At 38.0% G+C, this 72,089-nt stretch overlaps 6 protein-coding genes across 7 annotated transcripts; 3 read left to right on the plus strand and 3 right to left on the minus strand.

Annotated features, from left to right (window-relative positions):
- Positions 1-5,494: 5,494 nt before the first annotated feature.
- On the minus strand, positions 5,495-7,624 carry LOC107794293 (U-box domain-containing protein 40-like). The gene has a single exon (XM_016616778.2). It carries the CDS (start codon positions 7,172-7,174, stop codon positions 5,744-5,746), a length of 1,431 nt encoding a protein of 476 aa, XP_016472264.1. The 5' UTR covers positions 7,175-7,624; the 3' UTR covers positions 5,495-5,743.
- A 10,976-nt stretch (positions 7,625-18,600) lies between these two features.
- On the plus strand, positions 18,601-19,359 carry LOC142171980 (uncharacterized). Its single transcript, XM_075235722.1, has one exon. It carries the CDS (start codon positions 18,601-18,603, stop codon positions 19,357-19,359), a length of 759 nt encoding a protein of 252 aa, XP_075091823.1.
- A 67-nt stretch (positions 19,360-19,426) lies between these two features.
- LOC107817804 (uncharacterized) lies at positions 19,427-20,465 on the plus strand. Its single transcript, XM_075235723.1, has 3 exons — positions 19,427-19,724; positions 19,920-20,129; positions 20,218-20,465. The coding sequence occupies exons 1-3, from the start codon at positions 19,427-19,429 to the stop codon at positions 20,463-20,465; spliced, it is 756 nt and encodes a 251-aa protein (XP_075091824.1).
- An 8,383-nt stretch (positions 20,466-28,848) lies between these two features.
- On the plus strand, positions 28,849-29,985 carry LOC107817807 (zinc finger AN1 domain-containing stress-associated protein 12). Its single transcript, XM_075234673.1, has 2 exons — positions 28,849-29,065; positions 29,452-29,985. Exons 1-2 carry the CDS (start codon positions 28,961-28,963, stop codon positions 29,899-29,901), a joined length of 555 nt encoding a protein of 184 aa, XP_075090774.1. The 5' UTR covers positions 28,849-28,960; the 3' UTR covers positions 29,902-29,985.
- Positions 29,986-30,086: 101 nt separating this feature from the next.
- Positions 30,087-34,087, minus strand: LOC107817806 (uncharacterized). Of its 2 annotated transcripts, none has more exons than XM_016643684.2 (8): positions 33,952-34,087; positions 33,746-33,865; positions 33,418-33,545; positions 33,087-33,148; positions 32,450-32,949; positions 31,543-31,623; positions 30,732-30,794; positions 30,087-30,453 (listed from the first exon to the last, which is right to left on the minus strand). In XM_016643684.2, the coding sequence occupies exons 2-8, from the start codon at positions 33,788-33,790 to the stop codon at positions 30,379-30,381; spliced, it is 954 nt and encodes a 317-aa protein (XP_016499170.1). In that variant the 5' UTR covers positions 33,791-33,865; positions 33,952-34,087; the 3' UTR covers positions 30,087-30,378. The 2 variants fall into 2 exon arrangements, with proteins under 2 accessions (XP_016499170.1, XP_016499169.1); XM_016643683.2 differs by having other exon boundaries at positions 33,418-33,548.
- Positions 34,088-34,920: 833 nt separating this feature from the next.
- Positions 34,921-39,986, minus strand: LOC107817805 (ferredoxin-thioredoxin reductase catalytic chain, chloroplastic). The gene is made up of 6 exons (XM_016643682.2): positions 39,673-39,986; positions 38,991-39,103; positions 36,656-36,705; positions 36,463-36,534; positions 35,633-35,693; positions 34,921-35,273 (listed from the first exon to the last, which is right to left on the minus strand). Exons 1-6 carry the CDS (start codon positions 39,776-39,778, stop codon positions 35,229-35,231), a joined length of 447 nt encoding a protein of 148 aa, XP_016499168.1. The 5' UTR covers positions 39,779-39,986; the 3' UTR covers positions 34,921-35,228.
- Positions 39,987-72,089: the final 32,103 nt, after the last annotated feature.

Genomic DNA, 72,089 nt, shown 5'->3' on the forward strand with positions numbered 1-72,089 from the left:
CTTCCTCAAAGCCTCCGACCGAGCTAACTCCGCCCTATCCAGCTCGTTCTGCTTCTCGGTGATCTCGCCATGAAGAACCTCCATCTGCAGGCGACACTCCTCTAATTGCCTACACAACTCGATCACCTGCGTCTGGAGGTCGCCACACTGAACCTTCATGAAACTACTGACCTCGAGCTCTACTTCTTTATTTCTCAACGTCCCCTCAAGGACACTGCACTTCTCGATGACCTTCACCAGCTCGTCATCTTTTTTACTTTAGCTCGTCCCGAAAAGTACGCAAATTGTCGCCCTCGTCAAAATGCCTGCGGATTTCCCGATACTTGCCACGGTACTCAAGGTATTTGCGCTGAAGTTTCGTGAAAATAGCCTTACGCCTCTCCTCCCTTTGGGCGCTTTCTTTTTCCAAGATCACGGTCTGTAATCACAACAAGAAAGAGAGTCAAACACAAGAACGCCTCCACTAACAGGGGCAAAGCACTAAAACGAAGCCAAAAATCTCAACAAAGCAGATAAGAAAAAAAAGCCTTGAAAAATTTACCCTGAGAGCGAGGTCGGCTATGCTCCTCGATAAGGTGGCGTCATCCAACTCCGCAAGGGTTTCACCCTCCACGTCGGAACAAAGGGGACCAAGGGCAGGGACCACGTTCTATGTGTTTTATAACATATCACGATCCATTGGGATCGCGATGGTCTGCGTAGACCCCTCCAACCTCACTTCGAGTTGAATAAATCCTTCTTCCATCATCCTCCGCTATGCAGTGTCAAGGTCTAAGCCCGTCTCATAGCCATCCTCGGCCATGCCTTTATCTCTCCCATCAGCCGGTGAAGAAGCATTGTCAACCGGTCGCGAGGTCGATGGCCCCTCTTACCACGGTCCTTCGGCTTCCGTCGTCGCAGAAGGGAGAGATACGCCCTCTACGGCCTCAGCAGATATCGGAACCTCACACGCCAGCTCGACGTCGTCTACAAGTATTATGGTCGTCGTCTCATAGATGGTAAAATCATCCATCACAGAATCTACAGTCCGGGCAACCACGTCACCAACATCGACTAACCTTCTCTTACGGGGTACCAAATTCCCATCGCTTGGCGACGATTCCTCCTCTTCGTCCACAAGACAGAATAAAGGGGAGGTCGGAAGCTCCACTGTCGAAATATTTGCAGGCAGAGAAGAAATCGATGCTGAGGCAGTGGTAGACAGGGTTGAAGATCGAGCAGACCTAGCCGCGGTCGAGGAGGGAACAGAAACGGAAGAGCGAGTAGGCCTAGTCGCGGTCGTAGGGGGGATAAACGCCGAAGAGGAGGTAACTTTCCTCTTACGGAATACAGGAGGGGGAGCTCTCGGCCTCCTCAAAGATCCTCGGGCTGGAAAAGAAAGAATCGAAAAAGGTTATCACTATTAGCAAAAGCAAACTATAAGAAATAGGCGACTAAGAGGCCAAAACAAAATTAAAAAAACATACGAGCTCACCGGTCTAGGAAGTAGCAGACCCAAACTTTTTTTAAAAAACCCGGCCACTCGCGAATTCCCACGATGTGAGGGAGAACCCGGCCAAACCAATCAGAAATGTCCCCGACCAAAGGAGGGGACGTAGTCTTGGCTACATAAGAAGGGAACAAAAGTTCAAAACCCACGACTAAAACAAGCAAATCAAATGTTTCAACGAAGAAAGGTTAGACGCTTACGAGTATAATTCCAAGTCTCGGGGAAGCCGTCCGCGTTGGCCACCATATCTTCGATTCTGACAAAGAAAAAATTGTGCCAAAACCGGCGGGTCTCCTTGTCGTTCATCTTCACCACCAGGCATTTTCCCCCTCGGTGGCGAAGGTTCAACATTGTCCCCCTATAGAAACTAGGGGCGAAGAGATGCATCAGATGTCGGAGTGTGATCTCGACCCCAGCCAATTCCGCAAATTTAGTAAGCATCCTGATGAGCTTGTAGATATATAGGCCGAGTTGAGCCGGGCAAACGCCATAGTAACGACAAAGTTCCTCCGCCAATGGGAGAAGAGGAAGGGCGTAGCCAACCTGGAAGGGGTATGCGTAGAACGCGCAATATCCGGGGCGGTGGATTTGTACCACAGCCCGTCCTGTAGGGACCAAATTGATGCGAGCAGGAATGTTGAATTTAGCCCTAAGCTCTACTAGATCGGCCTCTTTCGTCGCTAACTCAGAGACTTCAGGCGCCTTTGAGAAGTCAGACTTGACTTTCTCACCATGAGGAATTATGTCCTCCACGTAGGAAAGTTCTCATCCTCAATGGCAAAAGAGACGCCCTCAGCACGAGGAGGCAAAATTATCGCCAAGTGGACCGGTTATTTCCCTCACCGGGACCAGAGGACACGTTAGCCATAATTCTGACGAAAGAAAGGATATTCAAGTAAAGAAGGATTAAAAGCAACTGGAATCACTAGAACCAGGAAAGAAGACACACAACAATGGAGTAAAGAGAAGAAGGCACAAGGATTCGATATAAAAAAATACGTAAAGCACGAATGAATTCCCTCACATCCCTATTTATAAGAATTCGGGCATCAAAACCTAGAAATTATGCCATCATTACTTAGCACTGGTATCAAAATGGCAGACTCAAACAACAGACGCACGGGAAACGACACAAAGCATCGGGAAAACGCGTCATAATGACGCATGATGCCATGACGTCACTTTGGTGTAGAAACGACGTAACCCCAAAAAGTTGCGGCTCACGAAAGGCCACATTGTCAGCTCGTCCCAAACATTACTACCCGGCCCACTCGTCCAATCTTCTCGACCACAACAAACAGAATCTGCTCATCAAGGTCGTCTGAGACTGCCTTAAATAAGCGGAGGGACTAACTGTATAGGTCGAAATCTGCCCCAGAATATTTAGGGCAAGGTAGCATTGAGGAAAGAGTCAGTCGAGGTCGATCAGGAAGCAGCGAGACTCGTGGTCGAGATGTCAACAATGGTCGAGGTCGAGAACCGCAGATAGAGCTGTTACGACTAGTTTTTAGAACAGGATATTAAAAAGAATATTTTAGTGGATATTCTTTTCACTTGTACTATTAGGGTTTGTTAGGGATATGTCCCATATAAATAGAAAAAAAAAAAGACAATGAGTGGGAGCATCTGACATTCATTTGATAAGAACAGACTTTTGAGAGATACAAAACACTACATTTCATCAAGATTGTTGTTCATATTATTTCACACTTTTCAATCAGATTCGAGAATAATTCGAACATTCTAGGATCTATCTGTCACTTATCATTGTCAGGAGGGACAATAATCTAGTTCATCCTTTATTGGGTGAACCACTTCTCCTATTTACTTAAATGTCATTTATTGTTATTTATTGTTAGTTCTTCCTCCATTATTACTCATACTTTTTGGAACAGTTAATGCATGTTGTTGTCAAACCACTACCAGATCTGTCTAACGTTATTCACGTTTTCAGAACTCACATCTAAAAATATTATTATTAACTAAGTTTAACCCATTATTATATAAAGTCAACTGTTTTAGCCAAAAGTTATATTTTTTTGTCAAACAACAAGAACAACATAATTTGGAATGTTTGAACAGGACCTAAATTCGCATGCAAATGAACGAGAATTGCCAATCAATTGTGTCTCCGTCATCTCCGCCCTATTGTCTGGGTCCTGCTCCAATCATTAAAAATTTTAGTATGAGATTTAAAATCAAGAAATATATTTCCTACGGCCTCTTCAAGTCAATACTCATACCCCATTGCTACGAATACATAGTAACATAGTTCTACTGTCAATACATTAAAAGAGTAACATAGTTCTACTGTCAATACATTAAAAGTTTTGACTTTTGACTCACTTTGCTACTCCTTGGCCGATTTGTCTGTCATATTTGAATTTTCAAATGCCAGTTTAAGCAAATTAACATAAAGATAGATAATTCAATCTTCTGGAAGTAGAATATGTACATCTAAACTGCACAAGAACATACAAGAATAGACAAAAGATTGTAGACAGTTTAAAATGAAGAACATTAAGACATTAATTCTACTAGCACAAGAAAACAAGCAGGTTAAGCAAAACAACTAAACTTAGTTCGACTCTCCAGTCTCAATTGAGCTTGAGCAGATACCAAGTTTTAGGTCTCAAAAAGCTAGTTACGTGCCCTTTCATCAAGGACCAGAGGGTCCATTTGGACACATTATATCCCGGTAATTAGCTGTATCCGTACAAGCACAAATTTCCATTAACAGATTGATGGAAAAGTTTCACAGGAAAAACCTTGTCAATCTGCAGTTGATACCCAATCGTCTAGAGTGTGATTACGAGTAACTATGGCAATGATGGGGGGTTCAAGGAAAGGAAATGGAAGAAAGGGTGTCTTTCCACTCATTCCCCATCAAATATATTGGTGTCTTTCTTACTCTCTTACTTCTTTGGCAGAAACTATTTTGCTCTTATAACTATCTTTCTTAATGCCTTTGGAGTCATATGCTACATTACTGACCATCTTTCACAAAATTCAGTTATCTTTCTGATTTGCCAAGAGAGCAAAAAACGAAACCTCACACTTTACAGGATGGCTCACCTTAAGAATCCTATGCATGTTCAGAGAGCATTCCGTATTGATCCAAGCCACTTATATACTCAGCGTAACTGGCACGTTAAAGTTATGTTCATAGTTGGATACAACTCTGTGAGTATAGTTTTACTGCCAGGTCATTTTGGGACAAGCAGATCATTTATGATGATGAGGATGAGTTTCAAGAGGATGATTCGGAGTTCTTGCATAGTGCAATCATATAGTACCAGACACGAGATAGATCTTCCAAAGCAAAACCTTTTCAAGTAAGCGAATTCATTTTGGACCCTGCAGATTCATTCCATTTCCTATTCAAAGATTGACCCCTTAATATTGAAAGAAAACTAGAGCATTTTATCCATTGGTAAATGAAACTTCGAGAGCATTTTATCAGAAAGAGGAAGCGCGGGACATGGTTCTGAGGTTGATCTGGTAGAGATGATCGACCATCTCACTCTGACAAACATGTCAATGGTAGATTTATGGCATGAATAACAGTGCCTATTCGTTATGTCTTTCATCAATCAGACCAAGTAATTAAGATGTAATGAGAATCTTTCTGAATTGTCTTTGCATGTAAAAGTCAGTATTATAAGTTTAGTGCAGAAATTCTAACCTTCACAGAAGTACCTGACAGCAGACTAAAGATTGTGGGAACGCTAGACCCCCTTCTTTCTTGCTTTCATTGTTTGAACACTAATGCTAGAAGATAACGAACAACTCTGGAGTTCATGTCCTTTGTTCTGCAGCAACATCTATTGTATGATAGACCTCTAAGTCTAAGAAACTTAGGAAGGACAATTCCCCTTACAACTTTCGTAGTTGCAAAGAAACAATCAAATCAACAGAGAGAGCACATGTAAGCCACAAAAAGTTCACAAAATAAGCCTAAGGCACACAAGTAGTCGAACATCATCCGAATTAGGAGGCCATGGGTTCATGTTAAAGACAACATCTTTTTTCAAATCAAAAGCACACTGTTCAGAATCTTTTTCTTTACAATTTCAACATTATTTACCCTGTCAAAGGTCACAACATGATCTCAGAAGACATCAAGAGCAAAGCCAAAAACCCAAATCATGCTATCAGCAGCTATGCGAAGAGAATATCGTGCCTAATTACAAGCCATTTCTCAGAAAACAAGAATGAAACAGCATACAATGAAGAAACAAAAACAAACAAGAGCTATGAAGAACTTGTACTTATCCGTAATTGACTGATATCATCATCCGAATTAAGCAACTTCTCCCAATCAACTTCCTCCTCCTCTTCATCCTTCTGCCTCAACACCTCCAATATCTTTCTAGCCTTATCCTTAGCCCGTACGCTTCCCATTTCCTCAACTTGCATCAGCAACTCCTCTGCAGCAGCCTCCTTTGCCAACCCTTTAAACCTTAACCCACCATGACTAAGTCCATATAATGCAGCAATACAATTCTCACGACTCGACTCCGAATCAAACTCTCCCTTTCTCAACATACTAACAAAACATTCCACTGCACCCCCATCAAGCATTGCTGCTCTCCCTTCAGAACTCGCAGCCAGGTTACAAAGTATCAACATGACCCGACCCGTCATATGACCCGTTTTAACCATTCCAAGCAATGCCTGAACCGCCCCGAGTTTCACCAACTTAGCCCTGTTACTCTGAACCAAAGAAAGATGATACAGAGCCAAAGCTGAATCATGCCTAGTTCGTTCCGATTCGGAGCGAAGGGCATGAAGAAGCGGAGGCAGTGCTCCTAGCACCCCAAGTGCAGTCTTGTTCTGATCATCTAATGCTAAACTAAAAACTGCACCCGCAGCATGTTCCTGTGATTCTTGAAAACCCCCTTTTAACACATCAATTAAAGGCGGAACAATTCCAGAACGTACAATTTTCACTTTATTTCTATTCTCTAATGACAAGTTCACCAATGCAGCTACTGAATTAACTTGTATTGAAGCATACCTTGATGTAATAAGTACACGTAGAGCTGATAATACACGAGGGGTGCAGAACTGGACCCGGGTTTCTTCTCGGGTTCGGGTCAACTTCCTAAAATAGCTTACAGCTTCCTCTTGTTCAGAAACTTGGGAGCTTTTTAATTTACCAACAAGTTCATCTTCTTCATAAGAATTAGTGTTCAGGGTGTCCACGTCAGAGGCTGAAGATGAAGAGTAACAAGAGGGACGTGTGGGCCCACTTCTTGGAGTCACAGATTCCTCTGAACTCGTTGAGATATGACTCAGTACTCGATTTCTTAAACTACTGAGGTTTTGTGCCTTTTGGGTGTGCATTAATGAAGAAACGAGGTTTTCAGCAGTGAGGAAATTGATGGGTTTTGGAGGGTCAAGAAGAGAAGAACGACAAAAGTTGAGGATAGTGGATTTGAGAGCCAAGTTTGGAATAATAGTGGAGAAATCAGGGATAGAACCATCTGGAAGAATAGGTGTAAAAGAAAGTGATTTGCAGGCATGAACACAGTGGCGTTCAAATGTATGGCCAGAAGAGACAATTACAGGATCAGCCATTAGAGAACCAGAAATTGGACAGATAAATTCTTTAGGAAAAGATGGTTGCTTTGATGGAGACTTGTGAAATGAAATCCTCCACCTCTGCTTGCTAGTACCCATGTAAAAAGCTTTCAAGATTAAATCTTTAGCTTCATATATGAATGAATAAACGTTGGGTTTATGGAAAAGCTTTCAAAATTCAATCTTTAGCTTCAGATAGGAGTACTCTATGTAACGTTGGGTTTCTGGAAAAGGTTTCAGAGCTTTCAAGATTCAGCGTTTAGCTTCAGATAGGAATGAACAAAATATAGGGTTTATGGAAAAGTTTTCAAAATTCAATCTTGAGCTTTAGGACGTATGCAGGGGTTTCAGGGAGAGTTATCGAAGGAAACATGATTGACAGAGTGAGATTTGGAGAGAGCAAGAGGAAAGTGAGTCAGAGATTTGGATGTTATTACTATATATTAGGATTGAGTAGGGGGAGAGCTACGTTTCATATTTTGTCGAACCATTTTTGTTTTTTACTGTCCTTTTGGCAATGTAGTGCAGCTGAGTTTTCAACTCAAATAGTGTCTCATTATATTACTACTAGTATGTTTTAAATTTGTATTTTCTAAGCATCTTGATTCAACTAAGAAACTAACAAACCAACAGCAGATGTTTTCCTTTTGAGCAGAGTAAAAGTGACTTTAAGCTATTTTTCTAATTGGGATTAAAGGGGAACCGAGGAAAATTGAAATTGGATAAGAGACTCCCCACGGGTTGTCTTTACTCTGGTCACCTAATAATTCATGCTATATTAATACATTTTTATGGTTTTGTTTGTGATTAGCCGAGGTTCTTCCGAAAATAGCTTCTTTGTCCTTCTGAGGTAGGGGTAAGGTCTGCGTATATTTTATTCTCCCAAATCCTCACTAATAAATATCTATTGCATTGTTGTTGTTGTTGTTTGTGATTACTGTTATTGGACCAAATGTATTTAGTAAATGCAAACTTAAAGGATCGTATGATGAGTTCTTAAGCTTATGAACCGTTTGAGTTAGAAAAAAAATGTAATGTAAGAACTTTCTCGAATTTGTAGAGTATACTTTCTATTTTGGGAAATTAAGTGGGCGTTTGGACATAAGAATTGTGAAATTTAGGAAAATAAGTGAATTTTTTTTTCAAGTTGAAAATAATATTTGAAAATTAAAGTTGTGTTTAGACATGAATACAATTTGGAGTTGTTTTTGAATTTTTGTGAGTGCTTTGAAGTGAAAATTTTAAAAAAGAAATTTTTGGAGTTTTTTAAATTTCGAAAAAAATTCTGAAATTTAACTTCAAGTGAAATAAAAAAAATCGGAAAAAAGATATCTTATTTGGTGGTCAAACGGATAGTTATGAGGAACTTTCAACAACTAATGAGACGGGGGAGAAGCGAATTATGAAGTGTTTGGACTTCTTTATAAAACCTAAAGTAACTTTACCATTGCTAAAGTGCAACAAATTTTAAAGTTTTGGACTTCTTGAAATTAAAAATGCTGTGGATTCTTTTAAATCCTATAAAGCACCAGGGCCGGAGGTCTACATCTTTTTTTCTACCAAAAATTTTGAAATGAAACTAAGGAGAAATTAATTGAATTCTGCAAAGACACCTTTATGGGGAAAAAATGACTGAAGACATGAATAGCACTTATATTTGCCTAATTCTAAAATATAAAATGCTAAAACTATTAAGCAGTATAGACCTATTAGTTTGTGCAACACTGCCTATAAGGTAGTAACAAAAATCATCGTCACTAGAATTAAGCCCCTACTGTCCAAAATAATCCATCCAACACAAACTAGCTTCATGAAGGGCAGAAGATCTTCAGACAATGCCATTATTGTTCAAGAGGTTTTAAACCATTTTAAAAACTTAAAAGGCAAAAAAGGGAAAATATTGATTAAAATAGACTTAGAAAAGGCCTGTGACAAATTAGAATGGTGTTTTATAAAATTCTCGTTAACTTTCCTAAAATTCCCTCAAGACCTAATTGACCTAATCATGTCCTGCATCTCTACCACGTCTACCTCCATCATTATCAACGGATCTAACACAAAACCTTTTAAACCATCTCGAGGTATTCGCGAAGGAGATCCCTTATCTCCTACATATTCATAATTTACATAGAAATGCCTTTAAGACTAATTCATCACGAAATTGACTGTTGTAGGTGGGACCCAATCAAAATCTCTCCTAAAAGCCCCCCTCTCTATCCCACATTTTCTTTGCAGATGACCTAATTCTTCTAGCGGATGCTAATCAAAAGAGTTGCAACTCCATTATAAATACCCTTAATAAATTATGCGCACAATCGGGCCAATTTATCAACTTCAATAAGTCAAGACTAATCTTGCTTGAAAATAGTCCCATGAATATGAGAACTGACTTTAGCAACTGCCTATCAATAAGCCACACTAGAGAATTCGGTAAGTACCTAGGATTTTCCGTAGGCTTCTCTAATCCCTCAGAGAAAGACTTTCAATATATAATCGACCGACTAAACAATAGACATAAGGGATGGAAAATAAATCTCCTTAACATAGCTGGGAGGACCACCCTCATTAAGTTAACATTAGTCGCAATCCCCAATCATGTTATGCAAATCTACAACCTTCCCCAAGCTACTATTAAAAATATTGATAACATCCACAAGAACAAAATACGGAGAAGCACCTCAGAGAAAAGAAAGTGTCACTTGATAAGTTGGGACGCATCCACCAAACCAAAACAGGAAGGAGGTCTGGGATTATATAAATCAAAATGGAAGAACAAATCCTTCAGTGCTAGTTTAGCTTGGAGATATAAAAAAGATCACAAATCTTTATAGAGCAAGGTACTTCACAACAGATATAATAGTAGGAACTCCCACCAAAACTGGAATCTCCAAGATAAAAATGGCTCTCATATCTGGAAAAAATATTGTTCGAGGCACTAATATTTGTAAATGGGGCATTCATGGGAAGTTGGGGATGACCAGTCCATAAAGACCTGGCAGGATGCCTGGCTAGGCAACAAGGAAATCTTAAGATCTTTAATCCACGGGCCCTTAAAGTATCATGAACAACATCAACTGCTGTCAAATATCATTGAAAACAACATAATCAATATTAATAACTTATTCTTTCAGCTACTAAACGATGTTAAGAACAAGATAACTAACACCTATATCAAGCAATTCCAATTGATCGAAGAAAATTGGTGTGTACTTATGAACAAGCAACATGTTATCCTAGAATTAGATTCACAACTTGTGGTGTATATGTTACTAGGAAAGATCAATGTTCCATGGAGTCTTGAATATGCAGTCCGATCAATGAAAAATGGTATAATGAAGCAGAATATCATGATTCAACATTATTATAGGAAAACTAACCAAGTAGCTGATGAGTTAGTTAAACATGGTGCAACCTTACTGTTGAGGTTTTATTTTTAAGATGAAATATTCTTAAAATGAGGGTGAATGAGAAATGGAGAGAAAATAAAATTTTGAGTAAAATTTTAAGTTTCCCCCTCTTGACAATGAGACATTGTCCCATATTGAAAGAGGAAGACATTTTTGGTGGGTATATATATAATTGCTCTTCTTGTAGCTCTTAAAGAGTTAAGAAGAAAGCAAGCCTCGCGCCGTCGCCGTCGTCGCTCGCTCGGCTCGGCTTCGGCTACGGCTACGGCTTCGGCTTTGGATTTGGATTTGGTCAAATGATCGATTGATTGATTAATTTTTTAGACCAAATTTATTTGTTAATAGTAAATATTAACGTAAGATTATCCGCATTTGTAGCGGATATTTTTCAATCCGTGTATTGACCATTTGGCAGCCGCCTAATGCTCTTCCCACCATGAATGTGCTTGCTCCACAAACATGAAGTGCTTGCTCCACAAACAAGCTAATGTTTGCTCCACAATGGACACTGGCTGCTATATATATGTGCAGCAGATGTTGAAGAAAGACACTCAACACACAACACACAATTCGCTCAACAAATTGGCTATACATTGCACTCCTTCCTCTCAGCATTTCCATACGATTTTCTGAGTTTATACTCCTTCGTTCTGTATTGTTTTTAACTTCAAACAAAGCAACTGTAAGTGTGATTTGCTACCGAACTTTGTGTTCGCTGAAACACTGGGGTTTGAAGTACCGCTACACCAGTGTGTTATTCGTTCTATCCTGGGAGGAAATAATCAATTACCTTGGGTACTAGGAGGGGATTAAATTCCTTAAGGAAACACTGTGAATTCAGTGGGCTCGAATTTATTATTGTTTCATTACGTTAACTTATATTTTGCAGAATTATTATTTACAAATACAGCAATATTGGCGGGGATAACAATCTTAAGGAATTTAATATTTATTTCTGTATTTGTGTTATTCTTATTAATCTGCAAACTAAAACATATGTGGTTTGTGTACTCCCGTTTTGGAGAGTTAAGCCTTCGTGGCGTTTTGTTGGATATTAAAATCTACGTGATTTTTACTCCAGTTTGAAAACGTGTATTAAACGTTTGTTTGTGTCATTCTTTTACAGTAAAAAATGATGACTGAAAGCGAAAACCAAGTTGTTCCGATGGTAACTGCCAACGCATCGACAAGCCGAACACCGGCGTTGGCACCAGCAGAAAAACCCGAAAAATTTTTCGGGATTGATTTCAAGCGCTGGCAGCAGAAGATGTTCTTCTATCTAACTACGTTATGTCTACAGAAGTTCATCAAGGAAGATGTTCCTGATCTGGCAGATAAAACTCCAGAGAATGAACGCTTTCTCGTGATTGAAGCGTGGAAGCATTCTGATTTTTTATGCAAGAATTATATTCTTAGCGGACTGGATGATAATTTGTATAATGTATACAGTAGCGTGGAGACCTCAAAAGAATTGTGGAATGCGCTTGAAAAGAAATATAAAACTGAAGATGCCGGGATGAAGAAATTCGTTGCCGCAAAATTTTTGGACTACAAAATGGTAGATAGCAAGTCTGTTATTACCCAAGTCCAGGAATTGCAAGTGATTATTCATGATCTACTTGCTGAAGGTCTTGTCATCAACGAAGCATTCCAAGTAGCAGCAATGATTGAGAAGTTGCCTCCGTTGTGGAAGGACTTCAAAAATTATTTGAAACACAAACGAAAGGAAATGTCCCTTGAAGATCTCATTGTTCGGTTGAGAATCAAAGAGGACAATAAAGCTGCTGAAAGGAGAGGCCGTGGAAATTCAACAATAATGGGAGCAAATATTGTTGAAGCTAACAAAAAGAGGAAGAAGGCTTCTGGTCCGAAATACAACCCAAGCAAGAAGCGGTTCAGTGGAAACTGCTACAACTGTGGAAAAACTGGACACAAGTCTACGGAGTGTCGTGCTCCGAAGAAAGACAAGAAAAGAGGTCAAGCAAACATGGTAGTAAACCATGATGATGTTGATAACTTGTGTGCCATGCTTTCTGAATGTAACTTGGTGGGAAATCCTAAACTGTGGTGGTTTGATTCAGGAGCCACTCGCCATGTTTGTGCAGTTAGAGAGGCTTTTGCTACTTATGCTCTTGCTGAACCCGGAGAGACAGTTTATATGGGAAATGCTTCAACAGCAAAAGTTGAAGGATATGGGAAGATATTTCTGAAAATGACTTCTGGCAAGGTCATGACTTTGAACAATGTCCTTCATGTTTCCGAAATGAGAAAGAATTTAGTCTCTACTAGACTTCTTGTTAAGCACGGTTTTAAGTGCGTTTTTGTGTCCAACAAGGTTGTCATTAGTAAGAATGAAATATTTGTAGGAAAAGGTTACCTCACCGAGGGCCTGTTCAATCTAAATGTAATGGTTGTGGAAAATAATAATAATATTTCATCTTCTTCTTACTTACTTGAGTCAAATGATTTATGGCATGTACGTTTGGGTCATGTCAATTATAAAACCTTGCGGAAAATGATTAACTTGGAAGTACTGCCCAAGTTTGAATGCGAAAAATCAAAATGTCAAACATGTGTGGAATCTAAGTATGTTAAACATCCTTATAAGTCAGTTGAAAGGAATTCAAATCCTTTAGACTTAATTCACACAGATATTTGTGACATGAAGTCAATACCATCTCGCGGTGGAAAGAAGTATTTCATAACTTTTATTGACGATGGTACTCGATATTGCTATGTTTACTTACTGAATAGTAAAGATGAAGCAATAGACGCATTCAGGCAATACAAAAATGAAGTTGAAACGCAACTTTACAAGAAAGTAAAAATGATAAGAAGTGATAGGGGTGGTGAATATGAATCTCCTTTTGAAAAAATATGTTTAGAATATGGAATTATTCATCAAACAACAGCCCCTTACACGCCCCAATCTAATGGGATTGCGGAAAGAAAGAATCGCACATTAAAGGAAATGATGAATGCGTTGTTGATAAGTTCTGGTTTGCCACAGAACTTGTGGGGGGAAGCCATTCTTACGGCTAATCGAATATTAAATCGAGTGCCCCATAGCAAAACACAATCCATTCCATATGAAAAATGGAAATGAAGGAAGCCCAACTTGAATTACTTTAAAGTGTGGGGGTGTTTGGCAAAAGTGCAAGTTCCTAAACCCAAAAGGGTAAAGATAGGACCGAAAACCGTTGATTGTGTTTTCATAGGATATGCGACAAATAGTAAAGCATATCGATTTCTGGTTCATAAATCAGAAAATCCCGACATTCATAATAATACGGTTATAGAATCAGATAATGCTGAATTCTTTGAAAATATATATCCGTATAAAAAGGAATGTGAGTCGTTTGGTGAAGGATCTAAACGACCTCGGGAAGAAACAAAAGAAAGTACATGTAACCAGGAGGATCCAAGACGTAGTAAACGTCAAAGAACGTCTACTTCATTTGGACCGAATTTTGTGACTTTCTTATTGGAGAATGAGCCTCAAACATTTAAAGAAGCTATGACTTCTTCGGAATCATTGTTTTGGAAAGAGGCAGTCAATAGTGAAATAGAATCTATATTGAACAACCATACATGGAAATTGGTTGATCTTCCTCCTGGAAATAAACCTTTGGGTTCTAAATGGATTTTTAAGAGAAAAATCAAAGATGATGGCACTATTGATAAATTCAAGGCAAGACTCGTAGTCAAAGGGTATAGACAACGAGAAGGTCTAGACTACTTTGATACATACTCTCCAGTTACAAGAATTACATCCATACGAATGTTAGTAGCATTAGCTACAGTGTATGGTCATGAAATTCATCAAATGGATGTTAAGACGGCCTTCTTAAATGGAGAGTTGGAGGAAGAAATTTACATGGAACAACCTGAAGGGTTTGTGGTTCTAGGTAAAGAAAAGAAGGTATGTAGACTTGTTAAGTCTCTTTACGGACTAAAACAAGCACCCAAACAATGGCATGCGAAATTTGACCAAACAATGTTGTCAAATGGTTTTAAGATAAATGAATGTGATAAATGTGTGTACATTAAAAATGTTCCAAATCACATAGTCATTGTTTGCCTATATGTGGATGATATGCTGATAATGAGTAATGACATTGCCAACATAAATGCTACTAAGCGTATGCTCAATAGCAAGTTTGATATGAAAGACTTGGGAGTTGCTGATTTAATTCTGGGAATTAAGATCCATAAGACTCCTCAAGGTCTGGCATTGTCACAATCTCATTATATTAAGACAGTACTTGAAAAATTCAAGCACTTGGGCTTTAAAGTTGCAAAGACTCCAATTGACGTGAATCTTGCATTAGCAAAGAACAAAGGCCAAAGCATATCACAATTGGATTATGCTCGTGTGTTGGGATGCTTAATGTATATCATGAATTGTACACGACCAGATATAGCTTGTGCTATAAGTAAACTGAGTCGATATACGAGCAATCCAGGCCAATCTCATTGGATGACAATGAAACTAGTTTTGGGATATTTAGAACATACCCAAAACTTTGAATTGCACTACAGTAATTTCCCTGCGGTGATTGAGGGATACTGTGATGCAAATTGGATCACCGGTTCAACTGATTTTAAGTCCACAAGTGGATATGTATTCACTATTGGTGGAGGAGCGGTATCTTGGAAGTCATCCAAACAAACATGTATTGCCCGCTCTACAATGGAGGCTGAATTCATAGCCTTAGATAAAGCCGGTGAAGAAGCTGAATGGCTCCGAAATTTCTTGGAAGACATTCCATTTTGGCCCAAACCGTTGGCACCAATATGCATACATTGTGATAGTCAAGCGGCAATTGGAAGGGTTGGGAGCGTTATGTATAACGGTAAATCTCGTCATATACGACGAAGACATAAAACCGTTAGGTAATTACTCTCTAGAGGAATTATCACGATTGACTATGTAAAGTCAAGTGATAATGTGTCGGATCCACTTACAAAAGGCCTAACTAGAGAGGTAGTTGAGAAATCATCAAGGGGAATGGGGCTATGGCCGAGAACAAGTCATTGTGGCGGTAACTCTACCTAGAAGACTGGAGATCCCAAGATCTAGGTTCAAGGAGATCAAACAAAGTCATTAATGACGGTTCAACATTGTCAAATAAAATTTTAGTCCGTTCTCGTGATGAGACAATGTTCAGTACCAAGGATAAAGCATTAAGGCTTTTTAATGATTTCTAAATTTGATACGGGGTATATCAAATAGTGTATCTACAGGATGACACGTTTAGGAATCACCTATGTAAGTGTAAAGTGTTAGCCGCTTCAAGGAGAACTTTGTAAGGCCAGTTCTCTACGCACTTATAAAACCAGGCGGTGTTCATCGCTGAAACGAACACAACAATGAGAACCAAAGACGGTTAAGGGTTGATTATGTGACTTATGGTTGTCTAGGTATACACCAAAGATCGACGGTTCAAAGATATCAAATCTACCGATTGACCGAGTATATCCGACATAAGTTTACTACGGAAAGTTCAAAGAAAAACCTACTTATCCAGATGCGATTAATCCTTACTTGTAAATCACACAGTTTTTCCATGCATACTTCCATGATATAGCCATTCCCCATTCATGTGGGGGATTGTTGAGGTTTTGTTTTTAAGATGAAATAGTCTTAAAATGAGGGTGAATGGGAAATGGAGGGAAAATGAAATTTTGAGTAAAATTTTAAGTTTTTCCCTCTTGACAATGAGACATTGTCCCATATTGGAAGAGGAAGACATTTTTGGTGGGTATATATATAATTGCTCTTCTTGTAGCTCTTAAAGAGTTAAGAAGAAAGCAAGCCTCGCGCCGTCGTCGTCGTCGCTCGCTCGGCTCGGCTTCGGCTTCGGCTTCGGATTTGGATTTGGATTTGGATTTGGATTTGGATTTGGATTTGGTCAAATGATCGATTGATTGATTAATTTTTTGGACCAAATTTATTTGTTAATAGTAAATATTAACGTTAGATTATCCGCATTTGTAACGGATATTTTTCAATCCGTGTATTGACCATTTGGCAGCCGCCTAATGCTCTTCCCATCATGAATATGCTTGCTCCACAAACATAAAGTGCTTGCTCCACAAACAAGCTAATGCTTGCTCCACAATGGAGGGTGGACGTTTGGTCTTCTTCAACACTGGCTGCTATATATATGTGCAGCAGATGTTGAAGAAAGACACTCAACACACAACACACAATTCGCTCAATAAATTGGCTATACATTGCACTCCTTCCTCTCAGCTTTTCCATACGATTTTCTGAGTTTATACTCCTTCGTTCTGCATTGTTTTTAACTTCAAACAAAGCAACTGTAAGTGTGATTTGCTACCGAACTTTGTATTCGCTGAAACACTGGGGTTTGAAGTACCGCTACACCAGTGTGTTATTCGTTCTATCCTGGGAGGAAATAATCCATTACCTTGGGTACTAGGAGGGGATTAAATTTCTTAAGGAAACACTGTGAATTCAGTGGGCTCGAATTTATTATTGTTTCATTACGTTAACTTATATTTTGCAGAATTATTATTTACAAATACAGCAATATTGGCGGGGATAACACTTACAACAATTCAACTCCCCAGAAATCTATTACAGGAAGGAGGATATGCCAACAGACAGGGGCGGATCTAGTGTTATGGATACGGGTTCAATTAAACCCATAACTTTCGACAAAATCCGAGAATATACTGTGCAAAATTACTGAAATATGATCATATATTAGTGTTTGAACCCATAGACTAAATGAGGCTATGGGTTCAGTGGTAAAACTGATGGGCGAAGTTCCACTTATTGCGAGAAGACTTAAGTTCGAATCTCTGTGTACACAACTTTTATTGCAATTTTATTTAAGTTACTGTTTGACTTCTTTGTTACTTATGGGCTTTTTTTGCCCCTTCCCATTTAAAGAGGTCCGTTTCTTATTCTTAAAAGATGAGGACCACCTAATTAATTTTATTCTTTAATGTGTACTTCATTAACTTGTGGGGCTTTTTAATAATTATAAAAAAGTTGGTCTTCACAAAACTTTAAGAGATCAAAACCTTTTATTTTTCAGAAGGTTCACGGTTCCCAAATTTTTAAAGCTAGGGTTTCAAAAGAATCAAAGCAAAGGCTCTTCTTCAGTTCTTCTTGGACATAAACTGCAAGTCTGCAATCAATCCTCTTCTTTAGTTTTGCTGGTATGCCTCTATTGCTCTTTGTCAATAATAATGCAATAATATTTATTAATTATAAGTTACAAGATTTGCCACTGCTGTTCTTGGTTCTTGCATTTTGGTTCCATATAAGAAACGCACTATCAGAACAAAACTTCACCCAAAAGGATGTGTTTTGACTTTTGATTTTGTTTTTTTTCTTTTCACAAAGCAGTTCAGGCTTCAGCTTATTTTTATAGAAAATAGTTAGAGAAATAAGGAATAGAGAGATGATAAGATTGCTTTGTATTGATGGGTTTTGTCTTGATTCGACTTGTCTCCTAAGAAAATACTGCTCTATGTACTACAGAAAGGCGTGAAGTGTGAACCTTACATTGGGAAGTTTAAGATATAATAATTCAAATAATAATTAAACTTTAAGTAAATTAATGAATTTAAATTTAACTTTTTATATCAACTTAATTACTAGTCAATCCTTTCCTAAACTAATCTTACTTTTAGGCCTAGGGATATTGTATCATATTAACTCCAACTTCATAAGTACTTAAGTTGTTGAAATATTAATTTGGTTGGATTAAGTTTCAATTACACCTTGAAGTGTAATTTTTTTTGTTGTTGTGATTTTTAGGATCTTTTTAGTGAGTGTGGATATGATCACGAAATTTTTCAAGGCTATTCCAACTTCTCAAAGTTCTGGTTCTGGTTCTAGTCCTCCTACGCCGAGTTATTCTCCATGTCCAATTATTCATGACAATATTAATCCTTTGGCGGTATCAAACAAAGAGAAAATGTTGAATTTGAATCTTGAACCTGATCCCGCAGAAAGAAAGCAAATTTCAGAGTATCCTCCGAATTTACGTGACTAAGTGAGAAGATATTATATTCAACAAGGACCTTGTCAATCTCGTAATTGTAGTTTTTCAAAAAAGAGATTTTGGTGGATTTATGCGTCAATTTAATCTTGAATGGTTTAACACTTCATACTCTGGATGGTTAGAATATAGTGTTAAAGTTGATGCAGTATTTTGCTTATGTTGTTACTTGTTTAAAAATGAGCATGGAGGACATGAAAAAGTTGGAGATTCTTTCACAAAGAATGGTTTTAGAGCTTGGAATAAAGCTACAGAAAGGCTTAACGCACATATTGGAGAGGTGAATAGTCTTCACAATAGATGTTTTATGATGATGAGAGATTTAATTAATCAAGAGCAATCAATTCTAACCCCTTTTGACAAGCAGTCTGAAAAAATTAAAAGTGATTATCGAGTTCGGTTGAATGCTTCGATTGATGTGGCAAAATTTCTTTTAAAACAAGGAATGTCTTTCCGGGGCCACGATGAAGGTGAAACTTCTATTAAAAGAGGAAACTTTGTAGAACTCTTACAATGGTATGCAGATAGGGATGATGAAGTGAAAAAAGTTGTGCTACAAAGTGCTCCACAAAATAACATGATGATTGCTCCAAATATCCAAAAAGAGATCGTGAATGCTTGTGCGAAAGAAATAATTAAAGCAATAGTTGAAGATTTAAATGGAGAATATTTTGGAATTTTGGTTGATGAATCTAAGGACGTCTCTCATAAGGAACAAATGGCTCTTGTTCTGCGGTATGTCAACAAAGAGGGAAAACTTATTGAGCGATTCCTTAGTATTGTTCATGTTAAAAAAAATAACTTCATCGTCATTACAAAAAGCAATCTATGATTTGCTTTTAGAGCACTCATTGAGTCCATCTCAAATACGGGGACAAGGTTATGATGGAGCTAGTAACATGCAAGGAGAAATCAATGGTCTTAAAACTTTAATTCTGAAAGATAATCCTTCGGCATATTGTATACATTGCTTTGCCCATCAATTGCAATTGACTCTTGTAGCCGTTGCAAAAAAACATTATGATGTAAATCAATTTTTTGATATTGTTGCTAATGTCTTGAATATTGTTGGAAGTTCTTTTAAGCGTAGGAATATGCTACGAGAGGATCAGGCAAAAAAACTAGAGGAGCTACAAGTGCTTGGTGAAGTTCATACAGGAAGTGGACTAAATCAAGAACTTCGACTCCAAAGGCCAGGTGATACCCGATGAGGTTCTCATTTTAAGACAGTGCGTAACTTTATTGCATTATTCTCGTCAATCATTAATGTACTTGAGTTTCTTGCAAGTGAGGGTGTAAATTATCTTGAGAGATCAGTGGCAAAAAGTCTAGTGAATGACATAAGATCTTTTGAGTTTGTGCATATGATACATTTGATGTTAAAATTATTAGCAATCACAAATGATTTGAATATAGCTTTGCAAAGAAAAGATCAGGATATTGTAAATGCTATGAAGCTTGTTGGTTTCGCCAAAAGGCAATTGCAAGTGATGAGAGAATCTAAATGGGAATCATTGATAGATGACGCCTCTTCATTTTGTTCCAAGCATGATATTGTGATCCCTGAAATGGATAAGAACTATCATCTTGGAAAATCAAAGCGTAGGAGTTCAAGTGTTACATATTCTCATCATTTGCGTGTCGAAGTTTTTAATACTGTTATTGATTTGAAACTTTCGGAGCTTAACAGTCAATTTTGATGCGGTGAATAGTAATCTACTTCTTGGTATGGCTAGTTTGAGTCCGGATAATTCTTTTGCAAATTATGATAAAGACAGAATTATGAAACTTGCTACACTTTATCCTCATGAGTTTAGTGGTTCAAAGCTTGAAGATCTCAGTTACGAGCTTGACAACTATATTCTCTTTGTGAAAGAAGATAATGATTTCTCTAACTTGAAAGGACTTGGAGATCTTTCAGAAACATTAGTTAAATGATTTGTACAAGACTTGGAGACTTGTGTTTTTGCTTGTGAAGTTAAGTCTGATATTGCCTGTCGCTACTGCAACAGTAGAAAGAGCTTTTTCTTCAATGAAGTACATCAAAAATGACTTGCGTAGCAGAATTGGTGATGAATTTTTGAATGACTGTTTAGTTTGTTATATAGAAGATGAAGTATTTGAAAGTGTACCTAATGATGCGATTATTGATCGTTTTCAAAACATGACAACCCGTCGGGTACAATTGTAATGGTGATATTTATTGAACATATATTATGTTAGATGGTTCGGTACTTGTTACATATATATTAAATATCATTGTTCGTATTTCATTCGGTTATTATTGTATAGTACCTTGAGTTATATACTAGAGTCTAAATCTTGAACCATAAAATTAAATTTCTGGATCCGCCTCTGCCAACAGAGGCCACTGGTCCATACACTTTGGACAAAGCGGGAGTAACTTCTTTAAGAATCAAGAAAGCTAAACATAGTTCCATATTTTCCTCTTGCTTCTTAATGTATATGATGTTACAGTGTAACGGGACGAGCTTTTCCCATGCTAATTTTGTGGTACATAATGTAACCCTAGATGTAGTATTAACACTAGGACCAAAACATCTTGGCTGTCACTGGTACAAAGACACTAGTGCAGTCTTTTTTTATGAGCTTAAAAATGTAAATGAATTGGGAATGCACAATTCACAAGTGCAATTCGAAGAGGTAAGGTCTCATAACCGCTCCTTCATGTGTTTACTTTTTGGATATTAATATACGAGGCATGGTCAATTCCAAACCCCCAACACCTACAGGCCAATATAGCATGAGGTGAAACTGGTTTCAATAAACAAAAACAAAATCAATTGGCACAAAGACAAAACGAAAGAGAGATTATCTTTAATACTTTTTTGTACATTCGTGATGATTATAGATACCACATGAGTTGCTATCATAGATAAAACAGCAAATAAACTTTGTCATATTAAAAGTCTAAAAAGTCGTGCCCAAAAAAGAGCACTGACAACCTTGCAATTGAGACTTGCAAGTCGGAGAAACCAAAGTGAAAGAGAAACCTCTCAGAAGAAACATCACTCGTGCATGGCAGTGTAATCACATCATTGCTCTTCTTTTTCTTTTTTATTTTACACATGTAATAATATTTATAATCCGACTAATTTAAAAAAAATTCCAGAAAAAAAACCAAGCGCACCCTAAATAAAATCCCCAACATTATTCAATAATGCTCTTATGCTTCTATACTTAGTTTTGCTGCTAAGCTTCTTTCTTCCTTTTTCTTGCTGCACTCCTCTCTCTCTCTCATGTCTTCCATTTTCAATTATTTAGTAGGCGTTTGGACATAAAAATTATAATTTTTGAAAAAAATTATAAGTATTTGGAGTTAAGTTGAAAAATTATATTTGAAATTTGAAATTATGTTTGGATATGTATTTCACTTGAAAAGGTTGCAGTTTTGTGAGTGGGGAAAAGTTTTTCTGAAAATTCTGAAAACTCATTTTTGAAATTTTTTCAAAAACTTGTAAAATTTTATGGACAAACATATTTTTGAAAAAACAATAATTGAAAAACGGAAAAAAATCATGTACAAACGGGGCCTTAGTTGGCTCCTTGACTACAAAGCCGTTTTGTTTCGACTTTGGTTTGTGCTGATTTAATGAATATGTTTTGTTGTTAGTAAATGTTTTGGTATGTCTGGAAGATTACTCTTACACATGATTATATCAGAAATTGACGTGGAATCTGAGTTTTGAAGTGGAAATATAAGAATTTGTTGTATTCAAATTTATGTTTTGTTCTTCAACTGTTAATTTTTAAAATAAAAAATTACTATGTTTATTATGGAAAGAACTTCGGTTGGTCGTAGAAAAAAACATCCATATCTCATTTCCTAAATAATTGAATGTCAGAAATTCTCTTTTGAATTTCCCAAAAAAAGGAATTTTCTTCCAAAAAAAAAAAAAACTACAACTATCCAAACGCTTTTTCTTGGAGAAACTTTATTGAGCGTTTGGACATAAGAATTGTAAAATTCCGGAAAAAAGTGAAACAAAATTTCAAGCGAAAATGATATTTAAAAACTAGAGTTGTGTTTGACATGAATATAATTTTGGGTTGTTTTTTAAGTTTTGTGAGTGATCTGAATGATAATTTTGAAAAACAGATTTTTGGAGTTTTTCAAATTTTCGAAAAATTTCAAAATCCATCTTCATGTGAAAATTTAAAAATTTATGACCAAACACTAATTTCGGAAAAAAATAAAAATAAATCGAAAAAAAGTGAAATTTTTCTAATGTCCAAACGGGCTCTTAATATTTAAAAAATTACTTCGTAAAACTTGATTGAAACATTATCCTAATAGGCTAATAGCTTCTAAAAGTTGTTTCTTTGATGAAATAATACACAAACAAAATGAAAAGAGAGGATTGGAAAATCAAATGGACATAGTCCTACGTACTCCCTCCGCTCCATAACAAGTGACTTTTATCTTTTGACACACTCAATAAGAAAATACGAACTTTTAGAGAAAAAAAAATATTCACTAAATTAACTTTAATTAATTGTTACCTCTACATATTAGAATAGGTAAATAAGGGCAAATTTTGGAAAAATAAAATTAATTCCTTGTTAATTAAGTAAATGGACACTTATTTTAAACCAAAATAAAAAGGTAAAATGGTCACTTATTGTGGACTAGAGAGAGTAATAAGCTCTGTTTTAAAAGGCGTTTCTGGGGCGAGCCCCGGGGCGAGGCGTACCAAAAACGCCCCGGGGCGATGGTGTGGGGCGAAAGTCTCAAGAGGCGTACGCCCCGGGCGTTCGGGGCGCATTTTTTTTAGTAAAGAGTAAGCCCCATAAACTTTTTCAAATTAAAACAAAAATTATTGAATTAGTCCTTCATATAATACCCAAATTCTCAAAAGTCAGTTTGGTAATTACTCAAAAGGTTTAAAAAGGAGCTCAAAAGTATTAAATTTAAAAGTAAAGACCTTTTTTATTGATTTAAGCCATAATTCATGGGTTTTCCAATTTTTTATCTTGTCCGCTAGTATGCTAATATCTCCGAAAAGCAACGAATATTTTTTTTTTTTTTTTACAAATACAAAGAGAACTATATTTTTCTTCATAGCAGCAAATTTAAAGTTCAAATTGCAGGTTAATGATCCTTTTTGTTCCTCCATATAGAAAACTTTATTATTTTAGACTCAAATTACTTGTGCTTGTAAGTAACGTATAATAAATTGTTTTGATTAGTTTTTTGCGGGGATGAATCACACATATATATAGTTTTATTCAATTTTTATGCAATTTTACCTGTTTATAAATATTAACTGTCATTATATTATTTTATAAAATATTAAAAATTAAATACCTATGGGGCTTACGCCCCACTGAGGCATATGTAAAACGCTCCGCCTTACGCCCACGCCTTTTAAAACACCGGTAATAAACAACAATCACTTCTAATTAAGTTAAAATTTGCTACAAACTTCATCACTATATGGCGCTAAGTATGATTAGCAAGGAATATTGTTGTTTAACTATAGAATTTATCCGTCGTTAATTACTACTCACTCCGTTTCAATTTAGATGAGGTAGTTTGACTCAACACGAAGTTTAAGAAAGAAGACTTTTAAAACTTGTGGTCTTAAAAGCTTAAGAGGTAAAAGTTTTGTGGGTCATAACATTTGTGTGGTTATAAAAGTTTCTCATTAAGAATAAAATGAAGAATGTAAAGTTGAATTATTTTAAATTTTAAAAAATGTGTGATTGGAACATACTAAAACGGAAATTATCTTTTTTATTTGAAAGTGAGAGAGTATTTTTTTTAGTAATGAATTAAAAAGGCCCCACCTAGGAAAAACACCCCTCGTAAAGTCTCTCTATTTGGATTTATCATGTCTACCCCACTATATATTATTGACAATTAAAAGTTCAATGCCCATATTTTCAGGATACTTCCTTGACCCTTTTGTGTTTTCTCAAGTATCGTTATTCACGTTATCTCACCAAAAACCCCATTAATTTCAAAAGCAAAATATTGTACAGTCAGAACTAACCCCTTAAAAGCGAGGTCCTTTTTGACTTTTTCTGTGTATATACCAATTCTTTACTCAATTAAGCTATTCTACCACGACAAATGACAATTCATTTTCATAATAATTGTGGGACATTAGGCTTTTTGAAACCAGCAGCACCTGCAATTATTCAATTGCCAATTGGTTCTAATTGACTTGGTTTAAAGATGTTGAAAAAGGATAGTTTACTGTGGGATTAGATTCTTTGTTGAGGCCTAACCATAAATTGTATTAAAAAAATTAAAATTAAGCCTAATTTAACATCTCTCTAAGAAGACAATCGTACTCAATTAACGTGGGATATTTTAGCATATTGTTGACCTAGACATATGGAGCGCGAACACTCAAAATTGCAGACCAAAAGCAATGAAGAGTTTGACTATATACATGTAAGAAAAACTAACCCATGACGTGACATTTCTCAAAATTATGTAAAGAGACAACAATTCATTTCTTTAACTTAGAAATTTTGATTAATTGTACCTTGAAAGTCAGGGGCGGACCTAGCGTATTACCGACGGGTTCAATTGAACCCATAACTTTTGACACGGAATACAATTTTACATGTAGAAATTCATTAAACTTGTAAAAATAGTAGATATGAACCCATAACTTTATAAATATAATGAGTTTAATACTAAAATCTTTAAAAGCTGAACCCATAGAATTTAAATCCTGGATCCGCCTCTGTAATGAAAGTTTATTGCTTAAATAGTCGACTAAATTCAGTGTTTATTTTTTCTTGACGGTATACATAAATTATACATACACAGTTATACATAAATTATATATGAATTATACATCTAACGACTAATTTTAATTTAAGAGATTAAATTGACAGCTATTTGGATTAATTCTTACCCAAAGCATTTATTATAAAGATTTGCGGTGCTACTAAATCATTACTATTCATTAACATGACTGCAGCTACGAAACTTTAAGCATGTTGATTGTACTTATTAATTTCTGAGCCATAACTGGCTTCCATTGCTTCATAAAAAATATAGTTTTGGCTTGTAAATAAAAGAGGTATGAATAAGCGGCAATTTGGGAAATCTCGTCATGCTTTTCATTTGAGGGAATAAGGTCTTAAGTTTGACACGTGGAACAAAATCTTTTTTAATATTTAATCTCATACCATTTGATATACTTATTTGTCACCTAAGGTGGTTTTTAATTTGGTTGCAGTGGTCCTTTACACTTCGCTAAAAAGGTTAAAGTATAGATACCGATAGTATATTAATATATAAGTATTATAGTAGAGAACATTTATGCTTTAAAAGGAGCTTTATAAAAGCAAAGGAATTTCTACTTTACAAATGGGCAAAGGACCTTTTTTTTTAAGGTATGGAAGAGCTATAATTGGCTTACTATCAGAGGGATGTGAATTTGTGGGTCAAATCTTACTTTTTTTTTGCGCTCTCCAATTGAATTGCTTTTCCTGTAGATGAATCTTGTAAATTTGACCAATGATGTTTCATAGTCACTCCAGTTCTATTGCTATTATTATGGTTGATAAATCCCATGAGTTTTACTAATGATTTCATGCATGGAAATATTTTCAAGAAAAAATATATGTTAAAGCTTAATAATAATATTAGCAAATCGGAAGGTATTTTGATATAAAATTGAGTAACAAAGATTATTTATAATATATAAGCATTAGTTGGAGTGTGTAATTTAAGATAGTTGTAATGAGATTGAGTTTCGTCCACAATGGAAGGAAGTCATTTTTCTCCTTTTGATAGATAATATTTTTCTTGAAAATGATTTCCACTATACCAAGTAACACATAATGACTTCCTCCTACATATTACATAACATTTTCCTAGAAAATGACTTGTGTCCTATCAAACACACCCTAACTCTGAAAACCTTATGTCATTATATTTATTGGGCCGTGAATGGGTACATTTCAGTTCATGTTTGCTTTCTGGTCCTTATTCTGCGAGTTCAAGTTCTGAACTAGTTGAATAAAAAGAAGATTGAGAGTGAATTGAGGGGTTTACATATGTTTGTAGAGAAATAGAAAATATTGGAAAGGAGATGAGGAAATCGGAGAATTTTAATTTAACTGTAAGTCGCATCTTAAAAAAAACGACCTGCTTTAAAATATATTTTTTTTCTTTTTTGAAATTGCAGTTTTTAAAGGGAAAATACCAGTTATGTCCATTTATAAATAGCTTATTACAAAAGTTGGCTAATTCATAAAATATTACTAATATTAGCCAATTAGCTATTTGTAGCCAAAAAGGTCAAATTTTGCTTTCTTTTGAGTGAGGTGTTATCAGAATAGATTGGGTACATCTTAAGGAGCTTGAATCTCAGTTTTGGGATGATTTGGTGGAGTTTTGAGGTGGTTTGAATTGAAAATTCGAAGTAGAAGGTGAACATGAAAAAAAATGATACATGTATCACACTGTGTATCAATTGTGTATCACATATGTATCGAATGTGTATCACATGTATATCCATGTATGCGTGCGTGTGAAATACATGCATGATACATGTGTCACAGAAAAAGTTTTTGAACTCGATTTTAACTATGAATTTTGATACAACATCAGTCCAAATCACCTTCAATATTTCTTAAATTTTGTATATTGACTCATCTATATGTTTTCAATGAATCTCAACCATACCCATTGAAAAAAAGTCCCCTTTTGCTTAGATTTTTGGAATCTTCTATATATATCTTTTTGTATTTTATCACTTTATTTGCTACGTCATCCATAAAATTTTCTATCCGTTTTGCATCTAATGTTGCTAATCACGCTTGAAAATATGGAAGGAGATCTTTGTGTATGATTCTTGGGGGATTTGCATCTATACCCAGTTTTTAGGTCATATTTTAACTTATACCCGCTTTGCAAAAAAATTACAAGCGTACCCACTTTTCGGGTAACTTCAGACATACGGGCCTGAAGTACCAAAAATTTATGTCTGAAGCTTGAACTTCAGAATGTTTTGCCTGAAGTGTAGCCTTATCAAAGCAAAACTTCAGATATTTTTGCCTGAAGTTTGGCCTGACTTGCAAAGGCAATCACGCAAAATTCAGTTCATAGTGCAATGACAAACTTCAGTTCAATAAAACTACAGCATGTTTTGGCTGAAGTTTTTGTTTTGTAATTGCTGAACTTCAGCATTCTAGGAGCTGAAGTTTTGTTTTGTAATTGCTGAACTTCAGCGTTTTAGGAGCTGGAGTTTTGTTTTGTATTTGCTGAACTTCAGCATTCTAGGAGCTGAAGTTTTTATTTTATATTTGCTAAACTTCAGTAGTCTCAGAGCTAAAGTTGTGTTCTGCCTTTCATTGAAGTTAGATGGCTTTAAAATATAACTTAAGCTAAATTGTGCTGAAGTTTTAACTGATTTTTTTGATAATGTTCTGAAGTTATTTTTCCTATCTTTTATTTTTTAGTTCTACAGCCCTTTTCGGTCGTTTTTCCTGCGGATGATATCATAAAGCAAGGGGTAAGATAATTCCAAGAGATCACGAGAGCAACTATTGTGTATAATAAATTTCACATGCATGTGCCATTCGTATGGCAGGTAACTTGGAAGAGAGAGAAGGATGGATCAGGAAAAGACACAAATCACACCTACTTTAACCAGCTTATGGAGTTTTATTTACTCGTCCTTCAACATAGAATATGGTAGTTGATAAGATTTAATAAAAACTTTACATATCCAATAAACAATACTTATACAAAGTCTCATGTGTTTGAGAGAAAAAAGAAGAAGAGGAAAAGAAGAGGAGGAAGAAAGGAGCGCATAGGTCAGGAGGAAGAAGAGGAGGCATCTGAAGTTGTCAAAATTAGGGTATACGTCTTGCATCTAATATTGCTAATCACGTTTAAAAATATGGAAAGATTTTTGCATGTGATTCTTTGAGAGAAAGAACCTTATTTATTTGGTTTTTTAATTTTTATATGTGTTTAACTAGTTTTGGTAAGTGTATGACTAAAGGCTGGTAAGTTGAGACTTATTTTAGACATTTGTGTAAGTTTCCCTTATTTGTATTCATGGACCCGCTATTAGATAAATACTAAAATTAAGCCGAGACTCGAGGTCCAAAGCTTCAGCCCGAAAATGAGGCCTGGGCTCCGAGTTTTCTCTCTTTCCAAGCAAGCACAAAAGGAGCTCCATCAGCCCATGTAGTTTCTGGATAGTTCTGGACCACATCAGCTGACCCGGATCCGATTGATGGCGCGGCTTCCTTTAAGTTTTCCTTTCACACATGAATTAGGAAAGCCGACTTGTAATTTGTTCTGTCTTATTGCCCAAGCCAGCACCTAAAGTCTAACTCTTATATATAACCATGAAAACTCCATACCGGGGAAACAGAAAAAGAAAAAAATCTGTCAAGGAAGAGAAGAAAGAAAAGCAAAGGAGAAAAACATGGGAGGAGGAACAGAAGCTTTTCCAGATTTAGGAAGCCATTGCCAACATTTTGATTGCCGTCAGCTCGATTTTCTCCCCTTTACCTGCGATGCCTGTCAAAAGGTTTTGCTACTTTTTCACCTCTTCACCTCCCACACACATAGGATTTTGTGAAAAGCTCCAAAATTTATTCCTCAATTATTCAAAATGTTTGACTTTTTCCGTTGTATTTTGAGAATGATCATATTCTTATGGTTAGCAAACCTTCTTGTAATTTTTTTTTTTTAAAACTTTAACGAGACTCTGTCTGGAATGAATTACACGTATCAAAATACTTTAGAGATAAAATCAACATATGTTATACTTTAAGTTAGAGCTTCGTTAAAAGACAGGAGTAAATTCGTGATAGATTTGCTAACATAAGTGTACTATGATTCCAAAGTATAACCGATATTTCGTATAGTAGTTTTTTTTTACCCTCTTTTACCTCTATTCAATCTTCCGTGCAGGTATTTTGTGTAGAGCACAGATCATGCAAGTCTCATGAATGCCCAAAATCCGATATTAACAGCCGAAAAGTTTTGGTTTGCGAAATCTGTTCCATGTCTATTGAAACCACCGGCTGCCAAGGTGAAGATGATAAAGCGATATTGCAAAAACACGAGAAATCTGGGGATTGTGATCCCAAGAAGAAGAAGAAACCTACCTGTCCTGTGAAGAGATGCAAGGAGATTTTGACATTCTCAAACACCAGCACTTGCAAGAGTTGCAGGATTCAAGTTTGCCTCAAGCATCGGTTTCCTGCTGATCACGCCTGCAAACGGAATTCTTCATTATCCCAGCCGTCAGTTAATAACAAGTTTTTGATTGCTCTGGCTGCAAGGAGTGGGAATGATTGTGGGAATAAAAACCGCACATCAACTTCACGCCCCACCACACCTTCTGTTAAAGCTTGTTGATTGTTTCAGAGAGATTGCTATACATTTATCAATTGTCATTTGCAATTATTACTATCATTTTAAGTGCTCATTAATTTGTTTAAATTGTTTTTTTTCTCTTTCCAGAACAACCCTAAAAAACCACAAGGAGGGAACAATCTTAAATTCAGAACAGCATCCTGCCATGTTTTCATTCTTTTCTCATACGCTTGATGAATAGCACTTCCTCCATTTCAGTTTATATGGTCATCTTTGATAAGACGCATAGTTTAAGAAAAGATTCTCCTCTTGAACAATTTTTCTCTAAAATAAACATCAAACACAGAAAATGATGTAGCTATTTTTCCGCCAAAAACAAAGAGAATTTCACTGCTATACACAATATTCTTCCAATACTCCGGCATTTCGACACTGCCCACTATATACATTTCCCAGGAACAACCAGTTCAAAAGCTTCAGCTGCAAAACAATTCCAAGCATTGCATTCAACAAACATAACTACCTTCCTACCACCTGCGTCATTGCTCTTTTATTTTGGGGAAGCATAGCTAGGAGAATCTTCTTCCTCGGTCCCTGCAAATACCCCAGAGTGCAACAATTAAGAGCAAGTATTATCAAAAATTGAAGAGGCACTTGGAGCCCATTGTGCCTTTTCCACACCCTAGACTACAATTCACGTATGAACAAAGAGAAGTTAAGCCCCTCTCCACACCCCCAACGAGAAAAGTATCCGTTTCTCTTCTGTTGAAGAGAATAGGTCATTGTGCTTAGCAAAATCATCATATATTGACTTGCATTCGAATTTGTAATGATTTTTTTTCCCAAAATAAGATGACTGAAATCACAATTACCATAGGTATCCCCAACTCCTTCAGGTCACGGTCCCCCATTTGCTTCAATGCCGCCATGTCTATCTGCGATGGGTAAATAGACTTCACTACGAAAAGATTTAAACTAGGATCTCTCAAATTCTTGGTGAAGTATATAAAACCACTCAAATGACAACAAAAATTGATGCATGGGAACAAACAAATAAAAGAGATGTACTGATTATAAAGTTGAACTATGTCACAAAGGTATGGTTGGGCGAAACAGAAAATGCTTGAGAATGTTACGGGTTAATGGCACACCTTTTAATAGCGAATAGCAATTAGGCAGCTTTCCTCTACACAATGACACATCAAGATAACAAGTAATAATCTCGGATTAGAAGGCCATGATGAGCATATGGAAAAAAGGGAGGATATTATACGAGATTAAGAGCTTGATATCGTGATCACAATAAATAAAAAACAAATATCGAAAGATTTGTCATGTCACATGTTCATAGCACATTACACAAGGTATCCAGCAGTAGCTGTCCAACTTCTCTGAATAGTGAATAACGTGCTAACTGTAGGATATGGGTGCAATAGCGATCAACTAGCTCTTGATCAAACAAAGCCTTCTTTACAAAGAAATAGAAGTTCTCCATCCAACAATGTGATACAACTTAATGCATGATGTTGTTACTTTTGCAAAATACTAGTTCGGCCTTTAAAGCTTCTATGCCACAGTACCAATATTGATAATAAAAATGTTCACAAGGCTGAAATATAATAACAAATAGACCATGACAAAACCAAAACACATGATTCATCAATTAACAAGAGTACTATTCACCTCCTCAGCTTGAAAGTGGATAGCATACTTTCCCAAACCCAGGGAATTTAATAGACTGACCACGGTCACGGGCGGTTGATCCTGTACAACACCAGATAGAAAATATTAAGATCTTTGCATAAACTCATGTCCATTTTCAAATATTTATTCTCTTTTCTCCTCATTCCACGCGTAAAGGGCAATAATACAACTATAACCACAATAGCTGTTAAATGGTGGAGTATGAAAAAAAACATAAAGCATGAAGAATAACAACTAATTCGGTCCTATTTAACAGGCAATGTAGAAGAAATTGACATGGGAATAGACAATTTGGTTTCAAAAGCATTAGAACCCACAATACTTTCAATACTAGGAACATCGATGCAAACAATGCCTTGACACTTCCTATATGTTGCAGGCAGGGGAATAACAACGTGATGAAAAATCGTTCTGATAATAGTAAAACAACAGAGAACTATTTTGAACGAGCATTAGCAACCTAGGCCTTTTTGAACATGGCCTAACAATGCCATACCTACTCAACTTTCATCAAACATTTGATATTCAAAATATAAGCAGTGCTAAATTTCAGCATACAGGGAAAATATAGGCAACAATCTGGACAGACGAAACCATTTGTTAAAGTACTAGGAAGCATGCCAGATGTGCACTAGAACCAAGCAAGAAGAAACATCTATCGCCATAAATGATCTACTAATTTAAGTATGTTGTTTGTGGTGTTCTCCAGAAAGACAATAACTAAAGAGGTCAAACATCATGATCTTGAATGTCATATAGAATGCCTAATTTTGCATTCTCCGGTTGAAGTCAAAATGTAGTGTACGTGATACAAGATAAGACTAGAACTGTACCACAAATAATACAAGATAGAAAAGCAGTAAATAAACAATAAGTCGGTTCCTACAGGATATGAGCTTTGTAGCATGCTTCCATTTGCAGAAGAAAGACCTAGCATCGATTTCCCGGCATCTAGTGTGGACCTCATGGTCATAGGGGTAAGACCTTTTAATGAGGAAGGGTTCAGGTCAGCTCTCAACATACCAACTGCTCTTGAGGTTTCAGCTGGCCTTATTGATAGTACATGCTGAGCTGCAGTGATATTGCTTGGTGACAAGATCTCTCTAGAATCTTTTGCAAGTCTATTTGGGGATCTTGGTCTTACACCACCATAAGTCTGTGATGCATAGGAGGATCTCATTGCCTCCATCTGGTGCAACTCACTAGCTCCAGATGATCGTTGGCCTACAGTGACAAGCTTCCTATGAGACTGTTCTGCCGATCGAACATTTTCTGCCATCATCTTATGCTGCTCTTTTTTTCTTTTTTCAATCTCCAGAATAATTTCCTTTTGCCTTCTTCTGCGTATTAGTTTCAGTCGGAGGTCATTTTGCCCCACCCTTACATCTTCACATAGCAGAAACAGTAGAAAATATCAGGTAATGTGATAGACCAAGGACTAACACGTGAAACAGAAAGATATTTATCAAAAGTTAAAGAACCAAAAAAAAAGAGATGAAACCAAAAGATAATTAAGATAATACCATTAGGGCCACCATATCCGGAATTCCCTGCACGATTCCCTGCACCTCCATACTCCCGCACACTTGAAAAAAAATGGCAGCAAAACTACCACTCTCAGATAAAATGATAATCAATTCAATCTGAAGCAACTTTAACTTTCACAATGTCATCAGTTACCACAGAAAGATATAAGCATTCAGTATCACTGTTACCAATAGTTTAAATATAATGTGTTCATAAGTCTCTGATAGTTTTACTATCATCTGAATCAGTCAAAACATAACTAAAAAAATAAACAGCAGACACTAGCTCTACCAAAACTATTAGACAGAGCAACAATAATGATTGTACCGTTTGCGAAGTGATAGAGAAGGATCCTCAGAGTCAGTCTTATAGGTCTCTCCTAGTGATCTTTTGCCTCCTGACAATCTTTGTTGACCAAAACCAGTTCCCTGAGAAGCTGACGATCGCTTCACCACCTTCTTCGGATTTTAAGAGTCGCAAAAATGTTTAATTAGGAACATTGAACCCTAAAAAGCAACTAAGTAGTAAATTCCTAAAAGGTTTAACTCTGTAAAAGAAAGGCGAAACTAAATTCCAATAAGAGAGGAACATAAGTCTGATGCTTGATAAACAACATTCTGATGCAAAATAAGAGTGAAAAATCGAGAAAGCTCACTTGACCAGAGCGGCCCAATGTGATAGTAACCTGAGGCCTTGACATTTTCGTTTGTTTGAGATGGTCTCAGCTAAAGCACAGCTAATAACCTTTTGGATTGATCAAATGCTTTCACAAAATCTGCAAGGAATACAGCTAAAAGATTAAATGATCGAGAGTCAAAAACGAAGGAACCCTAGAATCGCATTTGACGAAGAATCAGATACCTGGTTTTACTCCATAGTTCCGGACTTGAGTCTTCACTCTTCAGTAAGGTCGCAATAAGATTTGTGTTTTTTGTCTCTCTTTTCCCCCATTTATTTGTCGAGAGCGCGTCCACCGTAGTCCCATGACACGCGCCACAGTATTGTGCCACGCATACTTGGCAATACTACATGTTTACTATTTGTATTAAGTACTACTAGTAATAATAAGTAAGAATGTACATAATTTAGTACTAATAATATTTATATATCTATTAAATTGAAATATAGTGAGAATAAGTTTTTACCCTACAGGACATGCCATACATGCCACGTTGCTTGGCAATGCTGTACTATTTACAATTTTCACCAGCGTAAATAATTCAGTATTTGATCCCACGAGCAGTTAAATTTTGACTATAATTTCTGCTTCATCGTTAAAACAATTATTACTTCTTCTTCCCAACTTCCTTTCAATAAAAGTCTGTCAGCCAGGTAACTGTGAAGAAAGTGTTTTTAAACTCTAAAATGAAGGTATGTTGGTCAACAAGGTGAAAGAACTCGGACAAATCCTGATTTTAAATGAGACGGGTTCTTTCCTTCCCTGTCCAGTAAAGTGTACAAAAGTGGTTTCGTGTTCCACTGAGATAGAACCGTAGAACAGACTCGTGTATTCGTTATTCCTTTTTTATGGGTCCTTAATGTTATCAAATATCAATGGTCTTCTTATTTTCCCCTTTTACTTGGTATAAACTCTGTGCTTTATGTTTTTTGTTTTCTCCTTGTTCTCGCTAACAGAAAAACCTTAAAACGCTAATGATGGATAAAGAATCTCTCCCTCATGTCATTTGAGCAGTACAGACCAGTAAATCATACCTGGAGGAAGCGCATACAAGTCCACGATACATAATTGACGTTGAATATAAACGGGCTTACGTTGAGAAAGTGAATGATGTATTTTAATTTTAAATTTAACGCATCATGCACCAGAGATTGAACTACAGAAAGCATCATTTGGAAATTATAAAAGCCAGTTTCGATCCAAAATCAAGATTTGCTTTAGCTGAGGCCACCCAAAATACCCCATACGACTCATACAATCTTGACGCATTAGAGGACGGTTAGAATACATCGCACTTCTAATCACCCACCCAAGCTCGTTTGACACCACACAATACACTGGCTGGGATTTCAGCAACATGTCACATCAGAATTTTGATCGTTGCTCTTCATCTACTACTCAAATATACATGTACAACAAAAACGTAATGTTCATAGCAAGCAAAGTATATGCCGGAGCATCACATGTTTGCTGTTGTTTCCTTAATCTCCTCCATAGAAATCGCCTGCGAAGCAGAAGCCAGAAAACTCACCTTAGTAGCAGATATAATTGCAAAAGCGACACTAGCAAGTTATGAGGCACAAACAGCATATAATAGTAACCCTTCCTCCCGGAGTCTGATATATCAAGAATAGAGTAAGCAAACTCATGCTATCATATACCATTATTGAAAAACTGTCGCCAATTGCGACTCCCATTTTCTCTTATCAAATCATTCCCTCATTCTTATTAACCCACATGACCAGAAGTGACCTACCTCACTAGATAGCACAGTCTCCTCTCAAGGTAGCCAAAAAACGAAGGAAAAGAGCACCTGACCAAATACCCAACCTAAGAAGGTAATTAGAAATCAAGCTGATGTACCTGTTCCTCTCCAGCAAAATCATTATCAGGTGTGAGAAAAAGCATGCAGTGGCACTCCTTCCTGTAATGCAAGTTTTAAGGAGGATAAGAAAGACAATAAGGCAACAAAAGTAGACTGATTAAAACAGAAACTTAGTACGAGATTTTATAGATGATAAAATACTAGGCCGTAACGTCCACGGCTACTTGGATTGACACAATACAGACTAAAATGGATATGACGAGATATACATGATGACACACATAATTGAAGAGGAGCCTTGGCGCAACTGGTAAAGTTATTGTCACGTGACCAGGAGGTCACAGGTTCGAGCCGTGGAAACTGGAAATAGCCTCTTGCAGAAATGCAGGGTAAGGCTGCGTACAATAGACCCTTGTAGTCCGGTCATTCCCCGTACCCGCGCATAACGGGAGCTTAGTGCACCGGGCTGCCCACACATAATTGAGCTAGAAATATTGAATGTCAAATGACACAAAGGTAACAGACAAGTTATCCCTAAATTCATGCACCCATAAGCTGTAGTTGTTGACCAAAGTCTCTCATGCATTCTAAAGATTTTATTATTCAGATATCCAAGGTCTGGAAACTCAAAGAAAATAACACCTAATGAAGCCTCATCTGTACCAAAAAGTTGAAGGCAAACCCAACATCCAGTATCTCCAGGAGAAAAGGGGGGAAATATCATTACAGAATACAGAGAATGCAGAATATTGATTTTTTACTTACGAGATCTTCAAGTTCTGCTTTTCATTTTACCCCCAGCAAGCAAAAACGAAGTATGATTACCAGAATACAATCAAGTCTATAGATACAAGAAAAAACATCTTACCTCTCTCTCATCGGTACACATGGACAATTCCAGAAGCCCTGCTGCGCTTCTGCAGCTTTGTCATCATAATGCCTGGAAAGTTAAAATGATAACAACATGGTAATAACAATTACAAATACTGTAGTAACTGGTAAGGAGTAAAGCATGAAAACCATCAAAACAAATGTGTTAGGACTTAGGAGCGAATATTTACCTGCAGGGGCAGAGTGGCGCACCCAATGTATCCTTGTGCTCTGCCAATCCCTAAGCATATGTCAACAAATACCATTAATTAAATCCTGTCCTCGATGTAAACACAGATGTTTCAATGAGGAATAAAGACCACTGGGTTTTCTAACAAGAGCAGTACTAAACTATAAACCACCTATGCTCCACCTAAATGGAAATTGGAACCTAATATTAAGTTTACAAAGACATAAATGAATGTCTTTCATATGTGCCTAAATCAGTCAAACATGATATGCTTGTTACATGTATTTCTAGTAAAACACCTTAATAAGTTGTGAAAGTTAAGGAGTTCCTTGACACTTATCATTCTTTTTTTACTTTCTTCATTTCTTTTTTTGTGTGTGTGTGTGTGTGTGGGGGGGGGGGGGGGTTAAAGTAACACTTTCTTTTTAACTCTCATATATTAAGATAGCTTTCTTAGAAAGACCAAGAGAAAATTGAACTAAAGTTGTATGGTTCTGTTATTTTTCTTTTAGAAAGGTAACAATTATTTTAAAACAATAGAGACCGGAAATTGTACGGGTCTCTGTAGCAAAAATTACTTTTCAAGAATAAGGATATTCCGGTTAGTCGTAGTATTCTATGAATCTCGACTTGGGTCCTGTAAATTACTAATATTCTTTTGTCTCAATATTATTAATATTTACGGCATCTCTATATGACGCATTTATTCATGCTTAGCCCACAAACTTCTTAAATAACTTCTCGATTCAAATTTCTGAAAAGGTGATATTTCCATTCTTTGTGGAGCAACATAATTTAGAAAACTTTGTAAGACAAAAAACATCCAACACCGCCACACCGGAAGGGAGAAGTCATTATGACTATCAAATAATCAAATAAAACTAATACTACAACTACTAGCTATCAAAGTAATAAAAGATACTCCTAAGGGAAGTTCCATCACATGCTTGGAAACACCCTTACATTTTGAAGCTCTATAAAAATCCAATAGGATACTTACACAGCTGCATATAATATTCACTTCTTTCCATTGAGAAGTATGTTTTCCATAGGTTACTTTTGATGTCGCTGAGGCTTTAAATCATTTTCTTGATTTTGGATTTAACTTCCCGCTCACCTTGGTTGCTGTTAACTGTTATTGTTCTTGGCATTGCGTTGTTATCATTGTTGTTATTTATTGTTGGGGTAGCTATTATTATCAATAGGTAAATGATGGATGTAACCCAACACAACCAAGAACACCAAGATGATCCTCAACTTCCCCAACACAATCTAGAAGAGCACCCTTCCATATTATCAAAAGACTTCTCTTTATCCACTCCCTTGTCCTGTTGATATTGGGGCTTCTAGTTTCATAGCTGTCTACTAGCCATTCCATGGTTTGCTATAACATTACAACTTCCTCGTGGCTCTTCATAAAGAAAGGATTGCATTCCATCCTGTCCCACCTCAAAATAAGGACAGCATGTTTGATTGATCTTTGTGGTTGGCTTGTACTGCTCAATCTATTAACTGTCACTTTTCTGAAACAACTAGCGATATATCCTATTCATCTATCTTGGTTATGAGATGATAAATCTTTTTACTTGATTATTAAAATTTTCTCAACTTTTATTCCCTTCTTTGAGCCAAGATTGGCATTTTATACATCAAGCCACCCCTTCTTTTGCATTGTTCTCTGTTCTTATTCCTCCTCTTATACCTCTCCTTTATTATATAACTAGACTTTGTACTACAGTTCTCTCTCATCCTCATTTTATGTCTTTTGATATCCCCTCGGTTCAAGGATTTCCACATATATGCTCGCCAACCAACATAGAAGCGTGCTTCTACAAGATACACAAAAACACACCTCAACCTAAAACATATTAACTGAAGGATACCTAGGCAGAAGTGACCAACTATTCAACCTTTAAAACCAAGGTAGCACTTTCTTGACATCAAGATATTAGTTTTACAGTAATTTACCAGCTAACAAAGAAATACCAAAGTTAAAATAGTGAATTTGACATTGACCTACTTTGTAGTTGCTAATGCAACAGTCACAAAATTATAGAGGAAATAACAAAACAACATTAAGCAGCTATTGGAGACAGATTTCATGGAGACAAAGGCACCTGTCCCAAATTCAATCCCTAAGACATAATCTCAGCAAGTGAAATAAAAAAGAATAATCAAGTGCCAAGAGATAAAAATGGGAAAACATGAAATGAAACACACGCAAAAGTCATAAACATACAAGTACATATAGGAAATGCAGAATAGAGGTTATTACTACAGCAGCTGTAAGCAATCGAATGATCATTAAAATAAATGTGAAAGGGAAACGAAAGTACCTTGATAACCACAGAAGTCACCCCTTTGTCCATGCAGAAATATGTTCCAGACCTACGAGCATACTGCTCCGAGAATTTCCTCATGATTTCGACAGATTTCTCTGATGGTTCCACTACATATGCAAACAACACGCGGATGGAATTAGTCATTTCAGTTAAATTAATATGATTAACTTGTACTGATTTTGTTGATTTAAAATTCACAATCAAATTTTGATGCAGCTGAATGGAGGCGTTATTTTCATTTCGTGGAAGAAATCACAAGTAAATCTAAAGATGCTTATTTGTCGTGATTAAATGAGTCCTCAAGATCTATATTAGCAGTATAGACATTCTAAACTCGAAACCAAAAATGTTTAGCAAAAATTTAAAAGCTCGAGGAATTCGAACATCTAATTAGCCTCCATGGATCCAATTGCAGGATGCTCAATTCAGCAATTGGATCAGAAATCTGTTGCTTGGCTAAATTCCGCCCGCACTACCCGCAGGGGCGAAGCTATGTTGGCCCAAGGGACTGAATTTCCTGGCACCGCCACTAACTACCCGGGTTCCGATCCTAACAAAAACAAACTTACTCAGAAGTATGTGTTACCCGCACACATTTACCCGCACTTCAACTGCAATATGTGTTACAGAAAGGAAATGAGAAGAAATAATGACTGTGAAGCTGAAAAATGATTACTTTTAGCTACGGCGACGTCGCGACGAGTAGAAGGCTTAGGAAGAGTAGCGAAAGATGAAATCCCAAAGCCGACGCTGTAAGAGGTGGACGCTTGAAGAGTTCTCATGGCGGAATCCGGCAGGTAATCGCTTCGTGTTGTATGTATTTATCAGTCCTAGTTTTCGATTGAGTCAAAGTATGATTCTGTGAACCACCACAACTTCGGAAGGAAAAAGATCTCTTTCGTACAGCGTGTATTGATATTTATATACTATCCCTTTGTCCTTTTTATTATTTCTCCTAATATGTATGTGAAGAAAAATTAATTAATTAGTACTAAGGTTCGTGAGCGCCACTCGTTGCAATATCGTCGGAGAAAATTACAGAGCCACTCGGTTCACCCGCTTCCGTTCCTTACTACGCTACGGCAACTTCCCCTGGGCTTTTGGACTTTTTTTCTCTGGATGGGCTTTTGGACTTGGTCCATACTCTTTTGGGCCTACACCATTCTAAATGGCTTGCTATTTAGAAATTAGCTAGTGCATCTGCGTCCTGAATTTTAATTTTTCAAGACAAAAATATCTTGAGTTATTCTCAAGTTAAGATTTTTAATTTAAAATTTTAGGATAAAATAAATACTGGTTAATCTCTAAATAGCATCTCTGAGAATAGCTATATGTGCACTTGCCCCTTACTAGGAGTGGGTAATTTGCAAGAATGGCCTTGAAAGTGGTTGATCTTGACTTTTTGACCCCGTTTGCCCTGTGAAAGAACTTCGAGTTTAATAAGTGTTGCCTCTCGCTTGCTTCATGGGCAACACTTTTGACTTTTAACTTTAAAGGTTTGCCCATTGGGCAAACGGGGTCGAAAAATTAAGATCATCCTTTTCAAGGTTATTGGATGTAATTTCCTGCTACTGGGCTTGTCAATTCCGATTGCCCAAAAAGCTGTAAAGTTTGTGCAGGCTGGTCACCTTTTTGCATTGTAATTGAAAAATAGGCATTTGATAATTAACCATTTTCGTATTAAAAATAGCGTGAGATGACTTTTGCTCTTAGGAATTTAGTACGCCATACCCAATACAATGTTTATTAACAAGAACATTTATAGAAACAGATATAAAATCATTAATCACCAATTAAGTAATAAAATTTAGTACTCCTAATAAATTCATTTACCATTAATAGTGTCTGCCTAATAAATTCATTTACTATTAACATGGGAGTGGGAATAATCTAATTCTTTCTTTCATCATAACCTAATTAATATTGGGAAAATCCTTTTGGCCACATTAACCCAAATGGGGTCATTAAGGTAAATTTATGCCCAAATTAGGGTTTTCGGCGAATCTTTATACCGATAATACCCTTTTAGTTAGGTTTGAATATTTCTTTCCCACCCATTTAATAGTTGTCTTCCCAATACATGGAAGATCTCAAAGGTTGCAAACCCTATTTCCCACAAACCTTTTTTTTTTTAAAACGTATTTTCATCCTTTTTTGTAGTATACACATATATATTTCAAAATTATTCATCTATATACATGTATTTGATTGTGTATTTCGTATATTTTTAGTATAATAAGGTCTTCAAAGCCCTACTATTTAAACAAACCTAGATGGATGAAACCCTACTTAAACAAACCCTAGATGGCCGAAAACATACTTAAACAAACCTTCATTTAAACTCCTATGTTCTTCTAAGTGTGAGTTAATAGATTAAGGAATCAATAATGGTGCATTCGAAGAAGAATAGTGCTTCAAAAGTATATGTTGTATTTTCTGGTAAAAGGCCAGGAATATACTACTCAGGGAGTGAATGTTCTCCTATGGTTATCGGGGTTAAGTGCGATAACCCAAAATGTCATCTTTAAATCTAATAAGTAATTCTGTATTCTAAGACCTCGAAAAGCACCATATATAATTCTTCGACTTGCGTGCGCAGTCCGTATGATTTTTTGAAAAGTTTTTATGTGAAAAATAGATTAAAATATGAAATAGAGTTTTAAAACTCAACTGAGTTGACTTTGGTCAACATTTTGAGCAAACGGACCCGGATCAATATTTTGACAATTTCGGTAGGTCCGTATCGTGATTTGGAATTTGGACGTTTGGCCGAAATCGAATTCCGAGGCCCCTAACCCGAGATATGGAATTTTGATGAAAAATTAAAGTTTGAAAGCTTAATAATTTTTAAGAAATTAGTGAAGTTGGATTTATTGACCTCGGATCTGTATTTTAGTTTCGGAGCCCGGTATAGGTCTACTATAATATTTATGACTTGTCTGCCGAATTTGGTGAGAATCGGAGTTGATTTGACGTGATTCGGACGTCCGGTTGTAAAAATATAAGATTTAAAGTTTTCTTGAAAATTTCCTTTGAATTGGTGTCCGATTCATAGTTCTAGGTGTTATTTTGGCGATTTGATTGTGCGAGCAAGTTCGTATGATATTTTAAGACTTGTGTGCATGTTTGGTTTGGAGCCACGAGGGCTCGGGGTGAGTTTTGGATAGGATACGGGATAATTTTGAACTTAGAAAATCTGGTTTTCCTGCAACTTCAGGCTTCTGGTATTTCCTTCATCGTGTTCGCGAATGTACTCTCGCGAACGCGAAGAGCAAAATGGACTGGCTGAATATTCCTTCTTCGTGAACGCGAAGATTGGGTCGCGAACGCGAAGCTATGGGGACTTTACCCTTCGCGAACGTGACCAGCTCAACGCGAACGCGAAGCTTTAGAGGCCTGGGGGAGGGGTCAGTTTTCCTTCTACGCGAACGCAGGCACTGGCACGCGAACGCAAAGGCCAGGGGGGAAAAGGGCTTTGCGAACGCGAAAGTCATGGGCTGCTATTCATCGCGAACGCGACAGGCCCTTCGCGAACGCGAAGAAGGCCTGACACCTGTGACTTAAAACAGAACCAAAACGGGATTTTTTCCATTTTTCACAAACCCTCAATTATAACTCGGCTTAGGGGTGATTTCTAAGAAGTTTTTCACGATTTCGAACTGGGAAAGTGTTCTTTATCATATAGTGATTGTATTTCATAAATCTAAGTCTATATTCATTATTTATTTCGGATTTAGACGGAAGAAATTAGAATTTTTGTAAAACTTTTCAAAAACAAAAAATTTAGATTTGAAGGTCCATTTGATATCGGAATTGGATAATGATTGTATGGTTGGACTCGTCTTGAAATGGGTATTCAGATTTCATAAGTTTTTTCGAGATTTGAGACGTGGGTTCTACTGTCGAATATTTAAATAAATTTCGGATTTTTATCCGAAAAATTTATAAATTCATATGGAATTAATTCCTATGATTCGTATTGAGTATATTGAATTGTTTGTGAATAGATTTGAAACTTTCGGAGACAAATTTAAAAGGAAAAGCTGTGGTTGAGTAGTTGATTGGAATTTGCAAAGCGAGGTAAGTGTCGTGGTTAACCTTGACTTGAGGGAATAGAACCCTTAAATTATTTGTTATGTGAAATGCATATGAATGAGGTATAGGCGAGGTGACGAGTGTTTATACGTTGTCAAATTAATTGTTTGCGTATTTACTTGAAAAATCATAAATTATTTTAAATTATGAATTAATTGTTATAATATTTGTTTCTCTCCTATTACTTGTCAAATATTAGTTTCTTGAATTCCTGCATTAATTGTTACATGCTATTTGAATTATGTGCCTTAATTGTTATTTGACATTTAGCATATTAAATATTAAACTATATATTTTCTCTCTGATTTCTATAATAATTTGCTAATTTCCTTTGTTTGTTCGTAATTAAATCATAATTAGTGTATGTTTGTTATCTTATAATTTTATATTAATTATTGCATTAATTGGGGAAATTCCTCTATAAGAATTGGTAAATGAATATGTTGGAGGAGCGGGTTGCACGCCGCAACAAGATTGATTATAATGAATATATTGAAGGATCGGGTTGTACGCCGCAACAGACGTATTAAAAGTTCATATTGGAGGATCGGGTTGCACGCCGCAACAGACTTATTAAAAGTCTATATTGGGGGATCGGGTTACACGCCGCAAGAGACTTATTTAAAAGTCGACATATATATATATATATATATATATTGGAGGATCGGGTTGCACGCCGCAACAGACTTGATTAAAATGAATATATTGGAGGAGCGGGTTGCACGCCGCAACAGAACTGAATGCGAATATATTGTGAGAGCGGGTTGCACGCTGCAACAGAATTGAACGTGAATATATTGTGAGAGCGGGTTGCACGCTGCAACAGAATTGAATGTGAATATATTGTGAGAGCGGGTTGCACGCTGCAACAGAATTGATAGAAATGATAATTGGTTATGATTGTTGAGTTGGCTTCAATTATTATAAATGAGTTACCTAATTTATTTCTACTATTGTTGTTGTTACTAATATTGCGTACAGGTAATGTAAGTGACCCGCTTTAGCCTCGTCACTACTTCGTCGAGGTTAGGCTCAGCACTTACCAGTATATGGGGTCGGTTGTACTGATACTATACTCTGCACTTCTTGTGCAGATTTTGGAGTTGGTCCCAGCGGCGTGCCATAGACTTGCTCGGATTATAGCTACCAGAGGAGACTTGAGGTATAACTGCATGGCGTCCGCAGTTCTGAAGTCCCCGTCTACTTTACTTTAGCCGTATATTTGTTTCCAGATAACTTTATTTTATTCAGACCTTTATTTGTATTTATTCTAGAAGCTCGTGCATTTGTGACACCAATTCTGGGATGGTATTTAGACACCATTATTTTTATGGATTATTCACTATATTTCAAACTTTGCTTCCGTATTTATTTCTTGATTATTAATAATTTAAAGATTATTTAAAAATTAGTTAATATTATTCTAACGTTGGCTTGCCTAACAAGTGAAATGTTAGGCGTCATCACGGTCCGAATGTGAGAATTTCGGGTCGTGACATTAAGCGTAGCATCTTCCAATCTTTCAAGTCTCATGATGCGGCCATATCGGCGTTCAATGAATTTGAAAAATCAGTTGAAAGTAAATAAAATCTCAAATCTATGGTTTTTGTTGTATTTTGTGGTAAGAAGCCGGAAATATACAAATGTTGGTATGAGTATGTTAATATGCTTGTTGGAGTCGAGGGTAGCTACTTTCAAGCTTTCCAATGTTATGATGAAGCCTTAGAAGCGTTTAATAAATTTCAAAAAATAAGTTGTTCACGGAAGAGTCATCTTCAAGCTCGGCCGTTGAAGAAAGTGAAGAAGTGGTAACAAATGAAAGTGCAGCAAGTGCTATTTCATCTGCTATGTTAGCGGGCATATTTATTGAGTTAAAGTTGTCAGAAAATATTGCAAACTAATTATGTCAATTTTAGTTCTTATTGTATCTTATGTTAGAAAAGTGTTTGCTATTTTTCTTTGGTGTGCAAGAGATGAAGACTTTGTTTTTCATTTTGAATATCAAGTATTGTATGAAGTTGGATATGATTATTTCATGTTTACTTTCTTCATTATCTATGAAGTTCGAATTTTATTACTTCTTTAGCATTTCGTTCATGTTTCATGCAAAATATTCCAAAGAAATAATCTGCATCTTGTACATTAATTTTGTATTAATCTGCATTCCTAAATTATTTTTGTTTAGTTCATTTTTTTTGGTGAAAATAAATTTTTTATTGATCACCAGCACAAACAAATATTAGTATTTGCTTTTAGTTTCTCACTTTTAATATGGAATATGTGTGAGAAGGATTCATTTCTCTTTTGGTATTGCTAAAACGGACAAAAATGCATCCAAGGATCTACATGGCACTGTTCGAGTTCATGATTTGAGTAATTAATTTCTTTGAAGCATGTTTCATTTTTTTATATTCTAGCTATTCTTCCTTGAGTAAGGAATCGTTATTTATTCTAGCTATTCTTCTTTGAGTAAGGAATCATTATCTTCATATATGATTTGAGTAAGGAATCATATTGTTTTCTTCATAATAGATAGGCAAAGTGACCATATTTATACATAAAAAACGCGTATTGCTTTTGGCTCAATAATATTTGGAACCAAAGGATAAAGGAAGCAAAAATATTTTAAAACATGTATAAAAAAAAAGAACCAAAAGTAAAGGAAGCAGTGGGTAAAGAAATAAGAAATAAGCATTTTCATTGATTACTTGATAATCTTATTAGTCCAAATAAAATATTATTATATTCTTTGCTATCACAGAGGATATAATTAATATTTTGGACAAGTTGAAGTTTTTTATTTTAAATAAAAAATATTAAAATATACCCAAAAGCTCATATATATATATATATATATATATATATATATATATATATATATATATATATGCTGTAACGACCCGACTTGTCGTTTTAAGAATTTATGCCCCGTTCAATGACTTAAGGTCTCGAGCAGTTTCGCAATATGTATTATGACCTGCGGGTGTGGTCGAGTTTGATTTACTAAAGATTTGGAATTTAATTAAACGAACAATCCTTAATTTGAAGCTTAAATGGAAAGAGTTGACCGGAGAGTTGACTTTTGAGAAAACGACTCCGGAATAAAATTTTGATGATGTCAATACCTCCGTATGGTGATTTTAGACTTAGGAGCATGTCGAAAAAATTATTTGGAGGTCTGTAGTGGAATTAAGCTTGAAATGGCGAAAGTTGAATTTTTGGGAAGTTTGACCGGGGGTTGACTTTTTGATATCGGGGTTGAAATATTATTCTGAAAATTTGAATAGCTTCGTTATGTCATTTATGACTTGTGTGCAAAATTTGAAGTCATTCCGGATTGATTTGATATGTTTCGGCACAAGATATAGAATTTGAAAGTTCAAAGTTCATAGATTTTGATTTGAGGTGCGATTCGTCGTTTTAATGTTGTTTGATATGCTTTTAGGCCTCGAGTAGGTCCGTTTTATGTTATGAAACTTGTTGGTATGTTCGGACGGGGTCCCGGGGGCCTCGGGTGAGTTTCGGATGCTTAACGGATCGAATTTGGATTTGGAGGAGCTGAAGCAGTTGGGCTGCTGGTGTGATCGCACCTGCGCGAAAAAGGGCCGCAGGTGCAAGTTCGCGGATGCGAAAAATGAGTCACGGAAGCGGAAATATTCATGGGCTGGCCAGGCACCGCGGGTGCGAAATATTGGCCGCGGATGCGAAGGCCGCGAGTGCAAAATATTTGTCGCTGATGCGAAGGCCGCGAGTGCAAAAAATTTGTCGCTGATGCGAAGGCCGCGGGTGCGAAAAATTTACCGCAAGTGCGAAGAAATCACCGCGGATGCGAAAACCCCTGGGCAATACAAAAACAGAGGGGTTCCGAGCTTTTGCCATTTTTGGGCATTTCAAGCTCGGGTTGGGCAATATTTGGGCAAGGTTTTCACGGAAAAAATTGAGGTAAGTCCCTTGTGATTATTTCTACTCCATAATATTGAATTATCATCGAATAATCCGATTAGATTACATGTTTTTGAGGTGTAAATCGGGGGTTTGAACTTAGGGATTTGAAAACAAAAAATTAAGATTTGGAGGTCGAGTTTTAATTGGAATTTGATAAAATTGGTATGGTTGAACTCGTATCGGAATGGGTATTCGAATTTCATAAAAATTTTGTCGGGTTCCGAGGGGCGGGCCCCGCGTTGACTTTTGTTGACTCTTTGGAATAAAATTTTATGTCGACGCATTATTATCCGGAATTATTTTCAATGAATTTTAATGAAGTTATACAATTAATTTAGATAGATTTGAGCTGTCCGGAGGTCAATTCAAGCAAGAAGGCTATTTCGGAATATCGGCCTAACTTCAAAAAGGTAAGTGTCTTGCTTAACCTCGAGTGGGGGAATTACCCCTTAGGCATTGAGTCTTATGTGACATTTGTAAAATGTGAAAAGCCGTATACGCGAGGTGACGAGTACGTACTCGGGATTATACGTGCAAAAAAATTCATTGAATTAAAGTCTTAGGCATTTTTGTGTAGTAAATTGGGAAATTGTGGAAAATTATTAAATCATCTGTTTGCCATGCCTAAATCCTTATTGTTGAATTTGTTTTATATGATAATTTGATGTGATTGTTACTTGAAATATTTATGAAATTTCATGAGTATTGTTGATTTAATATTTCTTGGAAATTAATTTCAATATGAATTTTTCTGTGCAAATAATTAATTAAATGAGCTTAAGAAGAGGTATTTATATAATTATTGAAAATTTGAATTTAATGAAGACTTTGCTTTATGTTGAGTAATTTCTATCTCCATTGATTATTTTTGGGTGTTATATACATTGTGTGGAGCCTTAGGCTATTTGTTGTGAAATTAATTGATTTTGTCATATCTTTGGAATTTGGTTGTGGCCATTGGGCAAATTATGATATGAATTGATTTTATTATGCTGCTGTGATAATTTCCCGTGTGAGTTGTTATTTTGGGGAGATAAGGGTGGTATTTCACCGTTGATATTATGTGGTTATAAGGGTGGCATTTCACTGTTGTGTTTGTTGGAATATTGTCTGGGCGGAGCGATAAGGGTGGCTATAGGAGCGATAAGGGTGGCAATATGAGCGATAAGGGTGGATATTGGTATTATCTGGGCGGAGCGATAAGGATGGCTATAAGAGCGATAAGGTTGGTGGCAATAGGAGCGATAAGGGTGGCTATTGTCAGGGACGATATGTGATGATGTGGGGTTGTGGTGTTGACAATTTTCATGTGATGTTGTGATTTTCTTGTGTTTATTTTTATACCTTGTGCAACTTGTCTTGTTGTTAGTAAATTGATAATAATCTGATTTATGTTGAAATTGGGAGCATGTGGCTATTGCTAGGCAGTTTATAAAATAAAATGTGGGCACGAGGTACCGTGAATTGTGATATGAAATGGGGATATTGGCACGTGAATTGTCCGTGCAGTTGTGATATAAAATGTCGGCACGAGGTGCTATGATGAAATGATAATGATATTTGGCACGTGAATTGTCCGTGCAGTTGTGATATGAAATGAGGACACGAGGTGCCGGGCAGATATGATGATTTAATTATGGGCACGAGGTGCCGTTGAAATATAAAAATGGGCTGAGACCCGTATTTACGAAAAATATGAAAATGGGCTGAGACCCGTATTTTGATGATTTTGAAATGAGGTATCACATGGTGACTTTTTAATTGAAAGAATTATATTCAAAATATTTATTTGGAAGGATTTTTACTTAGAAAGTATTATATAAAAGAATTGTATTTTGAAAGATATTTATTTGAGGAAATTGTATTTGAAAAGATTTATTGAAAGAATTATATTTGAAAAATAATTATTTGAGAAAATTATATTTGAAAGAGAGTTATTTGGAAGAAATATGTGAAAGACATTCATTTGAAGGGCTTTGTTTAATTGGGTGTAATTGTGTTTATTAATTGTTGAGTGATATTAATGGTATTCTTGTTGTCTGTTGTGCATATCACTGGTTGTTTTATCCTGCCTTTATGATTTTTTGTTTCCTATTATTTTGTATATTATATTGCACAAGTTATTAGACTAGTGAGTGTCTTGACTGTACCTCGTCTCTACTCCATTGAGGTTAGTTTTGATACTTACTGGGCACTGCTATGGTGTGCTCACTCTACACTTCTGCATATTTTTATGCAGAGCCAGGTATTGAAGATAACAGACTTGAGCAGAGTTAAAGCGGGATCGTAAGGATTCAAGGTAGAGCTGCTTGGTTGTCGCAGTCCCTTGAAATCTTTTCATTTCATTGTACTGTTAATTAGTAATCAAACAGTATTGTATATTCGGTCCTCGTGATCATTCTATGTCTTCAATTAGAGTTCGTGACTCAGTACTACTAGTCTTGGGAGGTTGTATATTGTAATTATTTCCGTTGTTAGTTTTGATTATTTATTTAATTCAAAAAAAAAATGGCTTCAAAAAATGCAATGGAAATCGACTTACCTAGTCTTAGAGACTAGGTGCCATCACGATTCCTGTGGTGGGATTTTGGGTCGTGACAAGTTGGTATCAGAGCTCTAGGTTCATAGGTTCTACGAGTCACGAACGAGTCTAGTAGAGTCTTGTGGATCGGTACGGAGACGTCTGTACTTATCTTCGAGAGGCTACAAAACTGTTAGGAAATTTCCATTTCTTTCATTCCTGTCGTGCGGAATTTGTTGAATTTGGAATTTGAGCCTTTGTATCTCTATTCTCTCACAGATGGTGAGGACACGTGCTACCGGGTTAGCTGAGCAGGCATCCGCACATACTGCTAGGGTTGCAAGAGGCCGGGGCCGAGGTAGAGGTCGAGAAAGGGCACGTGATGCGACTAGAGCACCTGTCAGAACAGCAGTTGAGGAGCCACTAGTAGCTCCAGTTGGGGGACAGGTACCAGAAGCACTTGTTGTTACCCACGGACTTCAGGAGACCGTAGCACAGTTCCTGAGTATGTTTGGTACATTAACGCAGGCGTGATTGATCTCTGTTGCACCAAATATTTCGCAAATTGGGGGAGTAGATCAGACTCCTACCATAATTCCAGAGCAGCAGGTTCACGTTGGTCAGGTTCCGGGTGCAATACCGGTACAACCTGTTATTCCGGTTTGGCCTGAGGTCAGGCCCGAGGTGTCAGAAGAAGAACAAAAGAGACTTGAAAGGTTTAAGAGGTATAGTCCACCTACTTTCAGTGGCACAACTACAGAGGATGCCCAAGAATTTCTAGAAAATTGTCACCGTATTCTCCGCACCATGGGTATTGTGGAGGTAAGTGGAGTTGCCTTTACTACATTTCAACTGTCAGGCACAACGTATCGGTGGTGGCAAATCTATGAAGAAGGTAGACCATCTAATGCAACACCACCAACTTGGGCTCAATTTTCGGAAATGTTCTTGAAAGAGTTTGTTCCCCAGACTCTCAGAGATGCGTGGCACACAGAGTTTGAACGGTTGCGTCAGGGCACTATGACAGTGTTAGAATATGCTATCAGGTTCAGTGAGTTAGCCCGTCATGCACCGATCTTGGTTCCTACAATCAGAGAGCGGGTCCGCAGATTCATTGAGGGGCTCGATTATGATATTAAAATATGCATGGCTCGAGAATTGCAAACGGATACTCCATTTCAACTAGTAGTGGAGATTGCTAGGAAGATTGACGGTGTTTTAGGCGAAGAAAGGGAGTCTAAGGAGGCCAAAAGGTCTCGAAGATCTGGAGGGTTCAGTGGGTTTTACTCTTCAGCTAGAACCCATTATAGCGGAGGCTCGAGCAGTCGGTCAGCTCAGTCCGTACATCAGATTACTCGGGGTGCTCCAATTTATAGTGCACCACCGACACGAGATTCTTACAGTGGTTATTTCAGTTATCCGGCACAGACTCAGTACGAGCAACCGCGATCTTAGATGGTTTGTTATGAGTGTGGTGATACTAGGCATATCATGAGAGATTGTCCCAGACTTGGGAGGGGTGGATTTCATCAGAACACTCCAGCTACAAGCTTTATTCCAGTTGATACTCCACGTGCACAGTCAGCTAGAGGTGGAGGACAGGCGGGTAGTGGGCGCCTAAGAGGTGGAGACCTGACCCACTAATATAATCACTATGATTTGGCTGGGGCCAATACACCAGATGGTGTCATTGCAGGTACGATCCTGATTTTTATTACAAAAGGATATTTTCCTTAATTTGATTTGGTTCTGAATAATGAGGTGAGTCCTCCTATTATGCTCCACTTATGGTGAGCTTCGTAAATTTGTGACCCACTTATATATTTATCCCTGTTGGGAGATTTAAAGATGTGAGTCCGTGTCTGTTATTTTATTTCTGTACACCATTGAGGGCTATAAGTCCAAAAATAATTTTTATTATTCATTACAGTGGGTTTAATGTGTTTCGGAATAATTAATTCCAATTTTTATGAATTATACACTCTATTGGTATGAGGGTTCATTATATGTTGTGAAAATTATTTATGAAATGTATTGAAAGAAAGAAATAAAGGAAATTAAAAATTTCAGTTGGCACAATGTGCAGCATAATTGTGATTCGGATTTGAGGACGAGATCCTCGCATTTTTACATGATGTGAAGTATTTAAACCGGGCTGCAAGCCGCGATGGAAGTTATATAAGGACGAGGTCCTTGTGGTGAAATGTTTATGAGTTTAAAATTCTCCCTTGTGAAATTTAATTTGTATAATAATATTAATAGGGAGTCATACCGGTTAGGCTTATTTGATAATGCTTGTATATTTTCTGTTCATATTCAGCCATTTTCGTGCTGTAAATATTGAGTTTTAGCCTATGTGGTGAGTGCCCAGGTGGAGTTAAATGTGACTCATTAATCCGAGTAAGTAATCATGAGGTCTTCATGCCTCACATTTTGTTGTAAGTGTTGTGAAAATTCAAAATGAGGTGGTGGTTAATATGAGATTAATTGATGATGCTGGAATTAATTATGAACAGCTTTTAAGACCAGAGATGTGGTGATGAGCATACATATGATGTGCTTCATATCCTGATATCATTATGGTAATGCAGTGCTTGTGATCCCGGGATTAATGTTATTGATATATACCCTGTGGTATTTTGTTGGGTTGTGGATATGTTGTTAGGAGTTGTTTGGGTGTTACTCTGGCAGGTGGATAGGCCCAATTACAGGGGGAGACTCTGCCGAAATTTTCTGAAAAAAAAAATAAAAAATAAAAAATTTGGGAGTTAGAAAAATTTGGGGGATTGAGATGTGCGAAAGAAGAGATAAGTTATGTTGTGTGTTTGAGGGCGAATGATCGTAAGCGGGAAAGAATGAAATACCCCAGAAAAGTTGATGTGTGCATAGGCATGAGTTGCTATAGCCAGTTGAGACTAATACTGTGCGTCGAAGTGAAAATCAGGTATTTTGGAAATGAATGGAGAGTTAGGGATTTTTACTCTAAAGCTTATAAGAATGAAGAAAAGAAATAATCTCAATTGAAGATAACGGACTTGAGCAGAGTTAAAGCGGGATCGTACGGATTCAAGATAGAGCTGCTTGGTTGTCGCAGTCCCTTGGAGTCTTTTTATTTCATTGTACTGTTAATTTGTAATCAAACAGTATTGTATATTCGGTTCTCGTGATCATTCTATGTCTTCAATTAGAGTTCGTGACTCAGTACTACCAGTCTAGGGAGGTTGTATATTGTAATTATTTTCGCTGTTAGTTTTGATTATTTATTTAATTCAAAAAAAAGGCTTCAAAAAATACAATGGAAATCGGCTTACCTAGTCTTAGAGACTAGGTGTCATCACGACTCCTGTGGTGGGATTTTGGGTCGTGACATATGCACTTGGTAATTATAATTAATATTTGTAGAATTCAATTTAGAATTGAATTCCATAAATGAGTTACATGTTTTCATTTTAAAATGTTGACTAATTTGTAGAATTAAATTTAGAATTGAATTCCATAAATGAGTTACATATTTTTATTTTAAAAGTATGACTAAGTTGTAGAATTCAATTTAGAATTGAATTCCATAAATGAGTTACATGTTCTTATTTTAAAATATTGACTAATTTGTAGAATTCAATTTAGAATTGAATTCAATAAATGAGTTACATGTTTTTATTTTTAAAAATATGACTAAGTTGTAGAATTCAATTTAGAATAGAATTTCATAAATTAGTTACATGTTTTTTTAATATTTACCATAAAGCATGTGATTTGTATTTTCCAATGAAAATTATGTGTATATATATGTGTGAGTCCTAATTAAGAATTAGGGTGATATAGGTCTTACACATATTGTAAAGTCATGTAAAAACCAAGAGAGTTATTCTTGTGAAGAAAATTATTTTGAGAAAGTAATAGTGCAATACAAAGCCAAGATAGAAAATACTAGTACAAGAAAATTATTTCATGTTCTTCTACCTTTGAGTTGAGATTTTTGAGAAAAATTTCAACACAATATTTTCATTCAATTTGTTCGCGGGATTTCATTGATTAAAGAGTTGATAGCAAGGATCAGTCTCGGTGTGGATACGTATAGCGTCTTCACACTATCGAATAAATTTAAAACGAGACTCTCTTCATCAGGTACGTCTTAGATCCGATCTTTGACATGCAAAATAATTTTTAAACACGAAAAGATCTGCCTAGGATTGTTATTGTCTCCAACTGTGTGTTATGAACACCTCTATGCAATCCTTCAGTGGTATCAAAGCCGTAGTTTATTGTGTCTAAAATTTATTTACGAAATATTTTCAGATTATATTTGAAGAGTTCAAACCATAATACATGTGTCTTGTGTAATAGTCAAATTGTTTGAATACATATGGATTGATATTATTTTATTATGAATAAAATATGTATTCATATAAGTTAAACTATTGAGATAGTTCGTAACTTGAATTTGAAATTTCGTACAAAATATGACGGTAATCTATAATAGGTTATTAGATTATACAATTATTTAAATTGTTTTTAGTTTATGAGATATAAATTAATAATAATGTTCTAGCATAAATTATTTTATGTGACATATAAGATAAACATGTTAGAAGATGTTGAATTTCGTTTTTATGTCACGTGCTTGTTCATTACATAATTTTGAATTATTTATTACATGTGATGTAAATTAATTTAGGACTAAGCATGTAGACAACTTGAACTAAATTCACATTCTATAAAAGATTTGATCTTTATGTTATTAAAAATTATTTTAGTAACAATTCCCTCTTACTAAAATTTGAGTTCTTAAATAATAAAATATAAGATATTTTATTGTAAAGCTATCCATCAAAATAAATAATTTTATTTATTTCTTGTTTATAAGGAGCGGCCTGCCAACTAGGAGACTTATAGTTCGAGAATATATTAAAATTATTTATTGCATTAGATATATGGATTGGAAGAATTATTTAATTTTACACTAGATGCCTGGACTATCCGGTGGAGTATAAAATTTAATAAGTTCTTTTCTTTTATGGTGGTTGAACTCAACTATGCCAATAGGATCGACCTGACTACCAGGGAACTATTTGACATAGAGCTATTTAAGGATATTGTATGGTGATACAATTGGTAAAAGTACCTACCTTTAAAAATATACGTGAGAAACGACTTGACATCCAAGGGGCTCATACATATTTTTGAAGGATTCCTTTACTCCACTAACAGAAATAGGGATTTCTTAAACTAGAAATTTGAGAATTGTTCTCATGCATGAAAAGCTCATTGATGTGATCGATAATCCTGCAAAGATAACCCCACTAGAGAATGATGTTCAAGGCACCAAGTTTTATCAGAAACACTTGGAAGAATGCCTTGCTATTAAACGCATCATTCTCACTTCTATGAGTTCTGAACTCCAGAGGAAATATCAGAATATGGATCCAATTGCAATCATTGAATATGTTAAGAAGATGATTGATACACAGTTGGACATTAAAAACTCTCTAGTTGGATCCCTTGTCAATCATGTGATTGTTCTTACCGAAGAATATGAGAAGTTGGGCTACAAGCTTGGAAAAGAGATTTCTGAAGATTTGATCTTGCAGTCAGTATATGATGCCGGATGTTTTCATTGTAAGAAGAAAGGGCATTGGAAGAGAAACTGCAAGGAGTATCTTGCAACTCTAAAGGACAAGAAACAAAGTGAGACATTAATGAAAAATGTTTTCAAGGTTTCTTTAGCTACTACTAATTCTTCACTGTGGGTATTAGATACTGGGAGTGGTCATAACATATGCAATATATTTCAAGGGTTCAAGATAAGAAGGAGACTAAAGAATAGAGAAATTAATCTACAAGTTGGAAACAGTGCAAAAGTTGTGGCCATAGTTGTAGGATCAATTTCTTTAATAATGCCTTCTGTCACGACCCAAACTAACCCCTGTCGTGATGGCGCCTATCGTGGAACTAGGCAAGTCGACTCATTTTCAAAACAAACCGATGTTTTCATTTCAAAGATAATTTTAATATTATTTAACATAAAAACCTTCGTAAAGGAGTTCAAATCAAAATAAAAGTGCGGAAGGAAAAGCCCGACATCGGGGTGTCACTAGTCATGAGCATCTACTACAATCTGTCTAACAATATCTGTCACGACCCAAAATCCAACTAGTCGTGATGGCACCTAACCCATCCCATTAGGTAAGCCAATTTCTAACTAACCAAATTTCAATAATAATTATTAAAACAATTTAAGTGAATAAAGATCCTGATCGTATACAATCCCCAAGAACTAGTAGTACAAATCATGAGCTTCTAAGAATAGAGTATACAAAGCGAAAATGAAATAAATACATAGTATGTTTGAATAGTACATAAACAGAGCTTATATAAATCTAAGGCTACCCTGAACAAGAGGCAGCTACAACAGGAACACAGGTACATCTTCAAATCCCGCAACCATCGAGCACAGCAACAACAACAGCCAACATCTACACGCAATGTGCAGAAGTGTAGTATCAGTACAACCGACCCCATGTACTGAGTAAGTAACAAACCTAGCCTTAGGTTGAAAGTAGTGACGAGCTTCTACCAAGGTCGGGTCCAAAACCACTAATCCACAACAGTTAATAACGACATAAAGCAAATAATACCAGAAGTAACTCAGAGATAAAATGCTCAGTCACATCATGATTTCAGCAATAATAGTTCTTCCTTTCAAGTACATCAGAGAAAATCCAAATCTTTTGCCAAAGTTACCAAAAATGTGAATAAGTTTGAAAACAGAAATATTTCCACAATCCTTTCAATAATAAATAAAATATCTCATTTTCTTTCCAGATAACCGGTGTAAAACAAATGCATCACTATGCCCATCTGTCAGTATATGTGAGAAATCATGAATAATGTGATACCGTACAGCATGAGGAAAATACATCTCTATGCATATATGTCATGTGTGCATGTCAATGCAATGTATCGCAGAGATTGTACTCATGTACTCACACTCTCAGAGTACTAAATCTCACTGTGTCGTATTCTCTCTCACTGTTCTTAGCACACTCAATCACTCAGCGCTATACAATACCTACTGCGACGTGCAGCCCGATCCCTGTTTATAGTCGACTGCGCTCACTGGGGGTGTACAAACTCATGAGGGGCTCCTACAGCCCAAGCGCTATAAGCACGGACAACTCACGTGCTATAATAATATCTGGATCCGCACGGCCAACTCACGTGCTGCACGGACAACTCATGTGCTATAATAATATCTGGATCCGCACGACCAACTCACGTGCTGCACGGACAACACGTGCTATAATAATATCTGGATCCGCACGGCCAACTCACGTGCTACAGGACAACTCATGTGCTATAATAAAGCCTATAAGGCCTGCTGCAGGCGGGCAGCCCCGATCCACATAATAATTGTCACGACCCAAACTAACCTTTGTCGTGATGGCGCTTATCGTGGAGCTAGGCAAGCCGACTCATTTCCAAAACAAATCGATATTTTCATTTCAAAGATAATTTCAAGGTTATTTAACATAAAACCTCCATTTAAAGAGTTCAAATTAAAGAAAAACAGAAGTGCGGAAAAGAAAAAGCCCGACATCGGGGTGTCACTAGTCATGAGCATCTACTACAATCTGTCTAACAATATCAAGGCTAATTCAGCCTGGAAAATAACTAAATACAACTAGAGGAATATAAGAGGGAGAAGAGCAGGGGCTGTGATTGCCAAACAACTACCTTACTATCTCCAAGAAAAATCTGCAACCAGAACACTCAATAACTGCTACCGTGTCCAGCTACACCTGAATCTGCACACAAGGTGCGGGGAGTAACGTGAGTACGCCAACTCAGTACGTAACAATAATAAATAAAGACTGAGCAGTAGTGACGAGCAATAAAGCATATAACGTTCATATCATGAAATCTCAGCAAAGTACAACATGCTTTAAGAATTAGTGTTTGAATCGAATCATCTCGTTTAAACCCGGTTCCAGTAGAAGTCATCTAAAGATATTTTTCCAACAGTTTTTCAAACCAAGGCTCAATGCAAAGGTGAGCAAAAGAAATGATGAAATCATAAACACCCCCTCAAGCAAAACTTCACTCATAAACAGCTCCTCGGGCAAACCTTACAGTCACTCATGCCACTCGGGCATACCTCACAATCACTCTTGCCACTTGGGAATACCTCACAATCACTCATTCCTCCCAGTCACTCAGCACTCGACACTCACACTCAGTAGGTACCTGCGCTCACTGGGGGTGTGTACAGACTCCGGAGAGGCTCCTTCAGCCCAAGCGCTATAATCTGCACGGACAACTCACGTGCCAAAATAATAAAGTATGTTGCAGGCGGGCAACCCCGATCTACACTCATCCTCACAAATCAGGCCCTCGGCCTCACTCAGTCATAAACCTCTCAAGCCACTCGGGAATTTAAGTAAAACAGGGCATTCGGCCCAAAATATTTATATGCATCAAAATAGAGTCATAAAACTGAGTTATACAGTAAACAAGTATAAACATGACTGAGTATAGATTTTCAATTGAAAACAATGAGAGGATGGTAAGAAACAGCCCCTAAGGGTCCAAACAGCATTGGCGCAAGGCCCAAACATGGCATTCAACCCAATTTACAGAAATTCTTTCTAAAACATATAAGTATCAAATGGTTTCAACAAAGTATGCAACTTTACAGTTGCTACGAGACGGACCAAGTCACAAATCCTCAACAGTGCATGCCCACACGCCCGTCACCTAGCATGTGTGTCACTTCAAAATAGTAGAATGATACGAAATCCAGGGTTTCATACCCTCAGGACTAGATTTACAATCGTTACTTACCTCAAACCCTGAAATTCTTATTATGCAATGTCCTTTCCACGTGAATTGGTCTCCAAACGCCTCGAATCTGGTCATAAATAATTCGTTTCAGTCAATAAAATTCATTGGAATTAATTCCACAAGATAATAATGATTTTCCATAAAAATCTGAAAATTAGCTCAAAAACTGCCCGTGGGGCCCACATTTCGGAACTCGACAAAAGTTACAAAATCCGGAAGACCATTCAACCACGAGTCTAACCATACTAATTTTACCAAAATCCGACCCCAACTCGACCCTCAAATCTTCAATTTAAACCAAGAGGGTTTTCAAATTTTCCCAACTCAATTCACCAATTAAATGATAAAAACAACCATGGATTTGGGTAATTTAACCAATATTGAGTTAAGAACACTTACCCCGTTGTTTTCTCTGAAAATCTCCAAAATATCGCCTCAATCCGAGCTCCTTCGCGAACGCGGTCAGTGCCTCACGTTCGCGAAGCACAAAATAACTCCCATCCAAATTCCTCCTTCGCGAATGCGACATTACCCTCGCATTCGCGAAGCACAAAATGCCTCTGCCTCAATTCCTTCTATGCGAACGCGTTCAACCTATCGCGAACGCGATGCTTCGTTTCCCTCTCACTACGCGAAGGCGACACCCCCTACGCGAATGCGTAGACCAATTGCATAGGGTCTTCGTCTGCTTCCTCTCTTCTTCGCGAACGCGTAACACCTCTCTTCGCGAATGTGAAGAGCAAATATTGCCAGCCTCCCAGTTCCTCTTCGCGAACGGGAGGTTCCACTCGCGAACGTGATGAAGGAAACCAGATGGTGCATCAGAAAAATTCCAGCAGAGTTCCAAGTCCAAAATCCAACCCGTTAACCATCCGAAACTCACCCGAGCCCCTCGGGACCTCAACCAAATATACCAACAAGTCCTAAAACATCATACGGACTTAGTCGAGCCCTCAAATCACCTCAAACAATGCTAAAACCATGAATTACACCCCAATTCAAGCCTAACTAACTTTGAAATTTCTAATTTCTACAAACGACTCCGGAACCTATCAAATCACGTCCGATTGACCTCAAATTTTGCACACAAGTGATAAATGACATAACAGAGGTATTCTAATTTTCAGAATCGGATACCGACCCGATATCAAAAAGTCAACCCCCGGTCAAACTTCTCAAAAATTAAACTTTCGGCATTTCAAGCCTAATTCCTCTACGGACCTCCAAATAATATTCCGGACACGCTCCTAAGACCAAAATCACCATACGGAGCTATTGAAATTATCCAAATTCGAATACGAGATCGTTTACACATAGCTCCATATCTGGTCCACTTTTCTAACTCAATTTTTCAATTATAAGACTAAGTGTCTCATTTCACTCTGAGTTCCTCCCAGACCCGAACCAACAAACCCGATATAACATAATATAGCTGAATAACACAAAAAGAAGTAGAAATGGGGAAAACGGGGCTATAACTCTCGAAACGACCGACTGGGTCGTTACATCCTCCCCCTCTTAAACATCTGTTCGTCCTCGAACGGGTCTAGAAATATAAGAGTCTCGAATAGGCGTAGATATCTGCTCCGCATCTCCCGCTCGGTCTCCCAGGTGGCCTCCTCCACAGGCTGACCTCTCCATTGCACCTTCACTGAAGCTATATCCTTTGACCTCAACCTTCGAACCTGCCGATCCAAAATAGCCATCGGCTCCACATCATAAGTCATATCACCCTCTAACTGAACCGTGCTAAAATCCAAAACATGGGACGGATCTCCAATATACTTCCGGAACATGAAAACATGAAACACTGGATCCATACTCGACAAGCTGGGTGGTAAGGCAAGCTTATAAGCCACCTCTCCTATCCTCTGAAGCACCTCAAAAGGCCCAATGAACCGGGGGCTCAACTTGCCCCTCCTACCAAACCTCATAACACCCTTCATGGGTGATACCTTCAGCAAAACCTTCTCCCCAACCATAAAAGACACATCACGGACCTTCCTATCCGCGTAGCTCTTCTGCCTAGACTGCGCCGTGCGAAGCCGCTCCTGAATCAATTTCACCTTATCTAATGCGTCCTGGACCAAGTCTGTGCCTAAGATCCTAGCCTCACCCGGCTCAAAGCATCCAATCGGATATCTACACCTCCTCCCATATAAAGCCTTGTACGGAGCCATCTGAATACTTGACTGATAACTGTTGTTATATGCAAACTCCGCGAGTGGCAGAAACTGGTCCCATGAACCCCCAAAGTCAATGATACAAGCACGCAACATGTCTTCCAATATATGAATAGTGTGCTCGGACTGACCGTCCGTCTGAGGGTGAAAAGTTGTGTTCAACTCAACCTGAGTACCCAACTCTCGCTGCACGGCCCTCCAAAATTGCGATGTGAACTGAGTACCCCTATCTGAAATGATGGAAATCGGGACACCATGCAGGTGAACGATCTCTCGAATGTAAATCTCAGCCAACCGCTCTGAAGAGTAAGTAGTACCAACTGAAATGAAGTGCGCGGACTTGGTCAGCCGATCCACAATAACCCAAATAACATCAAACTACCTCGAAGTTCGTGGGAACCCAACTACAAAGTCCATAGTGATCCTCTCCCACTTCCACTCTGGGATCTCTAATCTCTGAAGCAAGCCACCCGGTCTCTGATGCTCGTACTTAACCTGCCGACAGTTTAGACACCGAGCCACAAACCCAACTATATCCTTCTTCATCCGCCTCCACCAATAGTGCTGCCTCAAATCCTGGTACATCTTCACGGCACCCGGATGGATGGAATAACGCGAGCTGTGGGCCTCCTCAAGAATCAACTCTCGAAGCCCATCTACATTAGGCACACATATCCGGCCCTGTATTCTCAGCACGCCGTCATCACCAATAGTCACATCCCTAACTCTCCGAACCCTGTCCTGAAGAAGGAGCAAGTGAGGATCATCATACTGATGCTCCCTAATACGGTCATAAAGAGAAGACCTGGAGACCACACAAGCCAATAATCGACTAGGCTCCGAAATATCCAATCTGACAAGCTAGCCCGCTAAGGCCTGAACATCCAATGCCAAAGGTCTCTCTGCTGCTGGAAGATATGCTAAACTCCCCAAACTCTCTGCTCGGCGACTCAAAGCATCAGCCACCACATTGGCCTTCCCCGGATGGTATAAAATAGTGATATCATAGTCCTTAAGAAGCTCCAACCATCTCCGCTGACGCAAATTAAGATCCTTCTGCTTTAACAGATACTGCAGACTCCGGTGATCAGTATAGATCTCACAATGAACCCCATACAAATATTGACGCCAAATCTTCAAGGCGTGAACAATGGCTGCTAACTCAAGATCATGGACATGATAGTTCTTCTCATGGGTATTCAACTGGCACGAGGCATAGGTGATCACTCTACCCTCATGCATCAAAACACAACCAATGCCTATCCTCGAGGCATCACAATACACGGTGTAAGAACCTAAAGCTGATGGCAGAACTAACACTGGAGCTGTGATCAAAGTAGTCTTGAGCTTCTGAAAGCTCTACTCACACTCTTCCAACCACCTGAATGGGTCAATTTGGTCAAGGGCGATGCAATAGATGAAAATCCCTCCACAAAGCGACGGTAGTAACCCATCAAACCAAGAAAACTCATAATCTCCGTGGCTGAGGACGGTCTAGGCCAACTCTGCACCGCCTCTATCTTCTTCGGATCCACCCGAATACCCTCGCTGGACACCACGTGCCCCAGGAATGCTACTGAACTGAGCCAAAACTCACATTTGGAGAACTTTGCATAAAGCTTCTCCTCCCTTAATTTCTGTAATACAATCTTCAGATGCTGAGCGTGCTCCTCCTGGCTGCGAGAGTACACCAGGATGTCATCAATGAATACAACAACGAATGAGTCCAAATAGGGCTGGAATACATTGTTCATCAAATGCATGAACGTTGCTAGGGTATTGGTCAGCCCAAAAGACATCACCAAGAACTCATAATGGCCATATCGGGTCCTAAAAGTTGTTTTAAGAATATCTGAATCCCGAATCTTCAGTTGATGATTACCGGACCTCAAATCAATCTTGGAGAACACCCTTGCTCCCTGAAGCTGGTCGAATAAATCATCAATGCGAGGCAAAGGATACTTATTCTTGACTGTGACCTTGTTCAACTGTCTGTAATCAATACACATTCTCATAAAACCATCATTCTTCTTCACAAATAGAACCGGTGCACCCCAAGGTGACACACTAGGCCGAATAAACCCCTTATCAAGGAGTTCCTGAAGCTGTTCTTTCAATTCCTTCAACTCTGCCGGTGCCATATGATACGGTGGAATAGAAATGGGCTGAGTGCCCGACACCAAATCAATACCAAAGTCAATATCCCTGTCAGGCGACATGCCCGACAGGTCCGCAGGAAACACATCCGTAAAATCACGTACCACCGGAACAGAATCAATGACAGGAGTCTCTGCACTAACATCCCTCACAAAAGCCAAATAAGATAGTCAACCCTTCGCAACAATGCGCTGAGCCTTCAAATATGAAATCACCCTACTTGGTACATAATCTATAAAACCGCTCCACTCAACCCTCGAAATTCCCAGCATAGCCAACGTCAATGTCTTACCGTGACAATCTAGAACAGCATGACATGGAGATAACTAATCCATACCTAATATCACATCAAAGTCAACCATACTGAGCAATAATAGATCCACTCGGGTCTCCAGACCTCCAATAGTCACCACACATGACCGATATACACGGTCCACAATAATAGTATCGCCCACAGGAGTAGATACATGTACAGATGAAACTAAGGACACACGGGGCATATCCATAAAATGGGCAAAATACGAGGAAACATATGAATACGTAGAACCAGGGTCAAATAATACCGAGGCATTTCTGTGACAAACTGAGACAATACCTGTAATCACAACATCTGAAGCAATAACATCTGGTCTGGCAGGGAGAGCATAGAAACGGGCCTGACCACCCCCTGATCTGCCTACCCCTCTAGGGCGACCCCTAGCTGACTGACCTCCACCCCGAGCTGACTGGGCGGGTGGTGAGGTAGCTGGTGCTGTAGTCGAAGGCTGACTCTTCTGCTGAGATAGACCTCCATGACAACGAGGACACTGCCTCCACATATGCCCAAGATCTCCACACTCAAAACAACTCCCTGGTGCTGGCGGCAGAAACTGAAGGGAACCCCTAGCACCGGGATGATTGGTAGAAGAACCTGGCATGGAAGAGCCCTGAACAGGTGGAGCACGGGATGAACTCTGAACTGGAAGGGCACTAAGTGATGAGTGGCCCTGATGAGAACTGTGAGAACCATGTCCAGATGATGCACCCCGATGAAATGGCCGAGCTGACTGAGCCTATCTGAAATGACGACCTCTACCGTACGAGAACTGACCCCCAAAAGGAGCACCGCTGAATCCACCCTGACCACGAGGCCTCTTGGCCTCCCGCTCAACCCTCTCCTGACTGCGAACAATCTCAATATACCGAGCAATGTCGATAATCTCATCAAAGGTAGCACCCGAAACCTGCTCCCTGGTCATGAGCAACTGTAGCTGATAAGTGAGGCCATCAATAAACCTCATGATCCTCTCTCTGTCCGTGGGAACCAACTAGATAGCATGAAGGGCCAACTCAGAGAATCGCATCTCATACTTTGTCACAGACATATCGCCCTAGCGAAGCCGTTCAAACTGTCTGCGCAGCTCCTCTCTGCGGGATTGAGGCACGAACTTCTCCAAAAGACCACAGAGGACTGCTGCCAAGTAAGGGGTGCTACGCCAACAGGCCTACGCCTCTCGTAAGTCTCCCACCATCTGAGCACAGCCCCAGAAAACTGAAAAGTAGTGAATGAGACTCCACAAGTCTCCAAAATACCAGCAGTATGGAGTATCCTCTGACACCTGTCCAAAAAGTCCTGAGCATCCTCTCTCTCTGTGCCACTGAAAGGTGGTGGCTGAAGTCTCCCAAACCTCTCCAACCTGCGCTGATCATCCTCAGGCATAGCAGGAACCACATAATCCTGAGCAACAGCAATCGGCTGGGCTGGTGGTAGCTCTGGTGTCTGAAGTCCCTGAATAACCTACTCGGGTATGCGAGCGATGGGAGTCTGAGTGCCTCCTCTAGCCTGAGAAGTGGTTGCGGCCGTCGAAATAGAGACCGCCTGAGCAAGGCCAGTACACGTTCTCAGAATCTGAGCTAGGGCTTCCTAAAGGCCTGGAATTATAATAGGCACAGGTGGTGCCTGAGCTGGTGCATCAACAACTAGAACTTGGTCTTAATCTGGGACAACCGGTGGATCTGCAGGTACTTCCCCAGCTGTTGTACGGGCTGCACCTCTGCCCCAACCACGGCCTCTACCGCGGCCTCGGCCTCTCGCGGCCCTGGCTGGTGGTACTGGTAGCTGGCCCTCCTGACCGGTAGCACGAGTCCTCACCATCTGTGAGAGAATAAAACAACAGATGTTTAGTTACTAGAATCAACAGATTCGCACGACAAGAATTCAAGAATGTGGAGTTTCCTAAAGGTTCTGCAGCCTCCTGAAGATAAGTACAGACGTCTCCGTACCGATCTGCATGACTCTACTAAATCCGCTTATGACTCGTGAGACCTATGTAACCTAGGCTCTGAAACCAATCTGTCACGACCCAAACTAACCTCTGTCGTGATGGCGCCTATCGTGGAGCTAGGCAAGCCGACTCATTTCCAAAACAAACCGATATTTTCATTTCAAAGATAATTTCAAGGTTATTTAACATAAAACCTCTATTTAAAGAGTTCAAATAAAAGAAAAATAGAAGTGCGGAAAAGAAAAAGCCCGACATCGGGGTGTCACTAGTCATGAGCATCTAATACAATCTGTCTAACAATATCAAGGCTAACTCAGCCAGGAAAATAGCTAAATACAAAATCACCCAAAATCGCATCACTTCCGAGCTCCAAATCGCCAAAAACTGAAATTGGGACGAAGTACCATTTTCAGAACTTAAACTCACTGCCCAAACTTTTCTTCTTCGCGAACGCGGTCAGTGCCTCGCGTTCGCGAAGCACAAAATAACTCCCGTCTAAATTCCTCCTTCGCGAACGCGATATCACCCTCGCATTCGCGAAGCACAAAATGCCTCTGCCTCAATTCCTTCTATGCGAACGCGTTCAACTCATCGCGAACGCGATGCTTCATTTCCCCCTCACTACGCGAACGCGACACCCCCTACGCGAACGCGTAGACCAATTGCCTGGGGTCTTCGTCTGCTTCCTCTCTTCTTCGCGAACGTATAACACCTCTCTTCATGAATGCGAAGAGCAAATATTGCCAGCCTCCCAGTTCCTCTTCGCGAACGGGAGGCTCCACTCACGAACGTAATGAAGGAAACCAGATGGTGCATTAGAATAATTCCAGTAGAGTTCCAAGTCCAAAATCCAACCCGTTAACCATCCGAAACTCACCCGAGCCCCTCGGGACCTCAACCAAATATACCAACAAGTCCTAAAACACCATACGGACTTAGTCGAGCCCTCAAATCACCTCAAACAACGCTAAAACCATGAATTACACCCCAATTCAAGCCTAATGAACTTTGAAATTTCTAATTTCTACAAACGACTCCGGAACTTATCAAATCACGTTCGATTGACCTCAAATTTTGCACACAAGTCATAAATGACATAACAGAGGTATTCCAATTTTCAGAATCGGATTCCGACTCCGATATCAAAAAGTCAACCCCCGGTCAAACTTCTAAAAAATTAATTTTCGGCATTTCAAGCCTAATTCCTCTACGGACCTCCAAATAATATTCCGGACATGCTCCTAAGCCCAAAATCACCATACAGAGCTATTGGAATTATTCGAATTCGAATACGAGATCGTTTACACATAGCTCCATATCCGATCCACTTTTCTAACTCAATTTTTTAATTATGAGACTAAGTGTCTCATTTCACTCCTAATTCCTCCGAGACCCGAACCAACGAACCCGATATAACATAATATAGCTGAATAACACAAAAAGAAATAGAAATGGGGAAAATGGGGCTATAACTCTCGAAACGACTGGCCGGGTCGTTACAATAATCCTCACAATCACGCCCTCGGCCTCACTCAATCATCAATCTCTCCAGTCTCTCTCTCAAGGGCTCACAATGCCATAAAAATAGCCCCAAAATGATGATATGATATATCAATAAATAACAACAGAGACTGAGATATGATATGTAATGACATGAATATGACTGAGTATAAATTTTTAATTTAAAACAAATAATTCACCGCAATATGACCTCTGTGTGTCCCAATAATACTGGCATATAGCCTCAACGTGATTTTTATTATGCTTTTCAGCTCAATTTCTTTAACACATAAAACCGCATGGAAAATGGCAAGATTATTTAACTACAAAATTCCACAAAAACAATTATGTTACAATTTCTATAGTGCACGCCCACACGCCCGTCACCTAGCATGTGCGTCACCTCCCAACAATTCACATAATACATATATTCAAGGTTCATACCCTCAGCTCCAAGATTAAAAGAGTTACTTACTTCGAACAAGCCAAATCCAATGTCGAGCAAGCTAATCAATGCTCCAGAAATTCCATTCTACGCGTATCAACTTTCAAATGGCTCGAATCTAGTCACAACAATTTGACTTAGTCCACACAATTTATAAGAATTAATTCCATATCCAAACGCTAATATTTCCCATAAAATCCGAAATTACGTGCCAAAAATCACCTGTGGGGCCCACATCTCGAAATCCGACGAAATTTATAAAATACGATAACCCATCCAATTACAAGTTCAACCATACTAATTTCACTCAAATCCGACTCCAAATCAGTATTCAAACTTGAAAAATTCATTTTGTGACATTATAGAAATTTCCTTCTATTTCTCTTGAAGATTCAATAATCTTACATAAAAAATGAAGATTAATTCATGGAATATAATCACAAGGGAGTTAAGAACACTTATCCCAAGTTGTGTGGAAAATTTCCTCTCCAAAATCGCCCAACCCGAGCTCCAAAATCTGAAAATGGGTGAAAATATTGAACCCTCGAATTTTAAGGTTCTGTCCAGTCGATTTTCGCATCTGCGGACAAGATTTGCGCACCTGCGCATCCGCTTGTGCGAGAAAAATATCACATTTGCGGACTCCACTCGCCTGCCCAGTTTCTGCTTCTGCGCACTTTCGTCCGCATCTGCACTCACGCAGGTGCGGAAATTCCCTTGCACATGCGACCAATGCCTCACAGCACTCTCCCCGCATCTGCGCTCCTTCTCGCGCAGGTGCGATTCCGCACCTGCGAAGCTCCTTCCACACCTGCGCACCTCGCTTCAGCGCTCCCCTGCTCGCACTTGCGAGCTCGCACCTGCGACCATTTTTCCGCAGGTGCGATTACACCAGAAGGCTTCAGTTCCAGCAGTCTTCCAAATTCAAAAATCAATCCGTTAACCATCTGAAACTCACCCGAGGCCCTCGGGTCCCCGTCCGAACATACCAACAAGTTCCATAACATAAAACGGACCTACTCGAGGCCTCAAATCATACCTAACAACCTCAAAAATATGAACTACACACGGATTCAAGCCTAATAAATTTTCAAATTTCCGAATTCTACAAACGACGCCGAAACCTATCAAATCACGTCCGATTGACCACAAATTTTACACACAAGTCACATTTCACATTACGGACCTATTCCAATATCCAGAATCGGATTCCGACCCCGATATCAAAAAGTCAATCCCTCGGTCAAACTTTCCAAAAATTTAACTTTCGGCATTTCAAGCCAAATTCCACTACGTACTTCCAAAAATATTTCTGGACACTCTCCTAAGTTCAAAATCACCATACGAAGCTGTTGGAATCATCAAAACTCCATTCCGGGGTTGTTTACACATAATTTGACATCGGGTCACTATTTTAACTTAAGCTTTAAACCTTGGAACTAAGTGTTCCAATTCATTCCAAAACCTCACCGGACCCGAACCAATTATCCCGGCAAGTCACACAACAACTGTAAAGTATAATTTGAGCAGTAAATGGGGAAGCGGGGCTATAATACTCAAAACGACCGGCCAGGTCGTTATATTCTCCCCCACTTAAATATATGTTCGTCCTCGAACGTGCCAAGAGTTGTTTCCAAGACATCAAATTACTGTTCCATCTTACCACACACTTACCCGGGGGTGAACCCACGTCACCCTATCCCACATAAGGCTTGACTACACAATGCAACTAAAAATCATTAATTTAACCTTAGCCCATAAACCTTGGAGTTTAATTTCCAACCTTTAAAATTTCTTTCAAGACACAAATCTTACATTTACACAACGTTTAAGTCCGAACAAGTTGTATCGAGCTATAACTATAACCACGGATATAATCAACCAACATATTACACAACTCGCATACTCGTAGCACCATTCCTGATCGCAGTGACTATTCCAAACCCAACCGCATACTAGTATTAAACCCATATCGAACCAAACCTCATCCCAAAACCTTTGTACACTGTTGATAATAAAAGAAACACGCAAAATTTCATGACCACTTACCAGATCAACAAGTCACGGAGCTCTCTTGCTCCAACTAGAACCATGATCGCTTTCTGAGCCGACTTTCAATATTATACTCCCGAATATACCGAAATCAAACCTGATAGTACCCATTCTAGGTCCAATGACCTTATATTACTAAACACAATTGTTCCATAGACATGCCTCAACAATATAACTCAGAGCCGCAACTCGTGCCATCCGTGCACCAATACGCAACAATTCAAATGTACCCAGTCATGGAAAATCACTCAAATGAGAAAACTTCCCCGCCAGATTAACAAGTACCACCACAACGAAATGCTAAAATTCATCATACACCGTAGAACCATCACCCGATCATAACACAAGGTTCATACCTTAACATAACTCCGCTGCAATGCGTGACCCTATCCAAATGTTGGTCCATAATATATACCTCGAGCCACCCCGCTCAAAATCAATAATCATAGAGAGGCAAATGACAAAAATACTACACAAAACCCGTAAGAACATAACCATTACGCAATTTATCATGCAATACCCAAATACTCATCACACTCAAATTCCGCTATAAGGCTCAAATAGAACCGCACCATCTGTGCACATAACCAATGGATCACAACTCCTCGTAGCATAAAGGAGTAACTCACATCAACCGAATGACACATCCCTCAATAATAGCAGTATGGAGCCAACCATTCCGGCTCAGTGTAGAATACACATCTTAATTGGGCCTACCTATGGACCCCTAAATCAACTCGGGTTACCCACAAATAGATAAAAATCCCTCCGAAAATCCATAATGACCGAATCATGTCACATTTCATCATCCGGCTAGCTTCGGCCACAACTTCACAGTTCACAACCATGAAACAATCTGCTCCTGGGAACTCCCAATCTCCAAATCCATAGAACACGCGAATCACCATATTTGATTCCATCTCCACCGCCTGAATGCCTAAAACCTCTCTTATACACGGTCATCCCACGAGAAATACTTTGAAAGTTCTTCCATACCACTTGACAAAATTTGAATATCAGCAGTCTATCAACCATGTGAGTACCGCAATACTAATTTATACATTCGTAAGTCAAAATACAATGCACCTTCTGAAGTCTGCTCCTTTCTCATACAACACCAAGTAGTAATAGTATTCATCTAGTTATTTGAAATCGTCCATGTTGTCCAACATTCGTTACCTTCTCTTCAAGACTGTACTGCCACCTTGTACATGAAAATCTAGCTTTCGTACAACACATAACATCTATCTTGCCATCATGTGAAAGGCACAAAAATCTTATTATCAACTTTGAGTCACCAATAATTTACATACCATTTTAGTTAGAAACCTTTTTCTTGCTTCTTTCCAGGAGGAAATCACAATACACAACACGTTCTCCACATCGGTAGAAACCATCAAGAATACTTTGGAATCCATTTGCACAACCTAACATAGAACCACAACGCCCTACGGCCCATAAGCAATTGTACTCTTCTTAAGCACCTTCAAAACTACTACAAATGTAACACTTACTCTATAAATACCTTATGTGAATTTGAAATTTTTCTTCTTACCTTCTTTATATAAAAGTGTAGAATCCATAGTCATACAGAATTCCTGCAAGTCTAGGCACCATCAAACAAAAATCTCAGATTTTAACCATACATAAGTCCAGAAACATTCTCAATTGCTATATATAATTCTCAAACCCACTGGAATTTTCTCGCGAGTCACCCACTTTGCTCAAATTTAATTGCACCGCCCAAATGGGCCAAAAGTCACGTGCCCCATTAGCACAACAACACTCAAAGAAGTAACTCTACTTTAACACCACATATCAAATTCATACTCCGTGTGCACTACATCATTCACCAATAACAACTCACTCATCCCGCGAATTTTCATATACTCATATGTGCAATATAATCGTTAACCAGGAATTTTCTTATTCGATTCATCCTCGATCTCAACTTCTGCAAGTCATAGCTAACCCACAAGTATACCTCAGACCAAAATTAAAATTTAACACCTAACCATGAAATCAAATTGTCAATAGCAGACTCCCCCACTTGGCTCAAAGCCATAGATCAAAACACTTCATAATTCACAATACCCATACCTTATTACTGTCATATTACCGTAGTCAGTGCAATAAAATTCTTCTTAAGCTCATACAACACCAACCATAAAAATACCCAAATCATCCGCTAAGCTCGCAATCATTCTCTTGACACTTAAGTCGACTTTCTCGACCAGATTCAAATTCAAATCTTCACACATATGCCCCACAGGCAGAAAAGAAACTCTCTACTCACATCATAAGGAATACTCCCAAGTAGATTACTCCGCAAGGGATAATCCACCTGCTTAGCCTCAATCTGGTATCTTGTTATGCCCTTTCACAGTCACAATTACTATGCAATCACTTAGTTTATATGAGTCCAAGCTCATTAACCAGACATGAGAGTTTGGTGTGTCCCAAAATTTAACAATGTGAAAGATCATTCAAAACATTCATTACTCGAGACTGCTCGTCACATCAAATCGAAAATCAAGCACACAATGGCCTTTTCCTTTACATTTCAAGGAAATACTTCTCGTCATATTCAAATCGTCTTAACACATTCCGTAGTTACATTATACTCATCACAAAGCCATTCCACCGCTCATCGAGCTACAAATTCCACTTGTAGGGACATTACCAGACATATGAGTCCAAATATACAAGTTACAACTGAAGCTACCGAGCTTAAGCTGCAGTCTAACTATGGCCTCAAGTCCTCTAGACTGGCCCATCACCAAAACACAGAATACTCACCTCGAACCTCGTCCAAGGAACCATAAGCCAGTGATACATAGCTATTACCGAGCGCTCATGTGCACATACGAATATGTGGAAGGAATTCAAAGAGTTTATGTCTCAAGATGAATCAATCTCGCACGATAAGGAAAGAAAGATGGGAAGTATATATCCTAAATGCCCTGTAGCCTCTCGAAGATAAGTATGGACGTTATCATACCGATCTGCAAGACTCTACTAGACACTTGCTCATGATTTGTAGAACCTATGAACCTAGTGCTCTGATACCACCTTGTCACGACCCAAAAT

This window comes from Nicotiana tabacum, chromosome 17, assembly GCF_000715075.1.
Source record: "Nicotiana tabacum cultivar K326 chromosome 17, ASM71507v2, whole genome shotgun sequence".
In the NCBI taxonomy this organism is placed as follows: Eukaryota; Viridiplantae; Streptophyta; class Magnoliopsida; order Solanales; family Solanaceae; genus Nicotiana; species Nicotiana tabacum.

Excerpts from the sequence above, each read along its gene's own strand:
- LOC107817807 (XM_075234673.1), top strand. The coding sequence starts at position 28,961 with ATGGGAGGAGGAACAGAAGCTTTTCCAGATTTAGGAAGCCATTGCCAA. Across the intron at positions 29,066-29,451 it reads CCTGCGATGCCTGTCAAAAG|GTATTTTGTGTAGAGCACAG; the intron begins GTTTTGCTACTT and ends TCTTCCGTGCAG.
- LOC107817804 (XM_075235723.1), top strand. The coding sequence starts at position 19,427 with ATGCAAGGAGAAATCAATGGTCTTAAAACTTTAATTCTGAAAGATAAT. Across the intron at positions 19,725-19,919 it reads ACTTCGACTCCAAAGGCCAG|CAATCACAAATGATTTGAAT; the intron begins GTGATACCCGAT and ends TAAAATTATTAG. Across the intron at positions 20,130-20,217 it reads TCATCTTGGAAAATCAAAGC|TCAATTTTGATGCGGTGAAT; the intron begins GTAGGAGTTCAA and ends GGAGCTTAACAG.
- LOC142171980 (XM_075235722.1), top strand. The coding sequence starts at position 18,601 with ATGCGTCAATTTAATCTTGAATGGTTTAACACTTCATACTCTGGATGG.
- LOC107817805 (XM_016643682.2), bottom strand. The coding sequence starts at position 39,778 with ATGAGAACTCTTCAAGCGTCCACCTCTTACAGCGTCGGCTTTGGGATT. Across the intron at positions 36,706-38,990 it reads TGACTTCTGTGGTTATCAAG|GGATTGGCAGAGCACAAGGA; the intron begins GTACTTTCGTTT and ends ACATATGCTTAG. Across the intron at positions 36,535-36,655 it reads GCGCCACTCTGCCCCTGCAG|GCATTATGATGACAAAGCTG; the intron begins GTAAATATTCGC and ends TTAACTTTCCAG.
- LOC107817806 (XM_016643683.2), bottom strand. The coding sequence starts at position 33,790 with ATGTCAAGGCCTCAGGTTACTATCACATTGGGCCGCTCTGGTCAA. Across the intron at positions 32,950-33,086 it reads CGGATATGGTGGCCCTAATG|ATGTAAGGGTGGGGCAAAAT; the intron begins GTATTATCTTAA and ends TGCTATGTGAAG. Across the intron at positions 31,624-32,449 it reads TGCTACAAAGCTCATATCCT|GATCAACCGCCCGTGACCGT; the intron begins GTAGGAACCGAC and ends GGTGTTGTACAG.
- LOC107794293 (XM_016616778.2), bottom strand. The coding sequence starts at position 7,174 with ATGGGTACTAGCAAGCAGAGGTGGAGGATTTCATTTCACAAGTCTCCA.